General features: G+C 47.8%; 1 protein-coding gene across 13 annotated transcripts; it reads left to right on the forward strand.

Annotated features, from left to right (window-relative positions):
- Window positions 1–14,100: 14,100 nt before the first annotated feature.
- ANXA11 (annexin A11) lies at window positions 14,101–55,957 on the forward strand. 13 transcript variants are annotated; one of them, XM_070263956.1, is made up of 18 exons: window positions 14,454–14,652; window positions 29,952–30,077; window positions 30,427–30,530; window positions 31,115–31,252; window positions 38,215–38,277; window positions 40,279–40,391; window positions 41,292–41,678; window positions 43,044–43,131; window positions 43,378–43,472; window positions 44,196–44,309; window positions 46,368–46,458; window positions 46,897–46,976; window positions 47,106–47,162; window positions 49,257–49,350; window positions 52,172–52,267; window positions 53,223–53,281; window positions 53,484–53,606; window positions 55,161–55,957. In XM_070263956.1, the coding sequence occupies exons 4-18, from the start codon at window positions 31,177–31,179 to the stop codon at window positions 55,218–55,220; spliced, it is 1,596 nt and encodes a 531-aa protein (XP_070120057.1). In that variant the 5' UTR covers window positions 14,454–14,652; window positions 29,952–30,077; window positions 30,427–30,530; window positions 31,115–31,176; the 3' UTR covers window positions 55,221–55,957. The 13 variants fall into 13 exon arrangements, with proteins under 13 accessions (XP_001504073.2, XP_070120015.1, XP_070120006.1 ...); XM_070263949.1 differs by having other exon boundaries at window positions 14,470–14,652; window positions 31,171–31,252; XM_070263980.1 differs by lacking the exons at window positions 14,454–14,652; window positions 30,427–30,530 and adding exons at window positions 26,534–26,678; window positions 29,278–29,416 and having other exon boundaries at window positions 29,907–30,077; window positions 31,174–31,252.
- Window positions 55,958–56,223: the final 266 nt, after the last annotated feature.

Genomic DNA, 56,223 nt, shown 5'->3' on the forward strand with positions numbered 1-56,223 from the left:
AAAGATAATAAGAACAAAATCTTTAATATGTATAGCAAAGATTACTGTTTACATGAGGGGTGCCAACATGCCCCTCAGAGGGTACCCCAGAGATGTTGCAGTCCTGCCTGGCCTGGTGAACACATTCCCATGACCCTCCCAACATAGACACTGTGTGGTCCATGCCACCCACCTACACTGTCACCTGACTCCCTCTTCATACCCACACATTCACCCATGGGGTTATGGTCACCTGTGCCCCAGAGGTTTGCTTCCTGCTTGTCCAGCAACTGCAGACCAGCTCTGACTCAGGCACCAGCAAACTTTTCTGCCAACCAGGGGGCTGCCATGATTCCTCTTCAATGAGTTCGGATCCCTAGCCTGGGGAGGTGCCCCCTTACAAGGTTGTCCTTCCTTGAGTACGCTGCCTCAGCTGTAGGCAGAGTAGCCCTATAGGGTTCTTTTTATATCCTTTAGTTACTCTTTTATTGTAGCATAATATTCTTTACATTAAACTTCTATTGCTTAAACCTGTATGTGGTTTCTGTCTCTTGACTGGACCCAGATTGATACAGTACTTGTGGCCCCCAAAATATTAAGCTCTACCAAACCTAGTCCCAGATGGAATAAAAATATAAAACTCTCATCCTATTGCTTAGTACACAGAAAACCATAAATCTAAGCAGCTATGTTACTACTGAATTTTGGAGATTGGGATCAGTTTCCTTGTTACCACAAAGGGTTGGCAGCTCTAGACACTCTCTTTTAGGAGGTCCCTTTGCCTGTTTAGCTTGAGCTGCATTCTCTCTTGGTGTAGCAGTAAAATAACAAGCCATTCGGGCTATCACTTATAGAGCACACACTTTATATCAAGTCGTATGCCAAAAGTTTTGTATGTATTATTATCCCCATATTGCAGATGAGAAAAGCTAAGGATCAAAGAAGTTAGGAACTTGCCCAAGGTTTCACAGTTGGCCCAGGAAGAGCAGGAATTTGACCCCCGGTATACCCAGTTCCAAAGCCCAAACTTAACCACCATGAGGTATTTCTTCACAGCAAACATCTATTGCTGTGTCAAGCTCTGTGATAGATGATTCACAGTAGTTATATAATGGGTCTCCTGTAACAACTGTGTTTGGCAAGCAGTGTTTTGTTCCTGTTTTATAGATGAAGAGACTAAATTTCTTACCCAAGGGCACTCAGCTAGTGAGTGTGGAGGCGGGATTTGAAATTGGTTCTCTGACTCCAGAGCCTACACTTTTTTTTTTTTTTAAAGATTTTTTTTTTTTTTTCCTTTTTCTCCCCAACACCCCCCGGTACATAGTTGTATATTCTTCGTTGTGGATTCTTCTAGTTGTGGTATGTGGGACGCTGCCTCAGTGTGGTTTGATGAGCAGTGCCATGTCCGCGCCCAGGATTCGAACCAACGAAACACTGGGCCGCCTGCAGCGGAGCGCGCGAACTTAACCACTCGGCCACGGGGCCAGCCCCGTGAGCCTACACTTTTAACATCTACAGTCTCCTAATTCCCTGGCTCACATGATAGAAGTGAACTCTGAGGTGATGATGTCCCTACACCTGGGGACCATGATAGGTGAAACAATGAAAAGCACATGGTACTTGACTTAACATACACTGCCTATTGGTTGTCTACCATGCCACGTGTGTTAAGAGATAGAAAGCTGGTGAGGGCAAAAGATATAGGACTAGATCTGCCTCTCTTACCATGTCATTGCCCTACTGTTCCTGACCGTGACCCTAACTCTAAGGGAGAGGCATGATCTGCAGTTACCTCTATAAGAGTGGTTTGGAGGGACCTATGTTTGTCTTCAACCCTCCTCCAAGGAGGAGATTCTCTGACACTTAATGTGGCAGGCACAGCCCCCAGAGCATCTTGCCAACACCCCATGCTCTGATTCCATATTCACCAACTATGCCAACCTGAGTGATTAGTCTCCTTTGTATGGTCTCATGGTTGTTCACTAATTTAGTTCTAAGACCCTAGCAGCTGATAGGCAGAAGGAAATATGACCCATTACAAGATCCAGAGTATTTGAAAGTTTCTAAGAAAAAGGAACTATTCCAGCGAGTGAGACCAAAGAGCATATTTACTTCTATGAGTCATCCTCCTGGAGAGACCACAGTGGACATAATAAGTGACATCCTCAACAACATCCCTACAACAGATAGGCCATCAATGTTCAGAATAATATTTTTCATAATGTTTCCCAGTGAAAGTTGAGGGCCACCTACCAAAGCACAAAGCATTAAAACTAATTCTTCAAGAAGCCATAGGAGGCAGTCAAGCACACAACTCTGTTGCTCTGGCTAAATAGGTAATATCTTTAAGGATATGTGTGTAGTGATTGAACAGAACACATACTTTTTAGGCACTTGTCCACAAACAGCACTTCCCTTAGCCAAGCTTTTGAAAAGTACATTGTGGTTATGAGGTTGAGATTCTACTTGCAGTGTTGGTAATTTCCACTGCCAATTAAGAAATGTGCCACATGCCTTAATAATAAACTGAGCAAGGACTTCAATGTGATCCTTTTAGGAAAACTCAGGCACCAGCAAGAATATATTCCTAAGGAGAAGCCAGCCCACATGCCCTGTAAAGCTCACCAAGGGAGTTCCTGCTGGCAGAACCAAGATTTGCTTTGGGAGGAATTTTGAGAGTTTGCTAACAATGCAAGAAATGGGTAATTGAAGACCCACAGTTCCACATCATAATGTGCAATGCGATAAAAATTAGCCCGGAAAAATTGCAAAGCAGGTGTGTAACCATATACCCCATTTGGCCACACATGCAAAAATCTGCAGCACATCTCATTTTGAGCAACAGACCCTGCTAGTTAAACTGGTTGTGAAACAGACTCCCAAAGTAACTAAATAAGGTAACTTATGGTTTATAATTATTTTCTATAAATCTCTCTAAAGTTGGAGGTTATCTATTAAAATGCTTATTTTAGATCTAGAATTGGTAGCTCCTGTTTCTGGAGGTAATTAGATAGCAGTATCAGTTGTCTATTAAGAAAGACCATTCCTAGCCCATGAATCAGGTAATTTGCATCCAAGAGAATATTTAGCTTTCTGTTCTCTGGTGCAGGGAAGGATGGCACAGTGATACCATATTTAACAAGCTGCATGGCACAGACACTGACCTTTGAGAACCAACACTGGCTGGTAGGCTGCACTGAGTCCAGCAGGAAAGCATACCTGCAGCCCATCTCAAAGTGGTTTCAAGTTATAAAGATCAAGCCAAAAATAAAAGGAGCCAGACACGTCTTTGTTTTAGCCAACTGGAAATTATGAACAGTATAGTCCATATTTTTTCCTACATGTTGTGTCAAAGGCTGGAAGAGGATCACAAAAGTCACAAACCATTTCATACAATTTTTGACAGATTTTGCCGCAAGACCCTATAAATTATAGTAGATGACTGTGCTCATAGCCTGTAAGCTATACGCGTAGAGGGTCAAGCTTGCAAATCATTAAGAGAAAGCCAAGCTCATGGATCTTGCTCTTAGATGCTGGAGTAGGGTGACAACTCATCCTGGTTTGCCAGCGACTTTTCCAGTTTTAGTACTGAATGTCCCATGTCCTGGGAAACCCCTTGGTCCTTGGCAAACTAGGATGGTTGATCACCCCACCTGGAGGCCTTCTTCACTGGCTGGTGATACTGGGCTGGACACCTGCATTTAGGATGAGACTCAAAACCGGAATCTTTGCATGGGATGGGGCTGGTTGATTGATGGAGTTCACTGCAGGGTGTTTAAGTATCAATCAGCTTTTGCACTAAGGGAACCAGCAAATATCAGTCACTGGACCTTTGTCCAGGATGCTCATTTTCTCCACAGATGACTTCTCCAGTTCCCTGCCTGTGGATTGGAAACGAGGTTGCTTACTTCCTGGGGACTGGGCTCCCATTATTCAATATGCAGATTTTTGCTTAATTCCCGCTTAGCCTCATACCTTGCCTCTTCCTCCCAAATTCATTGTGCCTCACATCTCCCATTCTACAGTCCTCACAGTTCAATTTATATGACAAATAAGTCTCCTTTCTCCCATAGGTGGAGGGGACCTCTACTGAAGGGGATAGGGAAAGTAGCCCAGAGTTTCCATCTATGTCCCTGTTCCCATTTGCGGCCTCATACTGTACCTTACATCTTTCAGGGCTAAGCCTTTCTGAGACTCTGAGGGTGGGGTGGGAGAATCAGGGGGCTTCTCCATGTTTTCTCCTTCTGGGGCACGCAAGTTAAAGCAGTGTCTATTCTACCAAGTCAGCTACTACTCCTCTATATGCTCTCTATCTTCAAAAAATGTGTTGAAAATTCTTGTCCACTATTTTCTTTCTTGTTGCTTTCATGCTTACAGGATTTCACCTGTGCTATTCCTCTATTTTACTGGGATTTCAGGAGGGAGAGGAAATAAACTTGTGCTGCCAATTAACCACATTTAACTAGACATCCATTACTCTAGTCTCACTTTTTGTCACACCTGATGGATAGATGTTGGCAATTCTGGAACTATCTTCTGTGTCTATTATCTTTTCTTTTCTACTTTCTATTTATTTATTCCTTTCTGTTGCTTTCAGCGAAAATCGCTTGGTCTAGTCTTTTAGCTCGTCAGCTCTTCAGCTGCATACATTCTACTATTTAGTACATCCACTGAAGCAGGTTTTTTCCTTAAATTATACGTATGTTTTTCTTTTCCAACATCTCAGATTGATTCTTTTTCATCTTCTCTTATTTGAGAACATTAATTACACTTACTTCAAAGCTCAGTACTGGTTGTCCTATTTGTTCTGTTTAATCTTGGAATCTAGAGGCAGACAGCCTAGGGTGGCAGAATCCCGGCTTTGCACATGAAGGCTGTATGACTTTGTGGGAAGTCACTTAATCACTTACACCTCAGTTTCCTCAATTTTAAAATGGGGATAAAAAATAGTCCCACTTTGAAAGATTGCTGGTAGGGTTAAGTTTTTTTAATATGTGCAATATATTTAGAATAGTGCCTGACATATAACATAAATTCTCAGTAAATATTAGCCATGATTATTATGATTTCTCAGTTATAAGTCTCCCTTTCATAGTGTTTGTGTTTCTCAAATGATATTTAATTTTTTGAGAGTGAACTCTTGTTTGTCCATGAGATTTCCTGCAAGAAACCTGCTTGCTAACTCTGATGGAGAGGTGAAAACCATTTCACGAATGTGTGTTCCACACTCCTCTCAGAGAGAGCACAGAAAGGGCAAGATGCATCATTGGGTGGATGCGCTTGTAGCTGGTCTTTGGAGCTTAGCTGCTGCCCATTTCTCCCGGGCTTTGCCATCCATCTGAGCCCTGCCCTGTCTCTTATTCCCTAACTCAACTTGTATCCAGAGACTGATATTCCTGTCTTGGCCATCTTGTCTGCAAGAGTGGGTTTAGGAAGTTGTTCAGGAGTCAACTCATCTAGCTGCTGCCATGGGAACCCTCATCTAACCCTGCTATCATTAGTCCATTGGCCCCCTCTTGCTCCAGGACTCCCCTACCTCTAGGCATGGAGTACCCTAGCTGCTGCTCCCACTATTGTAGCATATATTGTAGTATATACATTCAAGAATATATGTAGTGTATGCTCATGAGCTGGCATGTAATGTTAAATCTCATCCTGTCTGCTCTCAGCTTCTCAGAAATTCCTCAGTGCTTCTGATTCTCTGAACATTCCTTGTCATTGTTTTTGAAGACACTCATTTTTTCCTTTCCTGTCATTTCTAGAGTTTGGGGCTGAGGACAAAGACTACAGCATGTGCTCAGTCCACTATCATGAAAAGGGAAGTCAGAGAGTCTCTAGAAAAGATGACAATTAAGAAGATATCTTGGAGAATTAGTAGGAGCAGCCAAAGTGAAAAGGGGAGAGAAGGGTATTGCAGGCTGAGGAGACAGCATGAACAAAGGTATGGGGACACGAGATGGTACGGTAGAGGAGGAGGGATTATAAGACATTTCCAGAGAGGCAAGAGTTGTATGGGCTTCAAGCGGAGAGGCAGGGCATGGTCTTATACGTCAGGTTAAAATGCTTAACCTACCTCAGAGAGCCCTTGATGGTTCTAGCAGAGTGACATTGTCAGATGTGCATCTCATACCACTCTGGAAAACAGACTTGAGGGGAATGAGACTGGAGCCAAGATGACAAGTTAGAAAGCTTCTGCAGAAGTCCAGGTTGGAAATCACAGGGCCTGGAAACTAGGACAATGGTGCTTAAGGGATGAAGAGTAGGAGTCAGAGGTAAGAAATGTCTAGGAAGAAAAATCTATAGACTGGGGGGAATTTTCTAATAGTATTGGTTTTCTTTAGCTAGAATATAAAGACTTCAGTCCTCTTCCAGTATGGTCATACGTTTTCGTAAAATTTGAAAAAGCAAGATATTTTAGTTGCAAACTGTTAATATTGCTGGTAACACTATCTAAATTTTTATGATAATTGTCAAAGTTGCAAATATTTCTATCAAGTTGCATGTATGAGCTATGAAATTTCATGGCACTTTAAGTTTTCTCTTGTGCAGTGTCTAATTATAAATACTTCTTGAACTGATATAAATATTTTCCAGTTTGTCATGGATATTCTTATTGTGGAGGTGAATTGAGTTTTGTGTTATTTTTGTAGATGTAACTATTTCATATAAAGTTATAAACTGTAATCTTTTCTTGGTGTGTACACTTAGAATCTACAGACTTCATCAGGATAAAATATGTCAGATAAGCTAAGATGAAATTTGATATGGTGAGATGCATAAAACACAATTTCACATGCAGGCATACTTATATTTGCAGTACTCCTACAGTTCGCGCTTTATTATACAAGAGTTCTAATAAAATATGTTTCCTGACATTCAAAAAAGCTGTATTTATATATGTGTGTATGTTCCAATTGTGTATGTCACCTTATTAAGCATATTCCCCATGGGAGAGAACTTCCATTTTAAATAGGCATGAGTGAGAATAGACTTATACACTTAAAACTTTATACATATGATGGTTGAAAGAATTTTCCATAGGCTAGTTTCTGGCTCCACACATGTCAAATCTTGCTTCTCCTCCACTGCCTAGGTAATTATGAAAACAGGTGCTGTAGGACATATTTGCTACAGAGATACCATCTCTGGCTCTGCTGGCAGAATCAGGTCAGTATTCCTAGAAGCCATTCCTACGCTGGGAAGAACAGCAGTAATGTAACTACACAGAGAAACACAGACCTATGTGTACAGACCTACAGATCTACGTATAGACCACAAATGACATAAACATATCCTACTAAACCCAAATTAAATGTATCTCCAGCTCACCTTTCCCTAGCCAGATCCCAATAATGCCTACGGCTGCTCCAACATGAGGGGCTTGAGGAGAACTGTCATAGAGGAGAAATTAGAATAGAAAAAGTCAGCCATCTTAACTGTTTGCACTTAAAATAGCTTACTTTTTTTTTTTAGATTGGCATCTGAGCTAACATCTGTTGCCAATCTTGCTTTTTTCCCCCCCCTTCTTCTTCTTACCAGAGCCCCTCCCCACCCAGTACATAGTTGTATATTCTAGTTGTGAGTGCCTCTGGTTGTGCTATGTGGGACGCCAGCTTAGCATGGCCTGATGAGCAGGGCCGTGTCCGCGTCCAGGATCTGAACCAGCGAAACCCTGGGCCACTGAAGCAGAGCATGTGAACTTACCACTCAGCCATGCGACTGGCCCCCTAAGATAGCTTACTTTTGCAAATTCTTTTTTTTTTTTTTAAAGATTTTATTCTTCCTTTTTCTCTCCAAAGCCCCCAGGTTCACAGTTGTGTATTTTCAGTTGTGGGTCCTTCTAGTTGTGGCATGTGGGACGCCACCTCAGCATGGCTTGATGAGCGGTGCTATGTCCGCACCCAGGATCCAAACCCACGAAACCCTGGGCTGCCGCAGCGCAGCGCACAAACTTAACCACTCCACCACGGGGCCGGCCCCTTTCTTTTGCAAATTCTACAAAAACATAGGCCCACATAAAACACTGCTAAGCCTCTCCCATTAGGAGACCATGGAAGTGAGGGGCCCTGCAGCTTCCTGGTGAATCCTCCTCAATCCACAGCACTTGAAAAGTGATTCCAGCAGAGAGAAATCAGATAACTATCAGATCTCTAGCCTGGATGCCCTGACAGACAATGGTATCGCACCTGAGGTACCAACTCAGGAAAAAAGCAGGTTGAAGGGGAAAGATGGTTAGTTTATTTTTTGACATTATAAATTTGAGTTTTTTGTGGGATACTCTGGTAAAGGTATTACAGGGGAGGAAGACATATCCTCTACCCCCTGGGTCCTTCTGGCTGGGCTACGAATTAAATTGACATAAGACAGAACAATAGGAGAAAATCAAACAAAGCTTTATAACATGTCTATATGTGAGAGACTCAGGAAAACTGAGCAACTCACCAAAATGGCAGAGGTTCTTATCTTCAATACCATCCTCAGCTAAAGACAAAGGAGGATGTTGGGGTTGGTGATTTGGGGCTTCAAAGGAGAGGAAGGCAATTCACACGGAAATGGAAAAGCAAATGTTTGGTAAATAAACTTTGATAAGAGTGGGCTTAGCAAGGATCCTCCCAGTCTACTGATACCCAGAGTTATCTATGGCGATGGCCTGTCCTGGGGACAGGACTTTATTTAAAATTTTTTTTTGTAATTTCTTTAAAATTTTTTTTTTTATTTTTCCTTTTTCTCCCCAAAGCCCCCCAGTACATAGTTGTGCATTTTCAGTTGTGGGTCCTTCTAGTTGTGGCATGTGGGACACCGCCTCAGCGTGGCCTGATGAGCGATGCCATGTCTGTGCCCAGGATTCGAACAGTGAAACCCTGGGCCGCCGAAGTGGAGCGCGCAAACTTAACCACTCTGCCATGGGGCCGGCCCCTATTTTAAATTTCTTTTAGGCAGTTAGGAGGAAGGTCAAAGTTTCTTTCAGCGTCTTCTGTTCTTAAAAATAATCAAGCCAAAGAGACACATTTTGGGGTGGCCAATTCTGATCCCCCAGAGTATCGAGTAAGAAGTTATTCATTCATGTATTTGCAGTTCTAATATCACCCCACTGTTTAAACAAAGAAAATTCAAACAATCCACAGGAAGGTAGGGAAAAGGAAAAAAGAAACAAAGAGAAAGCACATGTCACATAACATTCAAAATAGTAAACCACCTGTATGGCCTATTTGCTGACCAATTAGAGACTTGGAAAACATCCTGGAGGACCTCCCTATGACAAGCATTGCCCCTTTTGTTGCTAGATCGGGGGAAGGTCGGGGGTCAGGGCACTGTGAGGTCTCAGGGCAACAAGTATTTAGCAGGCAGGATGGAGGAATTTCAATTTGTAACAAGTTACAGGGTTATACTAACATGTTCTAGGTGAATATCAGCCCTGAGGGTATATGTGTGTGTGTGTGTGTGTGTGCATATAACAAAAAGAAAGAGCAGAAATAAGTCCAAATATTTCTGTAATCATTATCAATATAAACTGGTTAAACTCACCAATTAAAAGCAGATATTCATGGGGCAGGCCCCGTGGCCGAGTGGTTAAGTTCGTGTGCTCCGCTGCAGGCAGCCCAGTGTTTTGTTGGTTCGAATCCTGAGCACGGACATGGCACTGCTCATCAAACCATGCTGAGGTGGCGTCCCACATGCCACAACTAGAAGGACCCACAACAAAGAATATACAACTATGTACCGGGGGGCTTTGGGGAGAAAAAGGAAAAAAACAAAATCTTCAAAAAAAAAAAAGCAGACATTCAGATTAATTTTTTAAATCTTGTAAAAAATTGTATGTTATTTCCAAGAGACAAACCTAAGAACAATAGAAAGAGTGAAAAAAAGAGAGAGAAAGCAAATACTAGACAAATCCTATCTTAGATACAATATTTATAGCAGGCATAATAATCTTTTAATGAGAAAAGTAATAAAAGGAGATAAGTCACCAAAAGAGAAAACAATTAATGAACTTGTATGAACCTAATAATTTGCTCTCAAAATTATAAGGCAAAATCAAACCAAATGATAGGGAGAAATTAACAAAGTACAATAAAAGTGGAAAATACTAAACCACTCTCTCAGAAATCAATGGATTGAACAGAAAAAAAAACTTTGGGATATAAATAATATAAATAACCAGATTAGCTGAATGGAGAGATATACATTGAGAACTTTGTGCATGTCAAAAGTGAATATACGTTCACAAAAACTGGGACATTCAAAAAACGTCTGTATATTAGGTCACAAAGAAGTCTCAACAAATTCTAAAAAGAGCACATTTTTTCATCTTCAAGCATTAAAGCTACAAATCTATGACAAAATTATTGTTTTTTAAAAAGCCATAACTTTGAAAACAAAAGTGGAAAACACACTTCTGAATAATTCATGAATTAAGGATCACATCCTAATGGAAAAAAAGAGTATTCATAACTGAGAAAGAACAAAACATGGCATATTAAACAAAAGCATAGCATATTAAAACTTGTGATATGTAGCTAAAGCAGGATTTAGAGGAAGATCTGTAGTCTTAAATACATTTATTAGAAAACAACAACAAAAGATTTTGAAAATAAATGACCCTAATATTCAACTCTAGAAACCAGAAGAACACCAGAGCAAACCAAAGAAAGAAGGAACAGAACTCAAAGATAAAAGTACAAATTAAAGCAATAGATAATTTTTAAAAATAATTAACATGACTTAAACAATTAAAAGTCAGATCTTTGCAAAGTCTGGCAAGCCTTTCTGGATCCCATCCTCTTACCTGCCTCCTGTCCTCTCACCTGCACCAGGGATCCCTTTTGTGGGGATCCTCTGTTATGTGGGGTTTTTTACAATTTATTTGTTTCTCCATTAGATGAAGATCTGTGTTTAGAGTAAGGGAGGTTTTTTTGTCCCTCTTTCCATGACAAAAGCACAGGGCTGGTCACATTACCTGTACTCAACCATTGTCTGTTGAATGAGTCAATGTAAGGAAGATTATAATAATACTGTACTACTGTAACTGAAGGCCCTCCAGGACCAGTTCAACTAACCCCATCTCTCATCAACGGAGTGATTAAGAATTGTCTTTCAGTAAAACCTGCAAAGTCACACAGCCAGGGTATGCGCAAAAGAAGAAATCGTGACCTGAAACAACCTTGGAACCAAAGATCCTCCTCCCCACAGAACCCAAGGACGGGAACACAACCAGAACTTGAAAGTCTGACTCTTATGAGAAGCAAGGGGTCCCTGATTCAGGAAGATCCGGTGTTAAAGTTCCTCCTCCACCTCACCAAAAATGTTTAGAGCCCCGTCATAAATGTTCAGAAGCCTGTCATAAATGTTTAAAACCTTACCATAAATACTTGAAGCCCACCAATCAAAGCCTGTCCCAGGAGCACTTCCACGTGCCAGCCTATTCTCCCTAACCCCTTACATTTTGCCCCAAATCCTGAATCAGGGAGACAGCTCTGAGGGCACACGCTCCCTGTCTCCCTGCAGATCCATCTTGCAGAATCAAAGCTGACTCTCCCCCAAGGCTGGCGCCACAATCAATCGGCTTGTTTATGCAACACCACGCAAAGAACTCCAATTCTGTGCAGTAACACTACTCAGAGCTCCGTGGAATGTGACCTTTTCATAAAGCACTTACTTCATTTGATGTTTCTATCAGTCCTGAGAAGCAATGAAGCAGGGGTTATTTTACAGATTTTTATAGATAATTTTGAAGATTGTATAGGCGAGAAAACCAAGTCTGGGAGAATGCATCACTTCCAAATGTCAGAATCGGAACTAGAACCCAGGTGTTTGAACACCAAATCTAGCGTCCCTTCCCCCACACAGTGCTTCCCCCGCGGTGGGGATCAACACAGGTTTGTTGAAAACAAATGGGTGAAAATCATGAAAAGGTGAGCACAGTGGTAGCTATTCACCATTCTGGACTTGAAGAGTTCAGTTCTGAGGCATGAAAGTGTGTGCTACATACAGAAGGAATTCTATCCTAAATGACTTATTATTTTTTAATGTGGTATTTAAAGAAGCATTTTCTCAGCTAGGAGAAAAGTGAGCCATTCAAAGAAGTTCGCCTTTTCTGGGCGGGGGGCTCTGGCGCAGAGTGTCCAGGCAGGGGAGGCTGGGTCGGCGCCAGGTGACCTTCCAGGACGAATCCCCCTGCCCAGAGATAGCGAGGGAAAGAGAAGCTCCCCTTGGAAGGCCGCGGCTAGGTTGGAGACTTCACGCCCACGCCCCGAGTCCCGCCTGCTACTGCATTGCTGCGGCGCCCCCACCAGAGTAATAATGATTCCTGGGAGTCTCCTGGTGCCTCATACCCTCCGCTCCTCTTCTGCTCCAGTGAGCGTTTCCTCGGAGTCACTCTGGAACCTTTAGCCGGAGTCTCACCCTCGCCCACCCATTCATGTCCAAAAAATGCAGTCCAGGCCGGAAAAAGAGCCGGGACTTGAGGGAGGGGGTATGTTGGAGAGGCCAGAAGATGACTGGGTCCCCAGCGTTGTAGTGGGGCAGTGGCCAGTCTGTCCCAGGCACGGCTTCTGTCAGGTACCCACACCCCTGCATGGGCAGAGCTGAGGCCAGAGCCTCCTTTTCAGCTTAGAGCTGCCAGTCCTTCCCACTTCATTTCCTGTTAAAATGCAAATAGGACCAGCAGCCTTATTTGTAACAGCCCCAAATAGGCAACTACCTAAATGTCCTTCAGTAAGGAACTAGGTAATAAAGAATGGTGCCCCGCAGGATGGTGCATACTGTGCATTCGTTAGGAAGAACCAAGTTGATCCAGGTGCGCTTGCATGGAAAGCCTCTCCAAGATACGAGTAAAAAAATCACATTGCAGAAAAATAATTGCACCACTGTTTTGTAACTAATGGGGTTCAGGGCAGGCTGCCTCAAGATGTTCCACTCTGATGTGTGTGGATTATTTTGAGCTGAAGACAATAAAGGCTCAGAAACACTTAGGAAGAACATTCAACCTTCCCCCAAACTGCCTAAAGAATTTAACATAGAAGCCCTGTTCCAAGAAGGAGCTCATACCATATGATAGCTATAGTATAATGTTAAATAGGTGTTGATGGAAAGACACCAACAAACCCATTTTTTGGCCCAGCAAAAGCTGTCTGACAAACATTTCCATTTCCATCTCCATGTAAATTGTCTTCCTCTCCTCTGAAATCCCAAATCACTACTCCCAACATCCTCCTTGTCTATGGATGAGGATATTTAAACAGGTAGCCTCAGCCAGATGGCTGAGTTACTCACTCTTTCCTGAGTTTCTCCCATATATACATGTTATTAAACTTTGTTTGATTTCCTCCTGCTAACCTGCCTTTTTAATTATTTGACCGGCCATAAGAACCTTAAGGGAAAGAGTGAGGGGAATTCTCCCACTTCCCCAATATAAACAATACATCTACGTGAATATACTATACACAACACACAAAGACTGTATTGTAAAGAGAAAGATCCGGTAGGGCACACCGAAAAGTGGGTTGGGGAAGTGAAGAGTCAATCTCAGTTTTTAAAAAATCTTTTATAATTACCATATATTTATATCTTAAGTGCATGACCTTTTTTTAAAAAAAAACTTTTTTTAGAACAGTTTTAGATTTTACAGAAAAATTGCGAATACAGAGTTCTCACAAACACTGTGTTATTCTGTTCTGTTATTAACATGTTAGCATGGTGGTTTTGCTACAATGAATGAGCCAATATTGATGCATTATTAGCCAATATCCATACTTTATTCAGATTTCCTTAGTCTTTACCTAATGTATTTTTACCAGGATACCACATTACATTTAGTTTTTATATCTTCTTAGGCTTCTCTTGGCTGTGACAGTACTTGTCTCAAATTTTCCCTGTTTTTGATGACTGTGACAGTTTTGAGGAGTACTGGTCAGGTATTTTGTAGAATATCCCTCAACTGGGATTTCTCTCATGTTTTTCTTACGATTAGACTAGAATTATGTATTCTTGGGAGGAAGACCAGAACGGAGTACATACTATCACTGCTGGTTGATCACTTGACGTTGACCTTGATCACGTGGCTGAGGCAGTGTGTCAGGCTTCTCTACTCTCCCCACCCCCACCCCTATTTGCATACTGTGTGTGACCTTCTTAATGCAGAAAGTTTTCTTTACCTTAAAGAGAGTCACTAACAATGGCACATCGGGAGGATGGAAAGGGCTTGGGGAATTCCCTCCCCGCTACTGCGGTGTAGGGCGGGATCCGTCGAGGGAGGTGGAGGATAGTAGAAGCTCCACGCCGACCTCCAAACCCTCGCTGTGCCCTCCTCAGTTCGGGAGCCGGAAGGCCTACGGCTTCCTTCCCCCGCCTCTTGGAGGCTGGTCCCCACCCACCGGCCTGGGCTCTCACCTGGGGGCGGGGCCGCATCCAGACCACGCCCCCGCCCCGCCCCGGGGCGCTTAGAGCGGCCGCGCCCGCTCAGTTTTCCCCACAGCGGGCTTCTCCTCCCGCCCCGCCCAGACGGCTGCGGCGTCCGGGAGGCCGGAGTGTCCCAAGTGCCCCTGGAGAGCGGGAGTGGGACGGAGCTTGAGGCTGAGCCAAGGCGCCGCACCCCGAACGCCCGCGGAGAGAGCGGCTGCTGCCCACATCCCCGTTCGTCCCACGCCGTCCCCCGCCCCGTTGTCCAGTGGCCCGGTGAGTGAGGGTCCCCAACTGCCCGGGGGCACAGGACGGGGCGGCGGCTGTGTGCCGCGACCCCCGCAGATGAGGCCCGGACAGCCCCGCGCCCCCTCCCGGCCTGGCCCTGCGGCTTCCTGGTTGCACAGCATGGGGGCGGGGACGGGTGTAGGGCTGGTCCCGGACAGGCTGCCGCGGCCTGCCTGCTCAGCTAGACAAGCGGCGGGGGGTGCCCTCCCTGTGGGGTGGGCGGTGCACAGGCCGGACCCTGGTGTGTAGGGCCATGGGATTGTCCTGTGCGGCCTAGGCCTGCTTGGGACTGGGTGAACAAGCGACCAGAAGGCGACTGGCTGGTGTGGGGGATGGCCGGTGGCCCAGGGCCCTCTGACCCAGCTGAGTTCTCGAGAGTATGTGTGCCCTTCTGGGAAAGACTTGTGCTGAGGAGAGAGTAGAGGAGGCTGCCTTCAGGAACTTTCCTCCGGAACTGGAAGGACACAAATTCCTGGGAGCTGCTAGTGCTGGAGTTTGTAAGGCACCTTATTTGAGAGAACGTGGGATCCATCCCAGGTGCTGTGTTCACCTGTGTTTACCGTCTCTGCCTTTCCCTCTTCTCCAATCTTAAACTACATTTTCAGGGAAGGATTCTTGGACTTTTATCTCTCCCTCGGCTCAACCCAGCCCTCTGAGGGCTTAAAAAGGTAGAAACCCGTCTATTGGCTTAAAGGAGAGTTGTGAAGTTCGTCATCTAGAGACTGGAGAGGAGTTAAGCTAGCTAGTGCTAGCCTAAGCTGGCAGCAGTCTGCCCTAGACCGTTTCTGTCCCCGCCCCTCTGATGAGTGACCTGTCTATGGAGACTGGGTGTTTTAGGACAGACCCTAGAAATCCATGGTAGCCAGCCACTCTGCTGTCGCCCCGCAGCCTTCCTTTGCTCCCTGCTGCCCTGACCTGGGCATGGAGTGGCTCCGTGAGGGGTGAGCCCCTGCCCTGCCCACACAACAGGAACAGAAGCTTGCAGGGCAGGGTCAGGCTGAGTCCAGGAGCTGGACAGGCAGGGCATGCTACTTTGCTCACTCCTGACTGGCCTGATTATGATCTTCATTCCTTCCTTGCTTCAGTCCATTGTTGGGGATTCTGGGAGGATTAACATGGCCTCTTCCCTCAAGGCATTCTCTGTGCTACAAGGGGTTCCCCGACAAGAGAGGCCAGCTGAGGTGCTAGGGCAGTTTGTTGCCCTGGCATTGGGTGCTCACTACCTTGGGCTCCTGCATCCCTCCTTAATCTCATCTCTTACCAGTATCTGTGCCTTGGTTTCCTCATCTTTAAACTACGGGTACTAATAATACCTGCCTCCTGGGGTTATTGTGAGGATTCAGTGAGTTACTATATTTAAGGACTTTACAGCTCAGGCACTACAGAACAGTCAGAACAGGTGGTGACTGGTACACTATACCTGTGTGTTCCAGGTAGATGTCACCCAGATTAGACGTAAAGCTTACAGCTGGGCCTGGTGTGTAACTAATGATCTGTGAGTGTCAGCGATAGTAATATAATGATAATAATAATAGCTGTCACTCCCTTCATGCAACTGAAGATCCATCTGAGTTGAGCCACTCCTCTCCTAACCTGTCTCTCTGTCTTAGCTCATGGTGGAATGCCCTGCTTTCCCCATTTTTGCCTATTAATCACAGCCCTTATGGGAGCCATCGAGGTGCCTGCCTCATGTAGGTGCTCAGAAGATGTTGGTTGAGTGACAGTGGCAGGCCAGGGGAGTAAGATTTCTCTATTGGTAAAATATTAGACCTTGAAGGCTCGGTTTAGATAGGCAAAAAAAAACACAAAACAAAACAAAAAACGGTGAGGAGAGTGAGATAGAAACTATTCCAGACTGAGAGCTGAGGGTAGACACTGGTCGAGAGGCCAAGTTGGAGTCCCTTTTGATTCCTTTATGTAGCCAGGTTGAGGATGATCGATAGGGTCCATTTCGATTGCTTTTGCTAGAAGGCCAAGGTCAGTGGGAGATGCTGTGGTCATCTCTCTTCGCTGCCTCCCCCTGCCGCCCCCCCCCACCCGAAAGCCTGTTCCTGGCACTTGGTCCCATGGGGGCAGTCGGGAGAGTCTGTGTGTGGGTGTGCTTCACAATCACAGACAAGCAAACAGGCTTAGGGTTTTCTGCATTTTTCTCTACAACACCTTCTGACCCCATTGCCCCTAGAACACCAGAAATTTGAGTGATGCCTAGATAGGAAAGCTCTTAGGGAAAATGAAGAAACTGAAGTTTCCTTGTTAGGAATTTGCATTTTTAAAAGGAGTTGTTGAAAGTAGTGGAACTTTCTAATAATCAGTGAAACCATACCGAGTTAGGCCAACTGATCCTGACCCTGTACTCCATGATATAAAGGTCTGATGTCACACAGTGGTGTGCTTGTGCTCCTGAAGGTCCTGTTGCCTTAGTGGAAAAGGGAGGACTCACTCTTGAAATTGAGAGGGAAGTCAGGTGCTGCCAGCCTCTTACACCTGGAGCATGGGTTGAGGCTGGCTTGGAGGGCAGTGAGATGAGAGCAGTCTGAGGGAGGGTGAAGAGGAGGACCTCCAAGGCTGTTAACAGGGAGGCAGAGGGAGTATGGCAGATTAAGCCTGGGGAGTGGCATCTTTGAGGGAAAGTGGTGTGTATCTGGGGGGACTCATGATAGCAGATGTGAGCTTGTTGTGTCCACCTAAAAGGTCACAGCTTTTTTTAGGAAGTGGGTGACAAGGCATATTTCTGTTGAACTCAGCATTAGTGAGTACCCACTGTTTGCCTAGCCCTGTGCTGTGTGCACAAAAGCAGAGGCCACTCCCATCCTCCCTAGGTTGTCCTGGATTCCCCTGAGACATCGGACACTGGATGAGAACCAGGTCTGCAGGCTGGGGTAGATCATGAATTCTGTTCTGGACATGGTGCGTTTGAGATACCAAGTAGACAGGTGGGTCTGGGACTCAGGAGGGATATAGGCTAGAGAGATATTTTTGTCTAGGTTGTGTTTGATGTCAAGGGCGTGGTGAGATTGAGGAACTCACCTAGAACAGCTGAGTAAAGGAAGATGAGCCTATAAAGGAGCCAGAAGGGGGAAGGAAAACCAGGACTGTGTCATATCACAGAAGCCAGGGTGAGTCTGCTTCAGTAGGAGGCATTGGTCAGCAGAGGCCATTGCTGCCACAGGAAGTGATGTGGAGGAGATTCAACACCTTAAGTTGTGGCTGTTTTGGTGGGATGATGGGAGCAGAAGCCAGGTGGGAATGAATGGGTGGAGGAGTAGCAAGAGGTGAGGATCTGGGGAGACTGAGTGTAGACAAGCTTTGAAAATGTCGGTTTTGAAGGTGAGGAGAAAGATTGGGTGATGCTGGTGGAGGACCACATTGAGGGGGTATTTGCTTCTGTTTCCTCAACCAGTCATCCTCCTATTCCCATTGCACCCTGAGAAGTTAGCAGTGTGGATGGCCTGTGGTCCCATGGTCCCCATGATAGCCAGATTTTTAGAAGGGATGGGTAAAATGAGATTTGCCTGCAAACCCCAGGGATAGGCCTGGGTACTGCTTCTCTCCCTTGGCAGTTCCTGCCTCCTTCCTGTAGGTCCGAGATAGACAGCTCTGACTTGCTGTTACACATTTCCTTCCCCTTTTGAGGCCACAGGAAGGACTTTCTCTGTTCCCCAAGGGATATGACAAAATAGTTAGTACACAAAAATGTTTCAGGGCCGTATGAAGACTGGGCCCGTCTTATGCTCTGTTCTATGCTTTTTAAGTCACATAAACTATTTCAGGGGACTGGAATGGCTAAGCCTTGTTGTACCATGAAATCCTAGTGAGTGGTTTTCTAAGTCCTATTTCCAGATAAAGGCAAATGGCTGGAAAAAACTCTCAGCCTACTGAGGCAGGATTGTTGAAAAGTCTTCAAAATATTTTTAATATTAATATTTTCACTTCTTGTTTTTCTTTGTGTTTACCTAATATGTCTTTACCCAACCCTTATTTTATTTTATTTTTGTCTTTTTGGGGTTCCAGTTGACATAAATTTTTTTCTTCATTTTTTTTCTTCATTTTTTTTTATTGTGGTCATAATAGCTTATAACATAGTGAGATTTCAGTTGTACATTATTGTTTGTCATACACCATATAAGTATGCCCCTTCACCCCTTAGTGCCTACCCTCCACCCCCTTCCCCTGGTAACCACTAGTCTCTTTGTCCGTAAGTTTGTTTATATTCCACATATGAGTGAAATCATACAGTGTTTGTCTTTCTCTGTCTGGTTTATTTCACTTTACATGACGCCCTCAAGGTTCATCCATGTGGTTGCGAATGGGATGATTTTGTCTTTTTTCATAGCTGAGTAGTATTCCATTGCATGTATATACCACATCTTCTTTATCCAGTCATCTGTCGATGGGCACTCGGGTTGCTTCCATGTCTTGGCTATCGTGGATAATGCTGCAATGAACATAGGGGTGCATAAGTCTCTTTGAATTGTTGATTTCCAGTTCTTTGGGTAAATATCCAGTAGTGAGATAGCTGGATTATATGCCAACCCTTAATTTTTAACCTTTCTTTCTCTCGTAAAAAAAAAAAAATTGGGGCCAGCCCAGTGGCATAGTGGCTTAGTTTGCATCCTCTGCTTCAGTGACCTGGGGTTCACAGGTTCGGATACTGGAGGCAGACCTATACACTGCTCATCAAGCCATGCTGTGGTGGCATCCCATATAGAGGAAGACTGGCACAGATGTTAGCTCAGGGACAGTCTTCCTCAGAAAAAAAAAAATGTCTATCTTGTAATCTGCACATGACTTGGGGTTTGGGGGGAAGATGGCAGAAGGCAATGATAACAACAAAACAGATTTGGTAGTTTCTGTCTTTGCTAGAGAATTCAGACTGTTTGCCTCCCAGCTTGTCTTGATTTTATTCCTTGCATCTTATTTTCTTTTTTCTTTTCTATTTTTTTTGGTGAGGAAGATTGACCCTGAGCTAAGATCTGTTGCCAGTCTTCTTCCCTTTTTTTTTTCTTCCCAAAGCCCCAGCACGTAGTGGCATATCCTAGTTGTAAGTCATTGTAGTTCTCTGTGGGATGCCGCCACAGCATGGCCAGATGAGTGGTGCTAGGTTGGCGCCCAGGATCCGAACCAGTGAACCCTGCTGTGCTGAAGTGGTGAGCACAAACTTAACCACTTGGCCACTGGGCCGGCCCTGCATCTTGTTTCCTATTTATTATTTGTTATATATTTGGTTGTTCTTTCTTTCCTGACTTCTGCTATCTTGGTTAAGTTTTTCATCATCTCTCTTCCCCACCCTACCTGCATTAGGATTCAGATTTGGTCATGAATTAGGAGAAGAGCTGCTCGCTCTCTCTTGAGAAACTGGAGTTCAGGGTTAGTAAGTGTCTGTTCCGTGAAGTTGTCTAGGCACCAGTCTCCTTGGGTAGAGTTGCTTCCAGCATTCTCCAGGGCTGGAGTTTTCAAACTTGAGCATGTATGAGGTCTGTGGTGAGGTTTGTGAATTCTCATTTCTGACAGGTGCCCACACAGTGCTGAGGCCACCAGTCTGGGCACCACACTTTGGGTAGTGCTGCTCTAAGTGCTTCCCTACCCTGTGTGGCCCAGGACAGCTGACTTTCATGGCATGGCCCTGCCTAGCTCCCAGGGAGGCTCGGAAATATAGCCCTTATTTGGGGTCGCCATGTGCCAGGCTGTTAGGGAAGCAAGAGGGGGCAGATGGTTGAGGGGGATAACCAGACATTTCTGGAACACCACCCACTGCTCTCCTTAATTTGGAACCAGTGCTGTGCTTATCAGTCTTGCCATTGGTTAAGCCAGTATTCCTCAGTTAGGAAGTGGCAATGGTATGTCACAACAGTGGCCAGCCAGCAGGCAGTGGAAGCGTGGCAGCTTCGATCCTGTGGGCTGGTGAATAAGAGGCAAGCTTGTGTTCTGAGAGTCAGCAGCTTCCAGGCTGTTCCCGATAGTCACGTCTGGCAGCTGTGCGCTCTGCCACTTGGAGCCACCTCCTGATCTTACAGGCCCTATGGGGTTAGGTTGGCCCCTCCAAGACTCACCTTCAGGTTGGAGAGTATCTGGCTGTGCTTCTTCCTCCCAGCTTGACTTCCTCACTTTAAGGTATTACACACAAGTGACTTTCCAGGAGAGTTTGGGGGCAAAGGGCATTTGAACCCTGAACTGAGCTGGGGCTGTTGGTCCATGCATCTCCTGATACCCTAGAGAGATCAGAACAAGTGTCTGCCGACCCCTACTCTCTGCTGTTGTTAACTCACAGGGAGGTGAAGCTGGAGAGAAGCAACTTTACAGAGGCCTCCCTGGAGCAGATGATGCTTTCTGTGTGGCTTGATTATATGGGACTTTATTTGGGAGGCAGCAGAGTCACTGTGTCACTCTCTCTTTCCCAGGGTAGCCTTTGCATTTCCCAAGCTGCATTCTCCAGCCCAGGAAGGTGGATTGGAGCCCTGAGGTGTGCTGGCTGGAGGGGAGCCATCATGCGCCATGGTGTATCAGCCTGGAAATTGAGAAACATGGTTCTAGTGTGTGTCCTGCCCCCAGCTGATCCTGAGACCTCAGGCAGGCCCCTTCTGCTCTCTGGGCCTCGGCTCCCACCTCAGTAAAATAAGCCAGTTGAACCAAATGATCTCATGAAGGCCCCTTCTGTTTCTGACGTTCTAGGATTTCTATGTGATCCAAATGCCAGTGCACTGGGAATTGACTTTATTTCTAAGACGTGTCTTTCAGACCCAGCTTGGCTCAAGTTCAGCCCCTTGGTGAGGCCTGGACACTGTCCCCTTGCCACTCTCCCAGCCTTCTTTGCTCCGGTGCCAGCCCTTGGAGGCAGGGTCTGAGCCACTGCCTGGCTAAGGATTGACATAGGCTCCAGCTATTCTTAATTCATGGCGCGTAGCTAGGGAGTTGAATATTTAACAGTACGTTCCTTAGGCTTTTTGTTCAGTCTGGGAAAAATATGGTCAGGGTTGGTGGAATGCTGCCCTAGGCTCTGTGGCTTGCTTCTGTGGCCTACTGGCACTCATGACCCATACCTCAGAGGTGAGGCAGAGCCCCATGAAGGCAGGGCACTAGGGCTCTGCAGTGCCTGCAGAGGGGAGGGCCATGTACACCTTCCCAGCAGAGTGAGGGATGTTCATACACCCTCCCAAGTCACTTGAGGTCCTGCCTTGCTGTGGGAGGGAGAAAGGGGAATGTCTTCCATGTGTCTTCTCTACCCCTAGAATTCCTGGAGCCCGTGTCCCAGAAGCTCTGATCAAAGAGGTCATTGGAACAGGTGCCACCCAGGGTGGAAGAGATGAATCAGGATCCACTGGTGTCCTGTTGGTGTGTGTCAAGGACCTCACTGTGCCCAGCCCTGTGCTAGCTGCTGGCAGGAGGTGGAGAGTGCTGTCCTATGGCCTGGGCACGGACTCTGTCACTGAGAGGCCTAGGAAAAAGTAATCCTGGCTCTAGCACTGGTTGGGTGTGTGACGCTTGCTTGTCAAGAATCATCTCTGAACCCTAGTTCCCTTGAGGTGATAATACCTACCTTGGAGGAACACTGTGAAGGTTAATGAGGTAATATATGTACCTATTATAGGTACTGGGAAAAGGGGAGTATTATTAGAACACTAGAGGACATAGAAAACATTTTAGGTCAAGTGCTGATAAATTCCAGGAAGAGCGATAATGTGGGTGAAGAGATCAGGGTGGGCTTCCTGAAGGATTTAGGGCTCCATCTGTCCTAAAGGAAGGCCAGGATTGACATAGGCTTAAGGAAGGGGTAAAGGAGACAAGACAGACCAGGTAGAGGGACTATCTGAGCAGAAGTCATGAAGATGGAAAGTGCTAAGATAATGGCTTGGCTGAGCTTCGGACATGCATTTCCTGCACTTCTTTCCATCACATATGTATCTGTGGGAACCTTCCATTTTCTTGCCATGGCACAGTGTAACTCTTGGCCCACGGCCCTTTAGCTGAGCTTAGGCTCCCTCCTGCACAGGGGTCAGCCCATAGTGGAGATCTGAGAGAATCTTCTCCGCTAATGTGATCTATAGGCTCTGGTAGGGATTTCTTTTCAGCTTCCAGCTGTACAAGGCTGGCTGGGGCCTTTGTCACCATTAGAAGAGCAGCCATGGGTAGTTGCAGGAGAGGTTTCCAGGGGCTTCTAGGTAAGGCAGGGGTACCTCAGCCATATGGAGCTGGAATAGATACTCTCTCAGGTCTTCTGGGTCTGAAGGGACTGAGCCTTTCCAAGAACTTGGCGGTGGTGTATCAGGGTCTCCCTAGTAGAGCCCAGGGCTCTCCCTGATGCCTTTAGATCTTTATTTAGTCTTATCTGCCACCCCACTTCCCCCAATTTACTGTGAGAGAGGATCTGTTAGTGACTTTCATATGGAGGTGAGATGGCTCATCGCATCTTAACCAGCAGGGCCCTGGATGACATTGGTTTCTCTGATTACAAGTGCAGCTGTCTGCAGGGACAGCCCAGTGGGGACAGTGGGCAGCTGATGCAGGCACACCTGGCTGAAGGGGACAGCTCCTGTAGCCCTAGCTGTGTGCTACCATATGGAAATGGACATGTTGCCAGATCTCTTATTTTTCCATTAAAAAAAAATTTAAATCAGGTGAGAGTCTCTTTTCAGACCTACCCCCCTCCCTACAAAGAAATGAATGTTCGTCAACTACAAAATCTTCCCAGAACCCCAGGTTCTGGGCAGCACAAGTCGACAACCACAGATCCCTCACAGGTTCACTTGTTTTGTAGGTGAGGGAGGGAGATGCCCAGGAGAGCCTTAGGTTTGCCAAGGTCCGTCAGAGAGAAGCCAGCTTTCTAGACACCCCTCCCACCCTTCCTCTCAGTTCCCAAAGAGCAGACGTCTTGATTCTCAGCCTTCATCTCTATTCTTGCTGGGGGAATGGCTCTTCAACGTGGCGTGGGTATTTTCCTGTGACTGCTCTTTGTGTTTATCGCCCCGTCTAGAGGGAAAGCCTGGTGCAGGCCAGGACTTCTTTTCCCCTTCTGTCCCTGGGGAGTCTAGCCCAGCCCTGAGTGCCTCTCTGAGCCCAGAAGTGGAATTACTGAGAATCTAATGAAATTTCATTCTCAGCTTCAGCCATCCCCCTCATGCCCCAGTGGCCCTTCCAAAGCTCTAGGAGGGGCCCTAGCAATGAACTCACAAAGTCATACAGTATTGTAAAATTTGCAAAAAAAGAGATATTGTGTATTCTTTTTCTTGAAGAAGGTCTCTAAAACTGCATAAGCTCCACAAAACCTGGACCTCCCCCCTTAGATGCTGGTAAAAACCCAGCGATTGGCTGGCATCCTGTCTTCTGGACAGTGAGCTCTTGGCTTAGGGGCAGGAGGTGGGGGTCCTGGGCCATTCCTGTTAGGATCTTGCTGTGTCACCTTGGCACGTCACTTCCTCCTTTCTGGTTGTCAGTTTCCCCACTTGTGAAATGAGAGCTGAGGTGGGGTGGGTGGGAATGAACTGAGTCATCTCTAGGGCTGAGTGACCTCTGGCATCTCAGTTGTGTGATCCTGGCTGACTGGGTGTGATTGCCCCGCCCATGCAGATCACACTGCTGAACCTCCCCCCATTGGAGTATTTGCATTGCTGGCTGGGTGGGGCTGGCCTGGCCACACAGGTGACTCATGTTGACTGATAATACAAGTGAGCAAAGCTTTACTGAGCTCTTATTTCTAGACATGCAGGAAAGGTGAGCACCTGGTCCCTCCTTTCTCGGTTAATGGTCTTTTTGTGATCTTGGTGGTTTATTGCTTTCTTTGTCAAAGAAAGTTTGCTGAGTTAGGTAGACTTGTGCACAGATCTCTTGTTTAAAGAAAGCAGAGGCCTTTTTGAAGAGAATATCATGGGAGGATCTGGAGGGAAAGACAGAAGCAATGGTCACTGTATGTATTAGTTTTCTGTTGTTGCCATAAAAGACCATAATCTTAGTGACGTAAAACAACACAATTTTTTTTGGTGGTAAAGTATACATAACATAAAATTTACCATTTTAGTCATTTTTAAAAGGTGTACAGTTCAGTGGTATTAAGTACATTCACATTATTGTGCAACCATCACCACCATCCATCTCTAGAACTTTTTCATCTTTCCAGACTGAAACTCTGCCCCTATTAAACAATAACACTCCCGTCCCCCCTTCTTCTAGCCCCTGGCAGCCATAGTTCTACTTTTTTTTTTTAATGTCTTTTTAAAATTTTTATTTATTTATTTATTTTTTGAGGAAGATCAGCCCTGAGCTAACATCTGCTGCCAATCCTCCTCTTTTTGCTCAGGAAGACTGGCCCTGAGCTAACATCCGTGCCCATCTTCCTCCACTTTATATGTGGGATGCCTACCACAGCATGGCTTGCCAAGTGGTGCCATGTCCACACCCGGGAACCGGCGAACCCCGGGCCGCCGAAGCAGAATGTGCACACTTAACCACTCAGCCTCGGGGCCGGCCCCCACAGTTCTACTTCTGTCCCTGAATTTGACTACTCTGAGTACCTCACATAAATAGAATCATATAGTATGTATCTTTTTGTGACTGGCTTGTTTCACTTTCATAATGTCCTCAAGGTTCCTCCATGGTATAGCATGTGACAGGATTTCCTTCCATTTTCAGGCCAAATAATATTCCTTTATGTTTATACCACACTTTGTTTATCCATTTTTCTGTTGATGGACATTTGGTTTGTTTCTACCTTTTGGCTCTTGTGAATAAAACTGTTGTGAACATTGGTGTACAAATATGTTTGAGTGCCTGCTTTCAGTTCTTTTGGGTATATAGCCAGAAGTGGAATTGCTGGATCAGATGTTAAATTTTTGGAGGAACTTCTGCTGCTGTTTGCCACAGCGGCTGTACCGTTTGACCACATGACTTTTCTGTCTTACAGTTTTGTCTCATGGGTCTCATGGTGTTTATTGGCAGGGTTATATCTTTTCTGGAGGCTCTAGAGGAGAATCTGTTTGCTTGTCTTTTTCAGCCTCTGGAGGCCGTCTACATTCCTTGGCTCATGGCCCCCTTCCTCCATGGATGGAAACCCTCTCATGCTTCTTATTTCTTTCTTTTCATCCTTATTTCTCCTTATTCTTTCTTTTCATCCTTAACCCAGGCAGGAAATGCTCTCTGCTCAGGAAAGGACTCATGTAATTAGATTGGGTCCACCTGGATAATCGAGAAGTTGGTAACCTTAATCACATCTGCAAAGTCCCTTTTGCCATGGAAGATAACATATTCACAGGTTCTCAGGGATCAGGGTGTGGACTGTCTGGGATGGTTTTGAAGGACCTACCTGATGGTGCCTTCATCTCAGGCTTTGAAAAACCCTCCCCTCTCTGCTCTTCCCCTTCCCCACATTGTCCTGAGGTACCCTGTGACCATAACAATTGGTTAGGTATGGCACTCAGTGTGTGGGCTGACATCTGGTAGAGACTGAACAAGTTTGGGTGTATGTCTAGGATCTTTGACGACCCTTTTTCCCCTCTCCAAATGTCAGAGCTTGTCCTGTTTGGCCACTCGGGAGAGAATGACATTGGGTGAGTTGGTCACAGAGTGAAGAGAACTGCCCACACTTTACAGAGGTCTTTCCTGATCTTACGTCATTTAGTCCTCACAGTAACTCCAAGGTAGGTGGGCAGATCATATCTTTGCAGACAGCTTAGAAGTTCAGAGAGGTTAAATTGTCTAGTGAAGGTATGGTGGAATTAGGACCCAGATCCTAACTCCCAGGCTAATACTTCTTAGGGAGTAAGTTAAAATTAACCTAGCACCTCCTATATGCTAATAAACTACTTGGTGGATAGCTATATATGTATATATCAGTGCATCAGATCCTCACAGCCGCATAGTAAGGTGGATGTATTTTTCCCAGTTTTACAGAAGGACGTCAAGTGACATGCCCAAGGTCACATAGCCTGAAAGCGGTAGAGCTAGAATTGGAATCATTGTCATTGGACTCCAAACCCTGTTCCTAGCAGCTGTGTTGGAAGATCATGTCAGAGCTGTGTGGACCATGGGTAAAAATTCATTCAGCAGAACGGAGAAGTCTCTTGTGACCATCCTGTGATGTTTGTGGCTCTTAGTGGAGGGAGGGTGGGTTGTGTGAAGATGGGGGAACTGGCGTAGGGTGTGGGCGAGAGTAATTTGGGGTGGTAAAGGGCCTGTAGAGAATCTGGGGATGGATGTTATCAGACCCAGTGTCAGTGATGCTTAGGCTGTGTGACCTGGGATGAGCCACTCTCACCTTTTCCCATCCAGACGTGGGAAGAGTTCAGAGAAGGAGCTCCCCAAGTTCCCTTCCAGCTGAGCACTGAAGGGTCACGTTGTGCAGTCAGTAACTGCTGCACCCCTGTGGGCCAAGGTGATCCTGGGGAAACGGTGCTTGGGTTGGATTCTGCAGGAAATGGAGAGCCTTGAGAGCTAAGCGGGGGTTGGGGGGAGACAGCCTGGAGGGCTCAGATGCCTCTGGGACTTGTGCTTGATTGACATCTGCTGGTCCCTCCTACTTTGTTTCTCAGGCTGGTCCTGGGAGGAGCCCCTTCTGATTAGGTGGTGTAATTGGGAGCAGCTTCCCCCATGTGAAAGTGGTGAAACAAAGACACAGATGTGTCTCTCCAGTCTGAACTGTACTTAGAAACACAACCCACAATTTCCCTATTTTTCCGGGGGGATGGAGTATTTCCTTAGGTCCGGACCACACCTTGGACTTAGGACTTGGGTAGGGGACTTTTTCTGTCGCTGCTACTGTGTCTGTCACAAGAACTTTGGCACCTACGAGGACCATGGCCTGAGCCCCTTCATGTTCTGGGCCTGGGTGTCGCCAGATAATGACACCATATCTGGGTTCACCTTCCCCCTCTGTGGCCCGCTTTCCACTCCTCAGAAATCCTGAGTTGGGGTTGGCATTTGACTAAGTGTTGGCTTACCTGGAAGCCCATTTGGTGTGGGCAGGTCTCAAAGGGGACTGTTCCCATGAACAGGAAGGACCCAGGTTTGCCAGAGAGCTGTGCTGTGGAGGAGTTGGTAGAGAGGTCTCACCTGCCAATCTGTGTGTGCTCCCGGTACCTTTAAATAGTCCCTCCTGCCTCCCTCCCCTTCTCGGTTCCAAGGACCTCGTCTGGAAAGGTCCCGGGAGGAGAGAGATGGTTTCTGTCCAGGCAGGGGCACAGAGTAGAAGTACTGACAGCAGACTGCTGGCTGTTTGCAGGGATGGGCTTTGTGCAGACCAAGGCACAGGACCCTCCTCCCAGGCAGGTTTTCTCTCCAAGAGGCCTTTTCAAAGTTGCTCCCCCCTCATCCTCCCCCTACTGTCAGCTTCTTGTCTTTACACCCTCCTCCCCCCAGCATTCCTGGTGCTTGAACCAAGCCCCTGGGCACCTGGCTTATAGAGGGGATAGAAAGAAAACATTGCCAATTTCCTGTTGGTGGTTTCTCCTTGGGGAGATTGGAAAAGCCAACACAGCCGTCCCCAGGACTTGCTGCTACAGGGCTGGGCTTGGTTTCGGAGAAGGAACCAGCACACTTTGCTCCACTCCTCCCCTCCCCTGCCATTCACACTGTCCTGACTCTCCCCACCTCTCCTGTTACTCCCCTATCCAACCCCCTCCCTGCCCCAACGTTTCTCATCCTGAGCATTATCAAATGGCCCAGGGTCCTCTGGGACCCTCTAATCCTCTTTGCTATTTTATATTGGGGAAACTGATATAATGAGAAGTTAAATGATATAATGAGAACATATTTGATATTAAACTATTAGTATCTGCATTTTATAGATGTGGCAAACCGAGGCCCAGAACAGTTAAGTAACCTGCCCAAGATCACGCACCTAGTAGAGAACAGAACTGGATTTGAACTTGGTAGTTTGGCTTCAGAGTTTGTTCTTCTATGCTGCCTTTAATGAAGTACCTGGGATCGTGGTGAAACAGGTGTTTCTAGTTTCCGTCTTTGACATCCTAGTTTCTGGGGCCAGCGGGCTCTGTGAGGAAGTACAGCAGAGGGGTTAAAAGTCCTGGGCTTTGGAGCCTGGCTCTCTGGGTTTGAATCCTGGCTCAGTCATTTACTAGCTGTAACCTTGGGCAGGTTACATAATCTCTCCATACCTTGGTTTCCTTATCTCTAATATGGGGATCACAATCTTAGTATTTGTCTTAATGAGTTGTCGTAAAGTTAAATTTCATGTAAAGCACTTAACAGTGCCTAGTACATAATAAGTATTCAATAAATGTTAACTAATATTGTTTTTGCCTAATGAGTTTTGGAAATTTGGGCATAAAGTTAAGCAGGCTCTTTTGTTATAGGACTTCTCAGAACCTTTATTATGCTATCATGAATTGGCACTTTCCTGGAAGGGGATGTAGCAGGCAGCATTTTCCAACGCTTTTGGACAACCAATCTTTCTCTCTCTTTAACTGGGTACCTGATAAATTCTCAACTTGCACAATGTTAAGATGGTGTCCAAGAACACGGTTCGGGAAGCACTGTACATCATGCTTCCTGTTTGTGCTTCGCAAGGCTGAGCTGGACATGGAGGGTCAGGTTAGGCCTGAGCAAGACTTTGAATGACTGTATGTAGCAGAGCTGGGGCTGTGCCTTGCTTCTCTTGTCCCCTCCCCACAGGATGGGGAGAAGGAATTGGCGTGAGCCAAGGTACCTGAGGGTTTCTGGAACCTCCTTGCCATGAGGAATGGTCTTGGCTGACCTGGTTCAGAGCACAGTTACTGCACTGTCTTCCTTCTGTCCTTGGAGGAGTCTTAAAGTAAGTCACCAATGGCAGCACCAGCTGGGACCACCAAACAAACCAGCCTAGCCCTGGTTTAAAATGGTCACAGGTTTGCACAATGGCACTGTTAGGGGAAGGCAGGCAAGCTCTGCTCTCAGCAGACTAAGTTCTACCATGGACCCTTTCCCTATACATTTGTGACTTGAGTAAGCCATGTCCCTGATGTATTTTAGGTCCAAAAGCAAGGTGGTTGGAAGCTAGAGAATCTTCAAGATCGCTTCCAGTGTGGCATCTTGGGTGTCCGTAAATCTAGGATTGGGGTGAAAATCTAAAGAGGTATCCCCTTCAGGAGTCCTAAAATCCAAGAGGAAGGAAGAGTCCTGAGGGGTGAAGCCCCCTGTCATGCACATGGCGTAGGGAGGTTGCGGAAGTGAGGGCCTGGCTTCAGGTCACTGGTTGGGATCCTTTTCCATTTGAGATTCTTGGAACTGGACTACCTTAAGTAGACGTTTCTGTATTGCCTCAGGCCCCATTTTTATCCTGCTCTGGGTCGTTGCCTCCTGTTGTCCAGCGCAGTGACCCGGGGAGGAATGTGCCCAGCACTCCCAGGATGGTGTTATGGAGGCCGGGAGCTTCTTGGACTAGCTGAGGGCTGACTCACTCCTCATCTCCCCAGCAGTGCCAGGAGGTGCACCAGGTAGGAATGTAGATAATTCATTACTCCTGAGCCCACCCAAACTGAGTTTTGTACTGGAGTGAGGAGAGTTTGCCGACAAGCAAATCTTTCTTGTTTTAAAAAAGTTATACATATGTATATGAGCAAACTATATAGATACATATATGCATATACATTTATGTGTGTGTTTTTTTTTTTTTTTTGGTTTTGAATTATACATTAGAAACTGCTCAGCGGTGACCTTCAGTAGGGGCTTAAAGGGGAAAGTGACTTTTCCTTTTTATTTTGTGCCTTTCTGTTCTATTTAAATTTCTCTACAATGTGCTTGTATTCCTTTTATTTTTATTTTTAAATGTAATTTATTTTTTAGAGCAGTTGTAGGTTCACAGCCAAACTGAGTGGAACGTGATTTCCATACACCCCCTGCCCCCACCCATGCAGAGCCTGCCACACCATCAGCATCCCCCACCAGTGGTACGTCTGTTTCAGTTGATGAACCTATATTGACACATCATTATCACTCAAAGCCCATAGTTTACATTAGGGTTCACTCTTGGCCTTGTACATTCTGTGGGTTTTGACTAATGTGCCCACTATTTTAGTACCATATAGAATAGCTTCATTGCCTTAAAATTTCTTCTGTGCTCTGCCCTTTCATCCCGCCCACCTCCCTAACTCCTGGTAACTTACTGTCTCCATAGTTTTGCCTTTTCCAGAATGTCATATTAGTTGGAATCATACAGGATGTAGCCTTTCAGATTGGTTTCTTTCACTTAGTAATATGTGTTTAAGTTTCCTCCAAGTCTTTTCATGGCTTGATCACTCATTTCTTTTACTACTGAATAATATTCCATTGTCTGGATGTACCACAGTTTATTTATCCATCCACCTACTGAAAGGACATCTTGGTTGCTTCCAAGTTTTATCAGTTATGAATAAAGCTTCTGTAAACATCTGTGTGCAGGTTTTTGTGTGCACATAAGTTTTGAACTCATTTGGGTAAATAACAAGGAGTACTAATGCTGGATCATATGGTAAGAATATGTTTAATTTTGTAGGAAACTTCAGACTGTCTTCCAAAGTGACAAAATGTACCTTTTTGCATCTCCACCAGCAGTGAATGAGAGTTCCTGTTGCTCCACATCTTTCCCAGTATTTGGTGGTGTCAGTGGTTTGGATTTTGGCCCTTCTAATAGGTGTGTAGTGGTATCTCATTGTTATTTTAATTTGCAATTCCCTAATGTTGTATAGTGTCGAGTGTCTTTTCATATATCTGTTCAGGTCTTTTGCCCTTTTTTTTTTTTTATTTTAAATCTTTTTTTAAGATTGGCACCTGAGCTAACATCTATTGCCAATATACTCTTTTTTCCCCCTTCTTCTTCTTCTCCCCAGCCCCAGTACCTAGTTGTATATTCAAGTTGTAGGTCTTCTGGTTGTGCTATGTGGGATGCCACCTCAGCGTGGCCTGAGAGCAGCCCTGTCCACGCCCAGGATCTGAACCGGTGAAACCCTTGTGTGCTGAAGCGGAGCACACGTGAACTTAACCACTCGGCCGCGGGGCTGGCCTCCTTTTGCCCATTTTTCAATTGGGTTGTGTGTTTTCTTACTGTTGTTTTTAAGAGTTCTTTTGATATTTTGGATAACAATTCTTTGTCAGATGTGTATTTTGTAAACATTTTTCCCAGTCTGTGGCTTGTCTTCTCTTCCTTTTATTTTAAAAAATACATCAGCAGGGACTGTCTGAGCTGCATGATTTAAACTCTGAATTTTTGCATAAAAACAGATTGAGGATTTAATATTAAAAAATGAACACACAAATGAATTGTCCAGCCTGCAGGCTGGGGAAGGCCACTGGAGGGGTCACCCTGTGAAAGCATCCACTCTAGTCCAGGCCTGCGTGGTTTGCTGCCGGGCTCTAAGGGGTGGGAGGTCTCGCTGCAGGATGATGCTTTCAGGCCTCTGCCTCCTCCCAGCGTTAGCTTGCTGCAAGCTCCATCCCACCTGAGCTCTGTGCTGGTCCTCTGGGGAGGACACTTCTGTATCCTTGTGCCAAGGCAAGGCACTGCCGCCACCCATTGTTACTGAACCAGGTTCGTTTTTGCCCATCGCCCAGAAAGCCAAGCACTGAGATGATAAGATTACAGCAGAAAGAGAGTTTAATCACAAGGCAGCCAAGTGAGGAAAGGGGAGAACAAGTCTCAAATCCACCTCCCTGGAAATGGGGACTCGGATATTTATGGGGTAGAGGGACAAGATGGTCTGAAATGTGGAGATAGGTGTTTGGAGGTGAGGAGAGGTGAGGGAATTGATGATCTGCGCAAGTGTAGTCAGACTTCATGCCTCTTCATAGGACCCATGTTCACAAAATGGTGTTGTTAGCATGATCTGGGGGTGGGGGTTTTAGCCTCTTGATGTCAAAAGGTCACTTATTAGACATCTGTGCAGGCCCAGTTGATGGGTTGGTGGTCTCAAACGCCCTGAAGTGGACAAGGAGTTCTAATTCTTGTCAAACAGCTCACACACCCGTTACCATGGTGACCCAGGCTCCAGGGAGATGTTATCTATAGGAGCCTAGTGGGAGTCAGATAGCGTGTGTCCTAAACAGCATGGTTAACAATGGGTGGGTGAACAACTGAAAGCTATAATAGTAATTGCAAAAAAGAAAAAAAAAACTTTAGTTACTAACTACTTAATCATCAATGGCTAACTGCCAGTTTCACCATCCCTTCTTTTTCTTCTGTGCCCCTGGAAGTCAGGCAGGACACCAGAAGATGCGCATAGTGCGTGGCCCAGCCTGTATCTCTATCTCCCATTGTTGGGGTGGGGAAACAAGGCTCTCCATTATGGTAGAGGGGTAGCTGGCTGGGGTGAGTGAGATTCTTCTTGTTCTGAGTGATTTTGCCTCTTTTCTCTACACAGCATTTGTAGATTCTTCTGTTTGGGGACTCTGGCCAGTGCCCTTGTGGAGCCCTTGTGATGTAATGGTATTCTGGTGTACGTATACACAGCTTTAGGGGACAGGCCCTTTTACAGTCCCTGAGAAGCCTGCTGTGTACCTGCTGTATTATTTCAGCATGCCCCCAGCATTCTGAGGCTTGGTTCTGATGGGATCCTGGGATGCCCAGGTTTTGGTGCTTGTCCTCAGCGCTCTGCTGGGAAGAAAGGCTAGACAGTATAAGTAGAAAGTATCCAAGTACCTTGAAGGGAAAGGTGTTTCCTAGAGTGTGGAGCACAGAATCAGTTCCATCAGAATTGCTGGGTATGGGGATGGAGCGCTTGTTTTAATTTCAGATTCCTGGGCTCATCCCAGGTTGAAGGGCCCAGAGTGGTTGGAGCCCAGGCCTCAGCATTCTGAGCGCGCCCTCTAGGTGATTCTCATGCATGATGAAGCAGTGCTAGCCAAAGTGTGGTCCACAGTCAGGCAGCATCAGCATCACCTGGAAGTGTGTTGGAAATGCAGGTTTGGGGGCCTATCTCAAATCTACTGATTCAGGGGCTGTAGGGGAGGGACCCAGCAGTCTCGCTTTAACGAGCCCAGCAGGTGATTGTTTTGCAGGTTGAAGTTTGAGAATCACCAGTTTAGCCAGAGAGGGCCACAGCTGGATGAAACTGGGCACACAGCTGCTGGTAGATGGTCCTAGTGAGGAAGGGTGGTATTTCTGCTGCAGTGTGCCCTGAGAGGGGTAGGGCCAGAGGCTGGAACTTCCCTGGAGGCTAGTTTCTAAGAATTGGAGTAATCCCTGAGGAGGCCAGCTGCCTGCTGTGTGCGGGAGGCTCTCACCATTGAGTCCCCGTGGCAGTGCCGTGACCAGAGCCAGCATAGAACAGGGATATCTCCCAGCCTGTCAGAATCGCATTAGCAGTGTGACGCATTCCCATGCAGGCACCCTTTTTCTTTGCTAAAGGACAGAAGTAGGAGAAAGGCATTGGTCGGTGCGTGTGTGATACCATGGAGGCCAGAGAGAAAGCAGATCTGCTGGATTGAAACTCGCTGTGTCCCCTTCTGTCCTGGAGAGTGAGGGTTGGACAGGCCGTGAGGGGAAGGTGAGGGGCACCTGGGAGCCTGCTGGAGCTCCTGTCCTAGCTGGGAATGGCTTGCCAAAGACAACAGGCCCTGATGGTGGCCTCTTTGGAGAAAAAGTGGAGGCCAAAGTTCCCCAAAGACTGGATGATGAGATTTTTTTTTTTAATTGAAGTAAAGTTGGTTTATAATACATAAATTTCAAGTGTACATCATTATATTTTGACTTCTGTAGAGACTACATCACCAAAAGTCTAATTGCCCAGCAGATTCCTGAATTTTCTGAAAAGGGGGGAAGAATGTAGCTGTTGCAAGTTAAAGAGTTGTATGCAATGTCTGAAGTCCCCTAGGATGTGGGTGGGTTGGGTAGGCACTTGGAGCCAACATGGTGCATCCCAAGGTTGCCCCAGGTTATTTGGCTGCATTTGCTTTTCTCCTGGGGATTATTAGGCAAATGAACTGCAGGGCTCTGGGCATGGGAGATGTGTTAGAATCCTAATTTGGAGGAGGCCCTCTTTATACTGTTGTGAACAAGATGGGGAAATGTGCGCTGGGTCGTGGTGGAGTTAGGTGGCCAGATAGCTGGTTGAGTGCCTGTACCCGCTGTTGTCGAGCTGGGGTGTGTCCGTCGTTGGCCCTTTCTGTATCAGTTACTTGGAAGAACGCATGTCACGCTTACCAAATTGGTAGATATAAAACAAAGCTGAGAGGGCGCACAAAGATGTTTGATGTCAGTCAGAATCTCAGGAGATCTCAGTAGGCTGGAGTAACGGGCAGAACTTAAGGGAGAAATTTAACAAGGATCCGCATCAGGTCTTCATTGTCCTGAACACCCAAGAGTTACCAAGCCAGAGGGGCTGGGAGCCACACCCATGGGGAGAAGTGGGCTGATGGTCCTGCCCTTCGCCTGGTCCTGCACTCTTCAGACCACACCTGGGGCCTTTGGTTCTGAAGATAGCTTTCAGAGAAAGAAAAAGGGAGTGGGCTGCAGGCTGAAAACTATTTCAGGCAGGAACTGGTGGAAAAAAATGAGACTTTTTTCAGGAGAGGGGAAGACTGGAGGTGGTCTCCTGGGGAGAGGGGAAGACCCAGGGATGAAGGGCTGCTCTTTGGACATGGGATTAGTCCCGGCCTGTGGGGCACTCAGGGCAGAGCTAAACCAGAGTCACCAGGAGACTGATTTTGACTCTTGCTGAGAACTCTGTGAAGCGCTCCTGGGAATCAGTGCCATTGCCCTGTGAGCCGCAGAGGCTGGCCTGTGGTCCTGTCTGGGGCGGGGAATACTAGCAGTGCCTCCATTTCTGAGTCCATGGTATGTTTATGTAACAATGCTAACCCCAGACCCAGAGCCCGCTGCCTTGGACTGAATGAGCCTGTGTGAGTTGTTCAAACCTTAGAAGGACAGCCATGGCCTCAAGTGAGCCCAGAAATCCCCACCTGAATTGGGCCTTTTTTAAAGTTGTTTTTTAACAGGCAATACATGTATGTGGCAAAAAATGCAAATATAAACAGTAAGCTTCATTTCTGTCCCCAGGTTTCTCCTCCCTAGGCAACCAGTTTACCCAGTTTCTTGTTTATTCCAGGGTGATTCTGTGGTTCTGTGTATATATATATATATATATACACACACACACACACCCCACTAAGTTTGTGTTTGTTTTATTTTTTTAAGTCAGCTTAGTATTGCACCTTGATTAATAATGGGGATCATTTCCTGTCCCTGTATGTAGAGCTGGCTAATTCTGAAAACAGCTTCAGAGTACCCATTGTATGGATCTGTTGTTATTTATTTAACCAGCCTCTTACAGGTGGATATGTAGGGGGTGTTGGTGGTTGTAACAGCTAATGCTGCAGTAAAATTCATGTGTGTATGTCATTTCACACAGGTGTGTGTCTGGGAAACATTTCCAGAAGTAGAGTTTCTGGGTCAAAGAGTGTCATTTTTAATTTTGATGTCTGTATTTTTGACTGGCAATTCTCAGTGTATTAGTGAGGGTAAACAGCTTCACTTCCTTTTCTGTAATTACCTGTTCCCATCATTTAAGTTTCTCTAGTAGTTTTTGATCTTTTTCTTATCATAAAACATTTTTCCTAAATTTGTCATTTCTTTTTAAGTTGTTTTCCTTATTTATTTCTTATGCAGAACTTTAATTTTATGTTTTTGCGGTTTGGGACCACTTCTTATGTTTAAATCTTTGGTCTGGCTGAAATTTATTTTGGTGTATCGAACAGGATGGTACCCAGCTTTTGTTTGGTTTTTGTTTTTTTCCCCACCTGGCTGTGGATAGGCCTTTTGGCCTCATTGCTCTGGGAGGAGACGAGAAGTGGGTGGGTGGAGGGGCTTTGGTGACCAAAGCTTCTGTGCAGTGGTGGTCTCCAGAGACAGAGATGTAGGAAAACAACTGTCGCACACCCTGTTCCTTTGCAGGGGAGTGCCTCTTTCTCCCATCGGAAGGTTCCTGGCCCATCCATCCTTTAAATCTCCAGGCTCTTTCTTCATCAGCGAGGTCTGAGGGTTCTGGTAGGAGAGTCAGGCTGAGGGCAGGACCTGGGAGGGCTTTTTGCTGACGGCTCACCCAGCCACAGGGAGATGAGTCAGACAAGGGCAGCACCACTGGGGAGCTCAACCACCTCACTGCAATGGGCAAGGGGAAGGGGCTTTGGCACACACCGCAGGTAGCCAATTCTAGCTTTCTCCAAGGTTACTTGCCCATCATCTGGCCTCATATTGCTTTGCCTATAGTCACCTCTGGACCCACTGACCAAAACGAATTACCACACCCATAGGGCTGAGAACTAGGCCTACCCTGTGGGGACCAGCGCCACTTTAAGGAAATCCTTCAGCTTTCTTGAAAACAACATGCCCAGTTCTCGAATGTGGCTGTGAAGGGCCACTAGAATCTTGTAGGTGGAGAGCAGCCTTTAGAGCAGTGGTTCCCAAAGTGGAGTCCCTAGACCAGCAGCATCACCTGGGAACTTGTTAGAAATGCAAATTTTGTATCTGCTGACTCAGACTCTGCAGGTGGAGCCCACTATTGTGTTTAACAAGCCCTCCAGGTGGTTTTAGTGCAGTGCAGTGTGGGAAGCAATGGGTCTAATCTGGGTTGGTGCCCAGCATGCAAGGAGGAGCAGCTCACCTGGGGCCAGCAGGTATGATTGTTAAGGGGGCCTACAGGTTTCCTCACATATCCTCACCTATCACTGGATGGCTCTGCAAACTGCAGCAGCCACTGATTAGCAAGAGTAGGCAGGTGGCATGACAGTCTCTGAGTGACTGGTGTCATGGCAGATCTGTGGCTGTCCTGGGCAGTTTAATTGGCATGGGGCACGGCAGAGGGATTTGTATACAGAGGGAGTGTGTTAGAGCAGGTATCCCACTCAGCACCAGCAGGCAAGAGCCGGGGGTTCCAGGCCTTTCTTCTTCCCTTACTTGTGATCTGCAGGTCACTTACCCTTTCTGAGCTCCAGCTGGTTCATCTGTAGAAATGGGATGGTACTGCCTCACTTGCCATGATTCCGGATCCTAGATCAGATGAACCCTCCTGAGGTCTCTTCTTGCTTCTAGGAGTAATGATTCTCCATACTGTACCAGGTTCCCTTGCCCGGTGAACCAGAGGTTGGAGAATGAAAAGTGTAGCTTGGGGCAGATCCAGTTTGGAGGCTGCTCTGGATAGCTTGGAGTCTATAGGTTGGGCACAGGGAGATGGACTCTGGCTTCCCCTGTTCGATGGAGGGTGATATGGACACTGGAAGATAAAACCAAACAGACCTGGACCCCTGAGCATGAGGCTATCTTCTGAAGTTGGAGAACAGCTCCACACAAACACAGCATCCTTTGTCAGCAGCGGTGGGAATGAAGCTTGGGTGAAAGGGGTTTTCAAGGAAACCCACCAGCTGGTGGGTGGTGAATCCTATAGTGGGGTGTGGGCGTGAGCCTGACCCTGAAGATGAGCCCACCTTGGTTGCCATTTCTAGCTGAAGGCCCCAGCAGGTAGAGGATAAATTGGGTTGCCACAGGTCACACCTGATACAAGAGGGGCACCGGTTTGTGGGTGTTGCTGTTCTACAAAGAAGCCGCCAGTAAGGCTGGTGGGAGCTCCTGGCGAAGCCTGAGCGCGCTTTCCTCTTCCTTTTCAGATCTAACCATGAGCTACCCTGGCTTTCCCCCGCCCACAGGTGGCTATCCCCCAGCTGCACCAGGTAAGAGGGTTTGGGGTGGGCCGGAGTGGGAATGCCTTCTCTGCTTAGTGTCCAGCAGTAGAGAGTAGAGGAGGAGTAGTGCTTTCCAGTCATTTCCTCACTCCTGTCATGCTCCCACAGCACAGCCAGGTTGGGGAGGGACTGGAGAAGAGCATGGATGCTGAGGCCAGGAGAGGCCTGAGTTTCAAGCTGCTTCTGGAAGTCTAGAACCAGGCCAGGACCTGGTCTCTTGCCTTACTAGCTGATAGCAGTGGGCAAATGGCTTCCCTTCTCTGAGACTCAGTTTTCTCCTTTGCAAATGGCTTCAAGGATCTCTCCCTCCCTGGGCTGTCCCGGATACTAATGAGATAGCCAGGTAAAGCCTCTGGCACGGTGTCCTCCGAAGCATTGTTAGGTGACAATTGCCCTTTGTCACTTCTGCTACCCTGTGCTCAAGGTGCATGGTTTTGCAGCGGCAGGGTTCTCCCTGCCGAGGGGAGGAAGTGGGGGCAGTTGCTAAGAGTCAGATGTTCCTGCTGAGGCTGCAAGAAGCTGTGGGCCAATAGTAATGAGGCTGCACCAGCCGGTCAGGCGATTGGATCCCGGCCCCAGCCACAATGCTTCTCTTCACACTTAGAAGGCATCTTCTCTGGCCCTTTCCCCTCCTGGGTTCCTGAAATGAGATTTGATCCCCACAGTAGGAAAGGAAATAATGAGGGCTCCTGGGACAAGGGGGAGAAGAGATACCATTCCAGGTCATCCTGAGGTTGCTTGAGCTGTGCTGCCCCTCACCCCATGAGACCACTGGGCACATTCTTTTCCCTAGAACTGAGGTCCTTGAGTCTGAGCACTGATGGCCCTGCAGGCCATTTGGATCCGCCCTTCCATTCAACAGGTGAAGAACAGGTGGAGCGGGGAGGTGCAGCTCCGCCACTGTGACAGGGTGTATCAGGGGTTGAGCTGGGACATTTCCCTCTGAACAAGCCCGGGCCCAGATTTGCCAGCACTAGCCTCAGTCCCCTCTCTAGTAGGAATCGTACCATCTGTGTCCTACCACTGCCACCTCTGTCAGCACAGCTATTCTACCTCTGAGCAGCAAGACAGGGAGCAGGCAGGTGGTTCCTAGGAGGCTCTGTCCTGACTGTCCCGGAGTCCTGGAGCTGAAAAGCCAAACTCGAGGTCCCCTGGGCCTTTTCACTGCCATGGACAGGAATGCATCTCATAGGCAAGCAGCTCACATGATGATGCTCACTGCCATACTGCTTGTCACAGTGACAACTGTAACATAGGAACACTCACTGGGCACCCAGCTATGCCCTGCACAGGCATTAGCTCTCTCAGTCCTCATCACAACAATTTGAGGCAAATGCTAGCTATTATCCCCACTTGTCAGCTGAGGAAACTGAACCAGAGGGTTTGAGGGCATCGCCCCGGGGCGCATACCCCTGTCTTGCTGGTTTCAGAACTGGGGCTTTTCACTGCTGTCCCCTCACAAGGACATGTGACTCAGCCCCATCTCCCTCCATCCTCTCATTCTACTTCTCCCTGCCTCTTACAGACTCCTAAAAGCAAACAGCCAATTTGGCAGGACCTGCCCCCTGCCATGCTTTTGCCTCTGGTTTCTTGGTGCTCCTTGAGCTCCCCACTGTCATGGGCTCAGTACAGTGTCCTAAAATGACACTGTCCTGTTCTTGTGTCTGCACTCCCTCTCTGTGGTGAGCCCCTAGGCTCCTAAAAGCAGAGCCTGTCCCTGGCCTCCTACTCCTTAATACCCCACAGAGGGTCGTGGGGGTGTTTGCTGAACCTCACCTTCCTCCCCGGAAGGAGGAGAAGGTTCCCTCTTCTCTTCCGCTGGCAGTGGGATTGGGTTAGACTTTCTTGACTGTTTTCTGTATGGTCTGTAGCACCATCCCCAAGGCCCTCCCTGGGTAGTCTCCCCTTCTGAACCCCTGGGAGCTTGATGCTCTGCCTTTCCTTGTTGGAGGGCCAACAAGGAGCTAAAGGGCTTGGTGTTGCTTTCAGGTGGTGGTGCCTGGGGAGGTGCTGGCTACCCCCCACCCAACATGCCTCCCATTGGGCTGGATAATGTGGCCAACTACACAGGGCAGTTCAACCAGGACTACCTCTCAGGACTGGTGAGTCCAGCCCTCCTGCTGGGGCTGCCGCTGGGGCCACACTTGCATGGCTAGAGGCTGCTAGCTTCCATGGCATCAGAGGTGTCTGTGTGTGTGTGACCTGTGGGTGCTGAGTGTATTGAGCTGCATCTTAGGACAGAAGAGTTTTCATCAGGGACTCTCACCTGCTTGCTATCCCTCTCTGCATCTTGACGTTTCCCACCTGTAAAATGAGGGCAAGGGGAATGCCTTGGCTGCGTGGTCTCTCAGGTCCCTTTCAGCCCTGGGGGATTGGGTAGGGGTGATGCCTTCATGAAATATATATTGAGCACCTTCTGTATGAGCTCAGCATAGGATCAGGAGGTGAGAATGTGTATGTGTGTGCATGTGCTGTGTACATGCATGTTCACATGCCTGTGCATGTCTGTATGGATGGCTATTCTGGTTGGGACTGGGAGCGGGTGCCTGGTAGCATGGACAGGCATACTACTTTTATTTGTTGATTTGCTTTTAAAATAGTGTATTTTGTAATCTGAAAACAAGTGTATGCTTTATGTAAACAGTGCAATCAGTGCATAGTCTGATTTGTTCAGATCTGTTTTAGGCACTGGGGATATGTGGATAAAACAAATGAAAGTCTCAGCCTTGAGTACTTATCCACTGGGAGGAGACAGGTAGTAGCCATAATTAAATGGTGTGGTGTTAGAGCAAGTCAGGAGATCAGCAGTACAGGTGGAAGGGATGTGGAACAGTGTCAAGGTGGGCCTTGCTGAGAAGCCACTGGTGCTCAGACTCTGCTCCAGCTCTGGTTGTGGCTCCTGAGAGCCCACTGCAGGGCTCAAGGCAGGGAAGGGCAGATGGCAGAGTGTGGCTCTCTCAGCAGGGGCCATTAATCTTAGGCTCTGCTTTGTGGACTTTCAGGCAGCCAACATGTCTGGGACATTCGGAGGAGCCAACATGCCCAACCTGTACCCTGGGGCCCCTGGGGGTGGTTACCCTCCGGTGCCCCCTGGGGGTTTTGGGCAACCCCCTTCCACCCAGCAGCCTCCATATGGAATGTACCCGCCCCCTGGAGGAAACCCACCCTCCGGGATGCCTTCATATCCGCCATATCCAGGGGCTCCTGTGCCAGGCCATCCCATGCCGCCCCCTGGGCAGCAGCCCCCAGGGGCCTACCCTGGGCAGCCACCGATGACCTACCCTGGACAGCCACCAATGCCACCTCCTGGGCAGCAGCAGCAGCCCATGCCAAGTTATCCAGGATACTCAGGGTCCGGGACTGTCACCCCTGCTGTGTCCCCAGCCCAGGTGAGTGCCAGCCCTGCCCTACCCTCAGTCTAGCCTGGGCCCCAAAGGCCTGAGACGTGTGGCTCAGCGTCCTCTATCAGCAAGGCCAGGGAGGGTACAAGGGAGAGCTAAGTCCTTCGGCTATAACCTCTTGTTTTAACAGACTGTCACTTTCTCAAAGACTCCTCACCCCTGGTTTGTATTTCTGAAGACCTCAGGGAGCTGCCTGGTTTCTCCCAGTTTGATTAGATGTTCTGTGTGCAAGTTGGGTCTGAACGTCCCAGGGTACCCTTCATTCCTCTTGTGTTATTTGCTGCCTGGGCTCTGTGTTTTGTAAGAACTGTTTGGGCCACTGGTCTCCAGGCTTTATGCCCAACGGCTCTTAGTCTTTAGTCCCTTGGATGTGCCTTTCCAGGCTTGTTTTAGAGGATTCTTAAAACCTCCTTTGGGTAGGGAAGATTGTTGGCAGTTCTTTCAGTGCTGCTCTTGGCTCATTTTGAAGAGCAATTCATGTTTGCAGAGCCTAGAATTCATTGTCATGGTTATGTGGCCAAACAGCCAAGCCCAAGGCTAGTGGTATGTGTTTGACTACTATTTTTAGACAGAGGATCCCCTCTCCTTCCTGCCTCTACCCCCACACATTCTCCCACCCCTGCCCTGCTTGCTGTCTCCCTCCCTGCCTTCTGCCTTGTCTTTCCTCTGAGCTTATCTCCTTAACTGTGTTATAACCAGTTTGTACTAGCCACAGAAGATAATCCACCAGGACACAGTTTAGGCAGGAAAATTCAGGTATGCTGGGGAGTGCAGCTGTTGGTGTCAGGAGGAAGTCCGGCAGGAACACAGGTCACAGAATTTAGAAAACAGTGCCAGGGAACCAGTGCTAGTCTAAGAGGTAGTCGGGCTACATGTACCATTGTGAAGGTCGGGTACCTTCATTCCCCTAGAGGGAGCACTTTTTTCTAATTCACACAAAGGTGCTCCATGGACTAGCCAGGCCCTGTTACAAGGACCCTGATATGTGCTCTCGTGTGCTGTGGTGGTGAGGCACTGAAAGAGGCCAGTGCCCCTTGTTTCCAAGGCCTCCCCTTCATCAGGAACCCAGGTCAAGCCCTGGAGGACCTGGGCATTGGGCAGGTTTTTCAGCGTCAGGACTCAGCTAGAGGTGGGCTCCTAGCCAAGAGAGCCAAGCAGAAGCTTCAGTACCAGGACACGAGGACAGATAATGGTTACGTTAGTCCAACTCCATGTAGAGTCCTCTGCACTGTTGCTTGCGGGCTCCTTCTGGTACCCCAACTTTTAGAGAAAGGGCCATTCCCAGAGTCTGGGGTAGGGCAATCTCACATCTGGGGGATGCAGCATCTCACCTAAGTCTGTTTGTCTGAGCAGTTTGGAAACCGAGGCACCATCACAGATGCTCCTGCCTTTGACCCCTTGCGAGATGCTGAGGTCCTGCGGAAGGCTATGAAAGGCTTTGGTGAGAGACCCTGGGTGGCTCAAATGCTAACTGCCCTTTGATTCCCCAGGTAGTTACACATGGCTCTGTGGGCTGGGGCTGCTGCGTGGAGGCAGCCTGGCACCAGGGGTGGTGGAAGAGAAGGTGGATATGGGGGTATAGTTGAGAGGCCCAGGAGAATTGGAGGACCCAGACCAGGGAAGTCTCCAGCTGCAGAGCACGCCCACGACCCCCGGCCCTGCCCGCTCCCACCTCTTCTTCCTCCAGGGACTGATGAGCAGGCCATCATTGACTGCCTGGGGAGTCGTTCCAATAAGCAGCGACAGCAGATCCTCCTGTCCTTCAAGACAGCTTATGGAAAGGTGAGTCTGTGTGTATATGTGTTTTGTGGGTAGGGGAGTGGTCCCTCGCAAATCAAGGCATAGTCTCCAGCCAGCCCTACTCACTCTAGCTTTTCCTTGGCCGAGGGGGGCTTCCATCTCCTGGAATGGACCATAAGGTGTATTAGGGTATTTCCTGCTGTCCACCTGGCCAGTGGCCTCTCAGCTGATGGTGTCTTCTAGAGGTGAAGGATGCTCTGAGGGAGAAATCTCACAGTCCATAGGATACTTGAGGTTTGATGAGAGGTGCCCAGAGATCCGAGTTCTAGCCCTGCGTCTGCCATGACTCACTGAGACCAGGGGCAAGTCATTTCCTCTCCACTCCCACCTGGTGTGTCTCCTCCTGGAACCCAGGCTGCTCTCCCTGCCCTCTTCACCACCACCTGAGGAAGTTTAGCTGATAGAAGAGCTTTGAAGGAAAAGGCAAGGTGGTTGTATTTTGAACTTTTGAATCTTAGAAAGGTGAAAACAGTAGATATTGAATAGGCAAGTGTTCTAGCCCAGAGTATCTCCAACTTTAATGTGCCCTAGATCCCCTGGAATCTGGTTCAAATGCAGGCTCCGATTCTGCAGGTCTGGGCTGGGGCCTTGGGTTTGGCTTTTCTGTTGATGCTGCGGGTCCTCGGATCTGGGATATTGTCCCTATTAATCACCTTCTGTGGATTCTCAAAGTAGGGTTTTTTGTTTGTTTGCATATCCAATCAGGATTTGATCAAAGATCTGAAATCTGAACTGTCAGGAAACTTTGAGAAGACAATCTTGGCTCTGATGAAGACCCCGATCCTCTTTGACATTTATGAGATAAAGGAAGCCATCAAGGTGTGTAATGTGTGTGTGTTTGTGTTCACATGTGTAGACACAGCCCAGGAGAAGGCCTGGATGGCGTGATGTGTCTTAGCCTGCTCATTAGCTACTGTTGTCACTGTGGCTTCTGGACCCTTTTGGGTTGGAGTCTAAGTGCTACAGAAAGGGGAACTTGCGGTGACTTCCCCAAGAGGCAGATGAGGTGTCATTCAGCATCAGGGAGCATCTAAGTTTCTCTCCATCTTAAAAACATAGTGGAGGCTGGGGTTGTAGAGGAAGCTAGTGGTGCAGTGAAAAGAAGAGGGGTATGAGGCATGGGTGATGTCATCCTCATTCATTAGGGCTCTGTTATTGGCAAATAACAGAAACACTCTTGAGTAGTGTAGGCAGAACAAAGATGGAGAATCAGTTATGGGGATAAAGACTAGCAGCCTGGTGTGGAGAGGGATGGGACCCAGGCAGGGTTTGCCTCTTGTCTCTGCTTCTTCTTGAGTGTCCAATTCATTCTTCATCTACTTCTTTGCTGCTTTTTTTATGTCTGCTTGGCAGAGGATCCCTGTTGACCCCTCTCCATTTACCTTTCAGGGATCCAGCCACAGAAGAGACCACTGTCCCCTCATTCCAAATTCCAAACAGGGGGCAGATTCTGATTGGCTTAGTTTGGGTTCACTATCTCCCCCAGTCCAGCTGGTTATGACCAAGGGCAGATTATGACCATTCTGGAGAGTCTCATGCCTCCCAAGACCCACAGCAGGTATCCACCGGATGGGGAGAGGGCAGCTCCCACAGAAGGGGAAATTCTTGTGAATCGAACAGATGCTCCAAAAGAATCCACCTTTTCTTTGAGGCCTGATAGGTGGGCACACTGTGACTCCACTAAAACACACCTACATGCTTTCTTCTAGGGAGGAGGTCAGGAGGCGTTTGGGGAGGGCAATGGCCTGGGACCCCAGCAGTGGCCCCCAGCCCTCTGCCCAGCCCCAACCCCCAGCCAGCTTCATGAGGTGGTGGTGTTTGTGGAGTGCTGGAAACAACATACAGTCCCTGTTGCTTATCAACTGTGTGGCCTTGAGCAAGTCACCCCACCACTCTAGGCTCCAGTTTCCCACCAATAAGAGGTTCACTTATATATGAGAGATAATAAATATTATAGCCCTTGGTGAATCACAGGGGCAGCTGTCACGAACTACCTATGTATCCTTGAGCATCTGTAAAATGGGAACGTGTGAACACTGAGCAAGGTGGCTAATGGAAGCTCTTTGTAAACCCTAAGTAATCTAATGGTAGCAGTAATCAAAAAAATAGCTAACCCTCTGTTGTGCTTCCTGTGTGACAGGCACTGTTCTAAGTGCTTTACGTATGTAACGCATTTAATCTGCATGACTTCCCTGTGAGGTAGGTGCTAGGATCACTGCCATTTATTGACAAGGAACCTGAGGCACAGAGAGCTTAAGTAACGTGCCTAAGGTCATACAACTAGTAAGCGGCAGAGCCGAGATTCAAACCAACATAGAAGCCTGGCTGCTGACCTTGTCCTCCACCTTCTCACTGTCCCTGACATGGTCGTCTCTGCATCCTCATTGTTTCTACCTTTTCCTGGATGTCTCCAGATGCTCCACAGTTCACTCTAGGACTCTAGTTTGTTCACATGTCTGCTCTCTTGTGTTAAACCCAGTTTCTCAGTTTTTCTCATCTCATTCATAGGCTGAACTTGGAATAAAACAGATATGGGTCCACATCTCAACCCACCATTTACTGTGTGGCCTTGGACAAGTCACTATACCTTTCTGGTTCTCAGTTTCCTGGTGGGTGGAATGGGGATGATCCTGTAATCTCTGCTCATCACCATGTTGCTGTCATTATCTGGAACTTGCCTGGGCCTGTGGAGAGAGCTTGGCTGCTGCAGACCCAGGTGGCAGCAGCCCTCTGGGGGTGTCCCTGTGTTTGGGGCTTCTGTTGCTGGGGCTTGTGCCCTGGGGGATGGGGCAGCAGCATGGCGCCTGCTCTCTTTCCTGGGCACCAGTGAGGGAGCTATTATAAGCTTGTGGCTTGTTGTGTTCTCGGCCACTACAGGGGGCTGGCACCGATGAGGCCTGCCTGATTGAGATCCTCGCCTCCCGTAGCAACGAACACATCCGGGAATTGAGCAGAGCCTACAAAACAGGTCAGACTGGCCCCCAGGGCCTTCTGCCCTCTGCTGATTCCTGTGCTTTCTGGGCCTCGGCCACACCCTCTCCCAGGGTCTCTATTCTCCTGGCCTTCTTATCTCTTCATCTGCCACTCATCAAGCACTGGACTTTGATCCAGGACCCAACCTTGCCTGCTGTTTACACACAGGCCAGGTGACTAAGGTAAGGGAGAGCTGGGGAAAATATCTTGAGTGTGGTTTGGGCCAAGACTGGCCAGAGGCTAGGTCAGCCTGGAGGTCATAGCCCCTCCTGGATCTCTAACTATATGTCCCAGGATGCTGTGTGGGCTGCCTGTCTCTTCATGCCCAGGACTCCCATGCCCTTCTTTTGCCACTGCCCACTGTTGACTATGTATAGTGGGCAGCTTCATTCATGTGGCTGCAAGCTGGACCTTCCCTGTGTCTCCCTTTCAGAATTCAAAAAGACCCTGGAGGAAGCCATTCGAAGTGACACATCAGGGCACTTTCAGCGGCTGCTTATCTCTCTCTCTCAGGTACCTTTCCCACAATAGAGCTTGGGGCTCAGAGAGGCGTGGATCTTGGAGCAGTGAGGAAAAGGGATGGGGAGGTAGGGGTGTGCAACTCCACGGAGTGGGCTTGACCATACAGCTGCTTCCTTTCAGGGAAACCGGGATGAAAGCACAAATGTGGACATGTCGCTTGTCCAGAGAGATGTCCAGGTGAGTGTGATGGCCAGGCTAGGTACGCCACCTGGCTTCCTAAGCCGGGGGGTGGGGATGTCCTCTACTTTCTTGCTTCACAAGGGAGGAGTTCTGGGATGGAAAGAGCAACAGATAAGGAGTATCCAGATGCTGTGCGTTTCATACAGTCCCTGCCACTTATCAACCATGTGGCCTTGAACAGGTTACCCAACCACTCTAGGTTATAGTTCCCCACCAATAAGAGGTTCCCTTATGTGGGAGATAATAAATATTACAGTCCTTGGTGAATCATAGTTATAGATGTGAGATTTCACGTGACTTGGTACTTTCCTTGGGTTTGCTTATATATACCATTATGTTTGCAAATGGGCAGAATTCATACTTGCCTGTTAAACTTTTGAAGGTTTGAGCCTAGAAACCACCTGTCCCATTAGTTGTGTAGCCTTAGAATTCTGCCCTTGTCCCCAGCCTTGTGTGAATTGCAGACAAAAGATGAAAAGTGTCCTGCCATTTCCTCTCTTTGTCCAGGCATCTGAGTGCCTCTCTAGAGGAGTTTGGGTTTGCCACTAATGAATTCAGACCATAGTGGTTCTGGCTGGAGAGAGCCATGGCTTCCTGGTGGGAGGGAGCTGGCCATACTTCTCTCTCCCCCTTCATTACTCCTGCCACCCGTGGCAGGGCATTCACCAGGCACCGCCAGTGGTCTCCTTATCTTTGCTTTCTATCAGGGCGAAGAGGACCTCTGTGGAGTGCCCTGTGTCAGGGCTGGAAGAGAGCTACTCTTCTGGTCTGGTCCATTTCCTTTCCAGATGAGGAAACTGAGGCTAGAAAGGTTGAGCATTGTGCCCAGGGAAGTCTGGAGGCAGAGCCTGGACAAGGACCCAACTCCTGGCTCTGTTCTCTCTGCCCAGGCAGCACACAGACCCCTGGTCCCAGACCCCTCCTGCAGGGTCTGCCTCAGTTAACATCTCCCTGGCCTGAGACATCCATTCTCATTTGTGAACTCAGGGCTGGACAGTCCCCAAGCTCCCAGGCTCTGGCTCGTGCTCCAGTGTTGCTTTTCCCATTTCTTATAGAGGCCGTTTCCTAGCTGAGGCAGAAGTTGCCTCAGTTTCAACGTCTCCTGCCTACTGCTCTGCCTTCTTGGTTTGGACCTGCTCGGCCTCTCCTTGATCTGTGCCCCCAATGGCCATCTTCTGCTCTCACCTATCAGTGCCTTTCCATCAAGAGCTGCTATCTGAGGCCTGGAGAGCACTTTAGAGCCATTTGGGCTGAAACTTTCAAAAGCTTAATAGGCAAGTGCAGATTCTGCCCATTTGCTAATGTAATGGTATATGCAATGAAACACAGGGAAAGTGCCTAACCCATGAAATCCCACATCTGTCACTCTGATCTTTCAATTATTGTGATAGTTATTGTCTCACGTGTTCCTTTTAGATAGGAAAGCTGCTTTTTAAAGATTGGGGAATTTCACATAGAAATCTGGATTTCTGGCTTCTCATGAGAAATGGATCTGACAGCTGTGAGCCTGCATTCCTCTATCATTGTTCTCAGCTGATGCTGAGAAATCAGTTGCCCTTCTGTGTGGCTAGCCTTGGTCCCTACCACTCCCTGGCCTTATAGCTGGCCTGTTTCCCTCATTTAAGTTACCCAGCTGGCCCCCTTGGGCTTTCAGGTTTGTGACCCCCAAATCTAATCCAGCTTTTGCCTTTTAGAGATGAGAAACTGAGGCTTAGAGGGGCCTGTCTAGAGTCCCCTGGCAAGTTGGTAGCAGAGCTAGGACTCAAGCCCAGGCGTCTCATTCACATTTTCCTCTGTGCTGCTGCTCCCTTGTTTGGGTTAAAGCTGTTCCTTGTCTGGGCCCCAATGGGTCTTGGTTCTCCTGGTCCTGAGTCCCCCCAGCCTCAGAACCCTCTGTGTTGCCCAGTGAGGGAGTGCGGATGGTGTCTAGTTTGGCACAGTGAATGGAGCACAGCCGAGGCGCTGCTCCCATTTCCTTTCCCTCTTGGCCTCCAGGGCCCGGAGACTCTGCCCAGGTCTCCCAGGTGACATGGGCCTTGTGTCTGGGTCGAGGCCTGTATCGCATGCCCATCTTCCCCTCTGTCTGTCCAGGAGCTGTATGCAGCTGGGGAGAACCGCTTGGGAACAGATGAGTCCAAGTTCAATGCAGTTCTGTGCTCCCGGAGCCGGGCCCACCTAGTGGCAGGTAAGGCAGTCTGGGCCTCCCTGGGGCCAGGTATATGAGGGCAGATGAATTATTGTGGGAAACAGAGCTTGCAGGAACACTTGGCAGTTATGCTCTGCATGGGGCTTTCGCTTCCTTAAAAGAGCCCCTGGTGGTGATTTAAAAGATGTTATCAGTAGGTTTCCCGAGTTTCTGCAAGCATCGAGTTCTGGAGGAAAGCAAAGGAAGAGGCAAGGGAAACTGGGAGCCTTCTTGGCTGGTATCTTTACATGCTAGAATGTGGAATGTTAGGATTGAGAGAGCGCAAGAGCATCTAATCCAAAATGTGGCATAAAAAATGAGCATAACAATAAGACTAACGTTTATTAACTCATTCATTCAACAAATTGAGCTCCTGCCGTGTGCCAGGTCTTGCAGTAGGTGTGGAGACTGTAGGAAACAGCACTACATCATCCCTGCTCTCATGGGGATCACCTTCTTGTTTGGAGACATGGGCAGTAAACAAAAATAAAATTCCTACCAGATGGTAAATCCTTTAGAGAAAATAATAAAGTTGGAAACAGGGATAGGGAATGATGGAGGATTGGCGGGTGCTTGGGGAAGTCCACCGAGGTAATGACATTTCTTTTAAAAACATGAAGTAGTTGCAGGTGCAAAGGCCCTGAGCAGGGGGCTCCCAGCGTGACTGAGCACCGGTTAAGGCAGTCGGTGTAGCTGGAGCAGATGGAGTGAATGAGAGTAGTAGGAGGTGAGGTCAGGGATGGGAGGAGGCCCTGCTGACAGTTGTTGGGACTCACTGTTTATCCTGAGTAAAACAGAAAGCCGTTGAGGGCTCTGAGTGGAGGAACAATGTGATTTGACTTAGATTTTGCAAGTTCACTGGCTGTTGTGTTGAGAAGAGTGAAGGGGTCAATGGCAGCACAGCAAACCAGTTAGGAGGCGGCTGCAGTAATCCAGTGGAGAAATGATGGTGGCTAGCACCAGGTGGGAAGGGCAGGTGGTGAGAAGGGTAGGATTCTGGCCCTGTTCGCTGATGAATTGGACATGGAGTATGAGAGAAAGAAGGGTTGAGGAGGACACAAGGATTCCTTCCCGCTGAGCCGGTGGAAGAATGAGGTGGCCCTCAACTGAGATTGGGAAGCTGTGGATGGAGCAGGCTTTAGGAGGGAAGGAAATTGGGAGCCTCAGGCTGGAGATATGAGGTAGGCAACTGGGTTTATGAGTCTGGAGATCAGGAGAGGTCAGGCTACAGATGGTGGTTTGGAAGCTGTGAGTGGGTTGAAGGTGTGTTTGAGGCTCTGGGACTGCATGAGGTCCTCTCAGGAGGAGACCAGCAGTCAGAGGACAGGGCCCTGGCCGTTGCAGGAGACTTAAGAAGGAACACTCAGAGAAAGGGAAGTCCTGGAGGCCAACAGTGTCAGAACAGCTAATGTGTGAGGCAGGCGAGGACGGAGAATGCTGACCACGCTTAGAAATGTGGGTGGGTGGGTGGCTCAGGTGAAAGCCTAGGCACCTGCTCTGTGTGTGCACGAGGTCTTGTAATACATACACGCAGACAGGTGCTGCTGTTCTCCCATTCTGTGGATGAGAAAGCAGGCCCAGGGCAGGGGCGGGAAATTAGGTCATCTAGCTGGTAATGTGGCCGAGCTCAGGTTTCAACTCCACCTGTCTGGCTCCACAGCACACTTTTTAACATTTACACTACACTGTGATGGAACGTGAGTGAATGTATTTTCATTTTAATCATTATTTATTTTAATGAGTATAGACTTATATAAGTAGCACATCAAATCCATGGTTTCACAAACATTATGACTTAGGAGAAAAGAGGAGCTGATCTGAAGCAAATAGTAAGTAATGAAGACAGATAAAGATATAGCAGAAGTCGTGACACTGATATACAGATGACAGAAGTTTGGAGAACACTGACAGAAACTGAGACCGAGGCTGGAGAAGGATTTATATCCAGGGTCAGAGCTAACATTAGGACCCAGGTCTCATTGTGCCGCCTGCCTCTCTAGGAACCTGCAGTCCACTTCCTGTGGTGCTCAGCTTGTCCTAGGGTGAGCTGGGGGTGCTGGGTGGGCAATAGCTCAGTCAGATTGGGAAAGACAAGGCTGGTACATGGACAACGGAGAAGGAATGGCATGGACTGGAAGTGTAGGGGATTTGAGAAGAGAGGGCAGGCTATCGGTGTGTAGGGGTCCTGAACAGGGGATTATGGTGTGATGGGGTAAGCAGCCTGGTGAGGGCAGTCCTGGTGAGGGGACGGGACCGCATGAACAAGCTCGAGGGGAGTGCACTCGACTTGGGGGTGAAGCATCTGGCTGATTGAGAGCTGGGAAGGTATGGTCAATAGGGCTATCCAGGGTGCTGGGAGCAAAGTGGAAGAGAGGAAGGGGCAGAAGTCTCCTCACTGTGTGTCCTGTATTAATTTCCTCTACCTGTCATAATAAAGTACCACAGACGAGGTGACTTAAATGACAGAAATTTATTTTCTCACAGTTCTTGAGGCTGGAAGTCCAAGGTCAAGGTGTCAGCAGGTTTGGTTTCTTCTGAAGCCTCTCTCCTTGGCTTACAGATGGCCACCTTCTTGCCATGTCCCCACATGGTCTTTCCTCTGTGTGCACATCCCTGGCGTTTCCCTGTGTGTCCAGATCTCTTCTTAAAAGGACACCAGTCAGATTGGGCCACACTAAGGGTCCCATTTTAACTTAATTCTTTAAAGACTTTATCTCCAAGTACAGTTACATTCTGAGATACTAGGAGTTAGGATTTCACCATATGAATTTTGGGGGGACAGAATTCAGTCTATAACTGGTCCCTTCTGTCTTCCCACTAGTTTTCAACGAGTATCAGCGAATGACAGGCCGAGATATTGAGAAGAGCATCTGCCGGGAGATGTCTGGGGACCTGGAGCAGGGCATGCTGGCCGTGGGTAGGTGTCTTGGGCTTGCCTTGCCTACCTGCCTGCCCACCGGAGACTGGTGTGTATTGTAATTTTCAGGGTGCTCACCCAACCTCTCGTTGAGGGTGGTGCAGTGAAAGAAACACAGGATCCAAGATAGCTAAATCTAGCATGCCCAAATGGTGGCAAATCAGAGTGCTGCCTGGATTCCTGTGCAGTTGTACCCTAACCGTCCTGGAGGCGTCTTGTTTATATTTCAGGCGCAGCTCTGGGGAAGGGAGCTGCAGTGTGGTTATTAGTGGGCCAGCAACCAGCTGCTCTCCTGGAGGAAGATGACTCATATCCTCCCAAGTTTCCTCTAAAAATACATTGCTGCAGGCAGTTGTCAGATGTTTGTGATGGAAACACATGGAAAGATTTTTCCTTGCAACAGCGAAACAGGCCCTTGCTGAGGAGAGCTGGCATAGTTCCCAGGATGATGGTGGGCTTCTTGCTGTGCCTGAGCCCTGCCCTATGAGGCAGGGCCTGATGGGCCAGGTCCTGCCCCCCAGGAGGGTTTATACCCACTTGGGAAAATCCTCCTCATTTCTCTGTGTGTCCCTCACTGTTTGTGTCGTGGCCTAAAAAGTCTAGGGAGACTTTTGTTCCTCCTGGCCGTCCTTTCTCCATGAGGGTCTCAGCGTCTCCAGCTCACCTCTCCCATCTGAGCAGCACACGGGCCTCATCACTGTCCACGTTTCTCCCCACACAGCTCCTTTTACCGTGTGGGTTGCCAAGAAAGAGGTTGGGTTGGTCCAGGCTCTGGATATTTCTATTCCAAAGAGATAGAGCAAGACCATGGATAATTGAACCTGGAGAATGGGGGAGAAGAAGATGGATACAGTGATGTGCTTGACATCTGGCTTCCTAAGAGGATACTCGTGTACTCTATGCCCACTTGGACTGAGTTTTCTGCAGATCGAGTTATTCTGTTTTTCTCTTCTAGTGAAATGTCTCAAGAATACCCCAGCCTTCTTTGCTGAAAGGCTCAACAGGGCCATGAGGGTATGTAAATCTCATGTGCAGGGTCTGGGTGGGGGTGTCTCAGGGACCAAAGGCTCAGCATAGAAGGCATGGGCTGAGCCACCCCTCAGCCAAGGGGACAGAGAGCCCATGGGTGGAGAGGGGGCCAGAGTGCCTGGGGAAGGTGGGACAGTGGGATGGTGAGGAGGCCCATTGCTCATGCCCTTGGGCGGACTCTCTTCAGGGAGCAGGAACAAAGGACCGGACCCTGATTCGCATCATGGTGTCTCGCAGCGAGATTGACCTTCTGGACATCAGAATGGAATATAAGCGGCTGTATGGCAAGTCATTGTACCACGACATCTCGGTACGGACCTTCTCGGGGCTGACTGGGCTGCCTCTTGGTGTCCCACTTGCCTGTGGACCTCCCTGGCCACCTCCACTGTCTCCTTGACATCTCCCTCCTCAGAACTCCCATGGGCTTGGTCTCTGCCCCATATGGGCGTCTTGTTTATGGGCCTTGTCCTTGCTCTCCAGTTTTCACTGGTTCATCTGGTTGCTCCCGAACAGATTGTAAGCTCCGGAGGGCAGGAGGGGTCTTGACCCTGCTGTCACCCCCACCCTACATCCCTAGCATGCAGCACATTCATTGCTCAGGAAATGGGTGGGGAAGGAGATTCTAAACATCTGCATCAGAGAATATGCAGGACTTCTCCTACCTTGGGGCCTGGCCTTCAGAGTCCCAGCCACCCTGTGATTCTGGGATCTGTCAGTGAGACTCGGGTCCCAGCACTCCCTAGAATGCAGCTCTGGCTCACTGATAACTGCTTCCTTCACTCAGCTTTGTGATGGAGGCAGTATAGAGAGGCAGTCAGAGGCGACGGCTCTGGGGTCACCTGCTCAGAGCCCAGTTCTGGCTTTTCTGCTTGCTCACTGACTGCTCTCAAACAGCTTCTTTAAACCTTCCTGAACCCCAGTTTCATCCTCCATAAGACGAGGTTGCTAATAGCTCCCCCAAGGAGTATTGTGAGTCTTGAACAAGGCAGTCCAGGTAAAGCATATTGTGTGACAATAAGTGTCTCATAAACACTAGCCATTCTTTTATCACTGTCTGCCAGAGCCAGTCTGACAAAATTTATTCCAGTCTGGGTGGTCTGAAAGTTATATTCTGAACTCACATGAACCTGGAAACTGTAGGCACCATGACCAGGTCCTGATTTCAGACTCACTAGTGTTTGATGTTGGACATATCATTGAGAGAAGCCAATCTCCATTTCCCTGGCTATAAAATGATGCTGTTGATAGCAGAGAGTTAGTAATTATTCACGAAGTGTCTTCTGTGTGGGCATCTTGAAGAACTCATGGACTTGCCCTCAAGGAAGGAAATGATTAGAAATTTTCTAAGCGTGGGCCGTGCTTCTAAAGTGCGATGGGCTCAGATGGAGGAGAGATCAGTGTGAGCTTGGATACCTAAATAATAACAGCACCCTCCGCTGGAAGGTCGTCTCACAATAGATTACATTCCCAGCGCGGGACATAATACTACATTACGGTATAGTCCCAATTTAGTGCGACAACAGTGCACTGTGAAAAGACCACTGTTAGTTAGCCCTGGGGAGGGGTTTTTTTTGGCTGTTTAAATATGTTTTTGGTTTTATTTTTCAAATTCTAACTTTAGTCCTTGGGGTGAGTGCAGCCTTCTATTTTTTACAGAGGGTTGGGGAGGCTGAATTGCACTATCCAAGGTCTGTGCCAGCTGTGACGCTGAGTTTGTGAGCCCCTCACCCAGCATGCTGGGGGATTTCCTTGGGATGGGCCTACCTCTCTGTCAGAGCACTTGAGGCAGAAGGAAATCCAGACCCAGGAGGCCAGAACTAGCTCTGCCACCCTTAACTGATGTCTTCCTTGTTTCTGTGACCAGGGAGACACTTCAGGGGATTACCGGAAGATTTTGCTGAAGATCTGTGGTGGCAACGACTGAGCGGTGACTGGTGGTTCACTTCTGTCCACCTGCTGGCAAGGGCAGTGCCGGGAAAAGGCCAAAGGAATGTCCATCTGTTTCTAACAAATCCTCAAAATAGCCCCTCAGGTGTTCCACTGCAGACTGTCCGCAGAGCCCTGGCCCTGTCCTCCTCGTGCTCCTCCTGTTCCGTATAACGTGCTTGATCTCCAGCTCCCGCAGGATCTCTTTCCTCCTCACCCCTCACAGCCTCTTGCTTCTCTCTTCTCAAGTAGACGTTTTGTTTCCTGACTCACGCAATCATTCTCCTTTGCCTGTGGCTGAGACTCTTGGCTTTGTTTTAGTCATGTAGTTTTTATATGTTTATTTGGAGGCATTTTTTTTTTATAGTCATTGCCAGACAGATGCATACAAGACTCTTTCCTGCATACATATTTTGAGTGAGAGAGGTCGGGTGGGGGGACACCATGTCCTCACTGAGGAGTAAAAGGGAGCACCTTTTAAGGGTAATCTTTGCATCTGGTGAGAATGTGTTATGAGCTTTGTTATTGCCAAACTCACTCCTTTTTAGAAAAGAAAAGAAAAAAAGCCAGAAAGTCATCTGTTCCTTCTTCCATGCAAAACCACAAGAATAAAGGCAGCTCCCTGCCATTGACAGGGCTTCTTATAATTTGGAATGTGCCTTAAACCTGAATGTCGATAGCCAAAAGCTGTTTCTAAATTAAAGTCAGCCGGCTCTGGAATGTTCTGGAAATGTTTCCCTGGTGCCAGCTTGTTTCTTTCTGCTTCGTGATTCTGCCCTGTAGCTCCAGGCTTATTAGCTGGTGAAAATTTATATGACTTTAAATAGAAATTTGTGCTCGGGAAACCCTGAGCATAAGTAATTTACAGGGACCTGGTTGTTTGGACCTGAGAAGGGAAGTTTCTGAAATCCATTCTGGAGGCCCAGACACTGAAAAGGTGTGGGGATTTAGTCAGATGTAGGCACACTGAAGTCCAGTGAGGGTGAGGTAGGAAGAGGGTG

This window comes from Equus caballus, chromosome 1 (genome assembly GCF_041296265.1).
Source record: "Equus caballus isolate H_3958 breed thoroughbred chromosome 1, TB-T2T, whole genome shotgun sequence".
Lineage (NCBI taxonomy): Eukaryota > Metazoa > Chordata > Mammalia > Perissodactyla > Equidae > Equus > Equus caballus.

Coding starts and splice junctions, on each gene's coding strand:
- ANXA11 (XM_070263914.1), top strand. CDS start 31,177: ATGAGAGTTCCTGTTGCTCCACATCTTTCCCAGTATTTGGTGGTGTCA. Junction 40,392..41,291: donor AGGACTACCTCTCAGGACTG/GTGAGTCCAGCC, acceptor GTGGACTTTCAG/GCAGCCAACATGTCTGGGAC. Junction 41,679..43,043: donor CTGCTGTGTCCCCAGCCCAG/GTGAGTGCCAGC, acceptor TTGTCTGAGCAG/TTTGGAAACCGAGGCACCAT.